Raw genomic sequence first — 60,948 nt, forward strand, 5'->3', positions numbered from 1 at the left:
ATGTTTGAAAAAATACTACTTTACTAAGGCAACTTACCTCATGGACGACGGATTACTTTGAATGATCTATTAGTTGTATACGCTCATCTTCAACAGTATTATTAGGCCTGTATATGTTTGAGCATGCCTGATATTGAAATGTGGCTCAACTCTATATTTTTTACTATAACAGAGTGTCCACTTATTCAACATTTGACAGCTTCATCAGTTTTATTCTACCCGTACATTTAATTTGTACTTCAGTAACTAATACTCACTTTGTTCTTAAATTATACAATAAATTGTCCAGTCTTTATTATTCAATAACGTTTTAGTACTTTGATTTATTGTAACTGCAAATTTAATATTCATTGTAATTTGATATTCTGGTTGCATTCCCTGTTAGAGGGAAGAGAAGGCCTTATGATCTTATCTCTGCCAGATTAAATAATGAATGAATAAATAAATAAGTAAGTCCCGTAACTAAATAAGTAACTGAGTAATAAATAAGTAAATGAATAAATAAATAAATATATAAATGAACAAATAAATTAATACCTGTACCGTTTCAGTAGACCTATCCATTTTACATACCATCAGCAATGTTAATGCTTGGTTACGCTAGATTTGAATACGTGACACTGTCTGTTTACATGTATGGCTGTTTTTTTACTTAGTTATTTAACGGCGCTGTATAAACTACTAGGTTATTTAGTGTCGATAGAATTGGTGATAGCGAGATGGTATTTGGCGAGGTGAGGCCGAGGATTCGCTATAGATTACCTCACATTCGCCTTACAGTTGGAGAAAACCTCGGAAAAAAACCAAACAGGTAATCAGCCTAGTGCACTGGGCGCCCAATGTGCAAAATGCCCGCTGTGAGTCTGCTCTAATAGACTACAATCAATAGCAAAGATTTAATATAAAAAGTGAACAGTCTCACAGAGTAATACTTGTAAATATTTCGTTCCCATCCAAATAGTGTACAGTGCTAATTATAAATTGTTTTCGACGCAGTGTATGTAGTGAACAATATACAGGGTGTTTCCGGGCTAGTGTTACAAACTTTCAGGGATGATGGGGAAGGGCATATGTATCAATTCGAGATAGGAACCCTGGTCCGGAAATGACTGGGTCGAAAGTTACAAGCAAAAATAGTTGTGTGGAAATGAAATAATTTTATTTCTCTGTACACCTTATTTATGTGTATTTATCTATACATCTTACACATACTGTATTCATCTGACGTTGTTTACGTTGTCTACTTACAGTATTCCATTCAGTGCGCTGTCTGAGGGGTGGGGACAGGAAACTACACTAAAGCAATGCAGATAGTGTAATGTGTAACGAATATGGTCGGTCCTGATATGCACGTCTGTAGACAGCAGTGTATGTGTACAAGTTGCAGTATCTAGTCGATCAGTCCTAGTGAAATGGAGGAGTACACGAGAGCGGAATAAGCAGACCTGATTTTCGAATACGGATGAGCCAATGGGAACAGTAGACAAGCTCACAGATTGTTTCGGGGCAAGTATCCACGTAGGAGACATCCGGCCCATACCATCTTTCCACGACTGTTCCAAAGGTTAAGGGAAGGAGGGCACGTGGTGCGAAATCACAATTCCATTTCCACACAACTATTTTTGCTTATAACTTTCGACTCAGTCATTTCCGGACCAGGGTTCCTTATCTCAAATTGATACATGTTCCCTTCCCCCATCATCTCTGAAAGTTTGTAACACCAGCCCGGAAACACCCCGTATATTGGGTTCATGCAAAAGTTCGTAGCGTCTTTTCACTGTAACAAAAGTTTTTATTTGAGATGAATAGAAGACAGAAATTAACTAGTAATGTAGCCTATTTCTCCTACATTATCCATGACTCCCAAAACTGGGGTAGTTTTTAGATTGCGTGTCTAAAGAAATCTACTGGTTTGGAATAAAAGAATTCGTCAAGCCAAGTTTGTAAAACATCTTTATTACAGAAGAGTTCCCTTTAAGATTATTGATAGAGAACGGAAAAGGTGGAAATCTGAGGATGCAAGATCCGGACAATATAGGATGCGATATGTAAAATCACTTTCGAACCAAGCTCCTGGTCATATATAGGGAGTACGGACGTGCATTATCGTGTTGCAGCAGCATTTTATGAAGTCTCTCGGTCATTTTTCTTCAATTGTGGTCTCAAGGCGATAAAACTCAGCAGTTACGGTACGGTTATATTCCTGGAAAGCAACTCGTAGTGTACGACGTCTTTTTATCCCACCAGACGTATAACATAATCTTGTGGGATGGATACTAATTTTTGTACGGGTGTTGTGTGTTGAAACGACAGCACCATTTTCTTGCAGCACTTTTTCCGATGGAGTTCTCCCAGTTCAAGACACAAATGTTTCCAGCGGCCTTCGCTGCCTTTGCTCCTCTATTAAACTCAAACATAAGAATACCTATGTCGCAAGTGTTCGTTTTTTTCAACTTGATGCTCCGTCTGTAGCCCACAAATAGTACAAACTTTCCTCAAATTCGCAAAATTCGAAGCGTATTTACAAACACAATCCTCCAAATAACAATGACAAGAAAAGCTGGGGATGAAGAAGATTCATCCACCTAGGATGTGACGTCTTCTGATCGAGATTATTTTTGCACGCTCTATTTCTCTTAATTTGATACGCGCTGCGCCGGACTCCAGAGACATTTCCAGACCAAGGCGTGTAATCGAACTGCCGGATAACACAAAGTCTGTTCCGAATAATTGAATTTTTCCGGCACGTTACGCTCATTGAAATATTTCAACAGCTTAATATGATTCGAAAAAGATGGACAACTGGTTTGAAATCTGTACTCAGAATTAAATGCAAACTTTTTTATTGCAAAATATAACGAACACTAAAAACAGTAGTAGGACGTATTGTATTGTATTATTACTAGAGCCCGGATGTTTTGCAAAATGTATTTTTTACTGAGTGGAAATAAATCATTATTTGCATAGATATAAATGTGATTTGGAGTAAATCAAAGTGATAGGGCCAATTTTTATTTTGCCTATTTTGCCTTTTTAAGGTGTTTCTCACTAATAAATGCCTTTTTTGTCATTTTACAGCAATATTTCTTGTTTATTTGCAATTTTCTAATTAATTGTAATGTAATGTGCATGAAATTTAAACATTTGAAATAATTACTAACTTTACTAACAATAGTAAATAAATAGTACATTATGCAACGAGCCTATAATGATAGTAATTAAAAATCGAGTATGGATATTTATGAAACGAGCACAAGCGAGTTTCATAATTTTCATACGAGCTTCTTAATTACCATTATAGGCGAGTTTCATACGACTTTTTATGCTCGACCATATTTCTAACTTGAAATTACCGGTATTCAGATGTATACATTTTATTTGTAACTGACAAGATCGGAAGTGACCTTGTTCTAGGTCGTGAATTGTGAGATGTGCGCAGACGCGAAAGTATTGATTTTTTCCGAGGAACAATAATGTCATTGACCTTGACGTAGTCCCGTTAAACTTGATAATATTATAATATTATAACCTTGATTATTGAATTCGACATTGAAAAACGAGATGACAAATTGAATTTATTTGAATATTATTTGCAATTAACGCTAATTATTATAGTAACAGAACATAACCTTCTGCGACAGTATTGGATTTCCAGCCTCCGTGACTTTTCGCTAATTCTCTTTCGATTGCATATCCGAGAATAATCGATACTTGCGGTTTTATAACTGTACAAAGCTGACTTGTCATTGGCTGAACACATGTAAGCTGAGTTATCATTGGCTGAAGACCTGTACTTTAATGAGTAGGTGTACTTTAATGACATGCATTAAAGGACTGCTACCAGATGTATAATTAGTACATTTCGGCATGGTCGAGCATAAAGTAATTTATTTCGGTGCTTAATCTGCTAATAATCGTGCTTTAATACTATTGGTGTAATATGAATAATGATCGACAATCCACAGTTACAAATACAATATTGTCATGTCTTCACGATACCAACGATCAGCTTTATAATTTTAAATATTAAGCTAGTTCTCGTAGCAGTTGTCACGTAGCATTTCCAATTGTTTTCTTTCATGTTTTCAAATCTCACTGTTACAATTTTGTGCTACGCGTATTTATTATTGTAGGAGAAAGAAATTTGAGTGAGGAACAATCGGTTATTGTCGACTGACAGAAGGTATAAGATCGGTTAGCTAGAATGCCTAAATTCAGTAAACGATTGAAAAGTAAACTTCATACTTACGTTAGTGACTTTGGTGCCCATGTGTTTTCAACCGATGGAACAGTTTTGTTGTGTAGGCTAAGGTATGTGAAAAGACAGTTAATCACGAAAAAAAGTATTTTATAAGTCAACATGTGTCACCTACGAAGTAAATATGTGAGTTATGTTGATATAATTTAAACTTATTGCTAAAATATATTATGCCTTTTTAAAATTCATAATGCCTTTTCCAGAGATTATTGTGCCTTCTTTTACGTTTTTATTGCCTTTTTTGCCTGCCTATTTTAACTGTTATAAATGTCTAAACATCCGGCCTCAAATTATTACGAATCAACGCTACGACCTAATAAATCTATTAAGGGGGATATGTAGGTTTGAGGGTAAAAAAAAGTCACTTTTCAATTTATTTTTATATGAAGATTAGACATTTATCTTTATGTCAGTTGAGGAATTTTTACGTTATGTACAGTATTTTGGTAGATATGATCATAAACGTGCTCTCTACACATAAGGTATATTTCACGCTCATTTCCCGTAACTTGTATTTTTCAAAACCGTTTTTATGATAACTCGGTAAGTTTTTAAGATACCGCAGTAAAATGTTGCATGCAATTGTCTTTAATACTTATGAACAATATGAACTACAATTACTGCTGTAACATTAATAGTTTATTTTCTTTTTAAATATTTTTTTTATCTAAAAACATTAAAAATTCAACTTTTCATAAGAAATTAAAAAAATATTCTATTGTAGACGCTTCAAAGATCGTAGTTGATATTGTTCGTTTCACATTCAGGCCTATTTATGGACATTATCATAAAAACGGCACATCACTGCACAAAAACGGCCACTTTTTTGTTATGAAAATTACTCATAATGGGAGATCGGAGGGAAAAAGACCTTTGTGGAGACCGAGACGTAGATGGGAGGATAATATAACAATGGGTTTGAGGGACGTGGGATATGATGGTAGAGACTGGATTAATCTTGCTCTGGATAGCGACCAATGGCGAGCTTATGTGAGGGCGGCAATGAACCTCTTAAAAGCCATTTGTAAGTAAGTGAAACTTTGAGTAAATCTGAAAATAGTCTATAATAATTGCAGAAGCAGTGAATATTGAGCATGTTAAATTGCAAGGCGAAAGAGTCATTGGTTGCTGAGAAAAAAATATTGAATTTACCTCATTTTTAGTGCTCAAACCTGTATATAGCATCCCTTAAGGGTCCTAAACGCATTTATCGAAGACTTACTTGTACAAACTTACTTCAGGGAGATAATTTGATGATCGTCGATACACGCAGACTTACCTCCTACTCTTACAGTTCACAAAGAATTCGTTGATATCAATAATTCCCCGTGAAGAAATGAGATCACCCGAGAAATAGCTTACTATTCCTTCATGATTTTATGTTCATAGAAATGCGTGAGGATAGTTTCTAAAGTTTGTATTTTATAGCTTGCCGCCATATGAGTCGGTTAGAGTCATAACTCACTTGTTCCAAAAATGAAAATTTTCACAAATGAGGGAAAACATATTTGTAATACTTGGGGCCCATTTACTTCACAATGAAGGTTAATAAATGAAAGAGCAATGATTAACAACTACTATTCAGATTTGTAACCGTATTTATTTATACAGGAATAAAAGTTATTTAGCTTTAAATTATGGATCATACGAGTTTTGACAATGACCTTTGGATCATGAGTGTTCTGAAAGTGCTCCGTTTGGAACATGTGAGTTTAGATAATGACCAGTTGGGATCATGTGAGATTTGACAGTAACAAATTGAAATATTACACAATAACATTACCTCAACCCTATTTTTAATTCAATGTAAAATAATAGGTGTCCAATTATTAAATTTTTCAGTTGAGTACATTTTACAAAATAATATAGTACAATATAAATTGAGGGGTCCAGTCAGAGAGAAGGGTAAGTCACAAATCTTGGAATAGGGAAATTAAGTTTTCTCAGAACAGTCTGAGAACTTATGGTGGAAATTTAAATTCCAGTGGGCTAAGCTATTGCCAGAGTTACTGCAATTATGACACAACATTCTAGAGACGAGAAAACTGAATTTTCTTAGAAAAGCGAGTTCTCCCCTTATTTGAGTCGACCCCTCAGTTTACAACCTATAAAAGAAATACTGATTATAAATTTTATTAAAACTCAAATTTTCGTTACTACGTTCCTTTATATCACAAGACTAATATCTGCTTCCATCAATTCGCACATATGTTCAGTATTGTCCAGCTGATTATTATTCACGGCACATGTAGAACTTGAATATATTATGATTGTGATAAAACACTCGATCCTACTTAATTCACCAATACATCAGTAGGAGCCAAGCAGAATCAGAAAAGAATATTAACCTTGCTAATTTGGCCTGGTTTCTTTTCGTTATTTCTGGAGCTGCTATACGTTTCCGTGGTCGTCCTCTCTCTCCAACCGGTAAAACGTTCTCTTCCATAGTATTACGTTTACAAAATGCTCAATTACAGCCGCTAAATTCACTGATATTTATAAAAATAACACAGCACATACAAGACACTCATCCACAACCCTATTCTACACAACAAGAAGTGGAGAAGCGGGAGGGAAATACTGATCGGTGATTGGTCGAGAAGCGCTATACAGCAGAACTCACAAGATCCAGTGGATCATGAGAATTTTGAAAGAAACCGGGAAGTTTGTCGCCTGTTTACACAAGCATCATGTAAGAAATGTGACAAATTAACCCCTGAATCGTATTCTACGTAGATAACCGCTTGGGAATATAACGGAATCTCAATTTTTCATTTTTGGAGCATGTGAGTTATGACTCTAACCGACTCATATCGCTACAAGAACTGTTTAAAATTAAACAATTATGAAATCGTGACTACATGCTTCAAAGATCATTTGTTTCTATTTTTATTTTATTGAGTTTAATTTTGTAAGTTAAAAAACTTAATAATGATCCTCCCCTTGACAAAATTCTGCGTACAAATGAGTTCAGTGAATCCAGCTGGAAGAACAAATATGGGTCAGCAACTACAGAAGGGATCGAGAGATGAAGAAGATACCAAGATAAGAAGACAAGATTCTGCAAGAATTGGAAGGGATGAAGTAACATTAGTGACACCGAATCAACTCCTCTTGCACCGAATAGAGATACGTCAGTGGGAAGAAGTAAGGGACAGAAAACTTATAACTTAAGAGGTTGGTGTATGAGTGACAAGACATAGGGAAGTGATAAAGTGAAAATAGTATGCAAGAGTGACAAAACTTAAGAAAGTGACAAAGTGAAAAGAGTGATAGTGACAGAAAAGACGGCAAGGCAAGGGAATAATAGTGAAAAAGGATAAGATACAAGTAATAACCAGAGAGTGATAATAAGTAAGTAGTGATACAAATATAATAACGGAAGTGGGAATGGAAAGGTAATGAAACTGTAGCAGTGGCGGCTCATGCGTATTTCTTAGGAGGAGGAAAGAAGTTAACAGCGCAAAATGACACCTTGAGAAAAACATGCTACAAATTAGCCTACATGCATACATGTAAGACCAGGTAGTGTTGGGGTTGGTCTTCCCTTTTGTATAACAATAATCTGTTTTTGTAAACTGAGTTTCCTAAATTGTCCAAAATATAATATGTTTTCACTTCCATTCATTGTTGAATAATTGCACAAATTAACAATTACAAGTAAATTCACAATCTCACAGCATTTTTCCCGCACACTACAGCATCACACGTGGTGGAAGAGACTAGCTACTAACACGTAACCGGAACCGTTTTACTGAAATGGGAATGGGAAATAATCTGTTAGGAAAACGGGAACACTGCACCCATCACGTGGTCTGTGTATGTTCATTTTACAAGTTCAGTATCACATGCTTTTGAAGAATGTCAGTTCTTGTAAAGTCATACTACCATTATTTTTCAAAGCTGCTCTTGGCCGATTAATTTGTTTATATTAAAAATAATGTAGTTTGGAGTACTTTCAATTTCAAATATATTTGTACAAAACTGACAACTTGGATGTTGTCCTGTCTAGTAGACAATGAATGGAAGTGAATTTCAGGGGTCAAAAAGCTCTGCGATACTAACTTAGAACTACTTCCTCTTTGTTTTATATAAATCCAACTTCAATTTTCAGATATCCTCGAAAGTTTCAAACCATGAATAGTAGCTTATATAAAGTGCAATGAATAATATATTTTGATTTATAATTTTAAAAAAGATTTATATGATGTCTTTCATAGCTTTGCGTTAAAACTGTTTTTATTGTGCCTCCTCCTAGATGTGTTATAATCTGGTTGAATGCAGCATCGCTAGATGGCAGCGGTAGCGAGCTTGCTGCAAGACCAGTCGGTTTCTATTTCCCACCCATGCGCTGATTCAGAGGAGGATCTCCTCCCTCTCCGTTCATTTACTTGCTTTAAAACTCTGCTTCTTTCTCTGGCCGCTAGCGCGCTGTTGCCTATGTGTGTTAACTGCAGTAAAGGAGGAATGGATTGACTTTCCTCCACACAAACAATCTCGCATCCTTCTCACAGTTTTCTAGCAGAACATGAGTGCGCGTCGTTTAAAACTCGATCAACTGAAGTTTTCTTATAGCTGTGAACTTAAAAGTTATCGAATCTTCCTCGAATTTCAAGGCATATATTTCATTTGATATTTACTTTCAAAAGAAGAAAAATGTGAGGAGGACGTTCCTCCCTTCCCTCCCCCGAGGAACCGCCACTGAACTGTAGAAACTACTTCGTCTGAAAATATACAGATTAGATTAATGGGAATAAGTGGTTAGTGAATGTTAGTGATTCAAGTGAATAAATAAGTTAACAACTATATCTATGGAAGAGTTCAACAAATACAAACATGTTCGGAACAATTAATAAGATCTTCATCTTATGATGTTTGGTGACGTATACACGTCCGTTGATGTGACATGTTAATGAATTTTAAATACTATTATAGTCACAATCATGCCATGGCATGAAAGAAAAATTTCACAACCTCGAGCGGGAATCGCACCTGCGACTTCCTGTTCTCCGGTCAGGCGCTCTACCACTGAGCTATCGAGTTCGTCTCACGCCGAAGGCTTGGAATTATTGTTTCATACTGGCGACTCTGTTATAGAGTACTGTCCATAGTACTAAAATTTTTCTTTCATGCCATGGCATGATTGTGACTATAATAGTATATAAAATTCATTAATATGTCACATCAACGGACGTGTATACGTCACCAAACATCGTAAGATGAAGATTACATTTGTAAAGTTTCTTTCAACCCATAAGCAGTGCTGACTAGATCAGACGCTATGGACAGTACTCTATAACAGAGTCGCCAGTATGAAAGGATAATTCCAAGCCTTCGGCGTAAGACAAACGCGATAGCTTAGTGGTAGAGCGCCTGACCGGAGAACAGGAAGTCGCAGGTTCGATTCCCGCACGAGGTTGTGACATTTTTCTTTCATGCCATGGCATGATTGTGACTACAATAGTATTTAAAATTCATAAATTAATTAATAAGAGATTGAGAGAAGTCATTGTTTAGTTAAATGAGATTAGTAATAATAAGATAGATAACTAGGAAAGGGAAGGGTAAATATAAAAAGAAGGGAGGGAAACAGAGGTGAGGGATGTGATAGAAAAGTGATCAGGGTCATTTATATGTAATAGCCGGAGGTTTAGAAAAAGCGTAAGCAGAATTTTATGTATCCAAGGGAGTGATGGCACTGTATACAGAAATGTGAAGGGCCATCACGACCGATGTAAGCTGGTGGAATAAATATATCATATCAATTCTGCGTACGCCACTGGTGGGGATGATAAGGCGATATTCATTGACGCCCATTTTGAAGGCGACAACTTTGGGTCTAATTACCGTAAATTATTAATGGATTAAAATCCTGTAGACGATGGTGAATTAGTGCCAGTTGACTGGTCATTTCGAACGGAGGTGTGATTGCTGGGAATGGCGCTTGTCCATGACGTCTCCACTCCATTCTGCAGCTGCTTGGCCCACTAAATGCAAGTGAGCCGGAACTCTTCACTGAATCAACGACCTTGGTGGGAGGGAGGGAAGGCGTTGACAGATGGAGAGATGATCCTTCAGATGGTCGAGGCCAGTGATTTCTATCCCATAAACTGGAATCCACAGTGAAATTAATAGCTTGAGTGCCTTAAAATGACTATTGAGTTGCTTCTCTCATAATTAAGTTACATATTACATAAATAAATGTGCAAGTATCGATATGATTAATTCGAATGACCAGTTGTGTGTCAACAGACAAGCATTTTACGTAAAAAAAACTTTGATTTTAGTGTGTCGACCAGATGGTCCGTTACAAGTAAAAGTGAACGTCATCAATCAGACATTTCAAAGCTCTATTGAATCGTCTTTTCCCTCTCGGTCTGCAGTCTGGGGCAATAATTGAAGATTTTTTTTTTTTTTTAAGAATCATAGTCCAAAAAATAAAAATTTGAGATATTAAGCATGTGGTCATCTACTGAATTAGTTGTTAGTGAAAAAAAAAAAAAACACATCATAAAGTATGAAGATTACAATAATAAGTTTGTACTTACTTGCTCTTCTATTTTGTAAGTAATTGTAATTTATTTTATTCTTGCATTTGTTTACATGTCAAATTTCATCTATGCCTTACGCTTATTCATATTTCCTTTGTTGTTACCGGTATTCATTTGTTGACGATGATTTATATAGTATTAGTTACGAAGATGTCCCGCGCCGTGGCGTCGTGGTCTAAGGCATCCTGCCTAGGACTCGCGTTACAAAATGCGCGCTGGTTCGAGTCCTCATGGGGGAAGAAATTTTCTCATTAAATTTTGGCCAGTGTATGGGACCGGTGCCCACCCGGCATCGTGATGCACTTCGGGAGCTACGGTAGGTAGCGAAATCTGGTTGCAAAAGCCAGCTATAACGGCTGGGGAGATCATCGTGCTAACCACACGATACCTCCATTCTGGTTGGACGATCGTCCACCTCTGCTTCGACATGTGGGCGTGAGGCCAGCAGCCGGCTGGTCGGTCTGGGCCCTTCACGGGCTGTAGGGCCACGGATTATTATTATTATTATTATTATTATTATTATTATTATTATTATTATTATTATTATTATTATTACTATTATTTAGTTATGAAGATAAATGTACCAAAGTGTCCAATCAATTATAGGTCTATTTCAAGCTAACGCTTTTTTAAATTAGGAAAAGTAAATTTCCTTCAATTGTTCCTCCATTTGTGTAGTCAGAAAAATGTCATCAGAGTTCTTGTATGGTGAAGTGCGCCTGGTGTTCTGACTAGCCTGCAAAACATTAGACGCAACCGCTTGAAAGTCTCTGTGGTGTGTGGTAGTCTCGCATATTCGGTCGAATGTTCAACCTTGCCGATTCTTCTCCGACAGGTCGAATATAAAACAGTTCTAAGCGCTGGAAACCCAAACTAAGGAAATTATCGCCCTTTAAAATTTGTCGACCTCGGCTGTGTTTGAATCCGCCAACTTAAGAATCATGTAATAAAAAAGAACAACATACAAAACTGTACCAAATTTCTAGGATTTTTTAAGAGTCCAGTTTAACATGGGAAAAACATATCGAATATATATGCACAAAATTATCAAGAGTCATATATTTATTAAAGAAATTAGTGACTTGCGTTTCTCAAAATTATTTAAGATGTGTCTTACTTTTCGTTCTTTCAGTCGATTATTAGGTATGCCTTAATTTTCTGGGGAAATGGTAGCAAAATTGGGAGTGTCTTGATTTTTCAAAAGAAAGCCATTAGAATTCTATGTCAATCAAACTATCTTGAACATTGTCGACCTCTTTTCAAACAATCACAGATATTAACTGTCATCAATTTATATATATATATATATATATATATATATACACGACCTAGTCATTTACACTCGACAAAATATAGGCAATTACTCATTAATAGCCAATATACATGATCATGAAATTAGAAATAGTAAACAAATTAATATTCCATACTGTAGATTACATAAAACTAGCACAAATTTTTCTGTCATGGGGATGAAATTATATAATAAGCTTCCCAGTCAATATTATAAGTTACCAACCAATAGTTTCAAAACTAGATTTTATAATTGGCTTTTAATTAATCCGTTTTACTCTGTAGATGAGTTTCTTAACATAAATTCATACGAAATTGTTTTTAATAAATAAAGTTATTTGCATTTAGTTACAAATATTACATTAAGAGTGAAGTGTTTTCATTAATTTTAGATTTTCAAAATGTTTTGTGTTTTCATTCTCATTAAACTTTACGGTTTTCAATTATATGTGCATTTTCAAATGTATGTTTCCTCCCCCCTTTCTGTATTGTGACAAAGCCTATCACTGTATGTTTAATGGCTTAATAAATTGAATTGAATTGAATGGCCAGCATAATAACCACTCATTCGCAAAAATGATGTAGTGAATGAGACATAAAACCCGTGTATGGGTGGCTCAAATAAATTCTAAACCAGTACAAGTCAATTCCTTATAGTGACGAGGACGAAGAATTCATGTAAGCACTATTGCCAGGTGTTGGATAATAGTACATTATGCAATGAGCCTATAATGATAGTAATTAAGACGCAAGTATGGTTATTTATGAAACGAGCGCAAACGAGTTTCATAATATTCATACGAGCGTCTTAATTACCATTATAGGCAAGTTTCATACGACTTTTTATACTCGACCATATTTCTAACTTGAAATTATTCAGATGTATACATTTTATTTGTATCTGACAAGATCGAAAGTGACCTTGTTCTAGGTCGTGAATTGTGAGATGTGCGTAGACGCGAAAGTATTGATTTTTTCCGAGGAACAATAATGTCATTGACCTTGATGTAATCCCGTTGAACTTAATATAGCTAATCTTGATTATTCAATTCGACATTGAAAAACGAGATGACAAATTGAATTTATTTGAATATTATTTACAATTAACGCTAATTATTATAGTAACAGAACATAACCTTCTGCGACAGTATTGGATTTCCAGCCTCCGTGACTTTTCGCTAATTCTCTTTCGATTGCATATCCGAGAATAATCGATACTTGCGGTTTTATAACGGTACAAAGCTGACTTGTCATTGGCTGAACACCTGTAAGCTGAGTTGTCATTGGCTGAACACCTGTACTTTAATGAGTAGGTGTACTTTAATGACATGCATTAAAGGACTGCTACCAGGTGTATAATTACTACATTTCGGCATGGTCGAGCATAAAATTCCTATCGTAGGGATATGTTAACCCTAGTAGGGATTGAGTAACGTTTTTGTAAAATTGGCAAATTGTAGGGGTTTTCTTGTCGTTTTTTAATATTCATCATCATCATCATCATCATCATCACGGTCCACAAAAGTTTTGCTTTTTGGAGACTTGCAATTATATTAGAAATTTCCCTCCAACTTGTTACTAGCAAGGAGGAGGCATGTCCAGTGATGCCACCTCATAGCTTCTGGACAAGCTAATGTATATTGCATTTCCTCAGTATAAGGTGGAATGGTTATACCCCAGAGCCTCGTTCGTTAAAACAGGTTGCAGCACAGGAAGGTGAAGTCGAGATTTGAGCAGGAGAGGTTATGAAATGCACTTCACTACCCCTTACAGCTCTTTAATATTCATAACATAACAATCGCCACGTATTTTAATTAATTTCAATTTTACAATTTTAGGAATCTGAAATACATGTCAATCTATACATCTACAAAACATCTATGATTACGTCAGCAGTAGTTACATATCAACACATGCTCTCTTATATCAGAAAGGGACCTTCCTGTTGTTTCATATTAGGGATTGCTTAATTCCTGAGTGCATTTTTCACTTCCGTTTCTTCTGTTGCAATGCTGCAATACATATATCTCGGGGTGCCTCTGTGAATTCAGCTTTTCTTGTATAGTGAATATAATTAAAATAGTGTTCTCCAAGATCTTAAATTTACTGTTTTCCAATATATTTCCGACGATTAATCAGGTCCATCTATTCCCAAAAATAAAATAGAATTCCAAGGTGAATTTGTTAAAAGTAAAATATTATGGCGTGGTCATATATTTCGGAATCCTGGTTAATGAAACTAGATTTTAAAGGTTGTTTATGCAAGCCTGAAAGCGTTAGTAATTTAATTAATTCATTCACAATTTTCTGCTGAAGAGAAGGTACTTCATTGCAAATCCACCATTCTATAATCTTTCTCCCTTTACGCCTTCCTCTTAGTCTCTGCAAATGATCCATATATCTTAATGATGTCTATCACCTGACATTTTCTTCAGCTCCGAACTTCTATCCCCTTCACCATTCCTTGTAGTGCATAGATGTCTAATTATGTAACTCGTATGAGGTAACGCCTAGCGTAAGCAACCCGCAGCGCATATTCTTTAAGGTCGTTTTTCCTATTTTACATGGAAAGTTATTGACCTTAGCAGAGCATGCTTGACGTGCAATATCTCCTGGTTCTATAAACGTTTTGGACATCCATGTTCTAGTGCATCCATCCTTCAGTAGGCAGTGTCTTCTTAGGCAGTAACCCAGTCAATTTCTTTTTCTATTCCTGATCAATTAAATATGATTGTAAAGTATGCAATACAGAACTTGTAGCCGGAAGAAGTGAATTTTTAAGGCACGGTTTATCAAAAGTTCAGAAAAAGAATTCAGCACACACATTTTCAAAATGTACCTGAACATTGTGAACAAGTTAAAAATACAGAACTCTATATGTTTTTAGTGGGTTATTTTACGACGCTTTATCAACATCTCAGGTTATTTAGCATCTGAATGAGATGAAGGTGATAATGCCGGTGAAGTGAGTCCGGGGTGCAGCACCGATAGTTACCCACCATTTACTCATATTGGGTTGAGGGAAAACCCCGGAAAAAACCTCAACCTGGTAACTTGCCCCGACCAAGATTCGAACCTGGGCCACCTGGTTTCGCGGCCAGATGTGCTGTTACTCCACAGGTGTGGACTTCTATATGTTTTTGGTGTGATTGAACATAATCGTAGTTTTAATTTAATGGACCACTTTGTACAAATCAATCAGAGCGCTCTTCCACACAGCGAAATTGTGAAAGGTCTAACACTTAAAAGTTGTTGTTGAAGAGATCAAGTTGGACAGAGTAAACAAATTCTATTATTATTATTATTATTATTATTATTATTATTATTGTTAAGTTTATTTATACACGCTTTAACATTTGTGATCATATAGCGTGTTTAGGATCTTCGGGTTTACAGATAGGCCACTTTTACTATTGGTGAGTTTCTTTTTTTTCTATTGTGTGTTGTAGTTGATATATATTCATGTTACAGATTTTAGATTTTGATTAATGCTTATGATATTGGTGAATCACGGCATGTAAATTTCCAATTCGGCATTTGCCTTTGTGACTGAGGAAAACCATAAAACCTCCAGTCAGATTTTCGGCCATGGGGTTGGAACACGGGACCTTCCGAATGCGAGACTCAAACGCTACCGTCTGAGCCAACTCCCTCGGTTATTCTTCTATTATTAGTTTAAGCACAGTTTATTTACTTTGCTTATGTTACATAAAAGCAATTTTGTAGTTTTTTACGTGAAGCAGAGATACAGTATTTTATGAGGCAGTAGGGATTTTTGGTTACAGCAACCTGACAACACTGATTGTGTAGTGCCGAAGAAGGCTAAAACTTCATAGCGTGCAGCACAAAATAATAACGCTAATGCTAATCACAAACACAAGTCATATTCAAGATTTCACTTCAGAGTGTTTATATACCTCCGAGTTTCTCTTCTTTCTAGCTTCAAGAGGACTGGAAAATCCAAGACTAGTGTGGGTTTGGCATATGAACTTGAAGACCTTGTTTTAGCGGTTCTTTAGATACTACATTGTGTAAATGCACTTCTGTCTCTTGATGGTAAAGTCCACAAGAAAACAGCTAAGAGTTCTGGAATATTGCATAATACTGTACTTAAATAATGGCTTTTAAGGAACCCGGAAATTCATTGTCGCCCTCACAAAAGCCCGCCATCGGTCCCTGTCTCCCTATCCTCTACAAGATTAATCCAGTCTCTTTATCATATCCCACCTCCCTCAAATCCATTTTAATATTATCCTCCCATCTAAGTCTCGGCCTCCTCAAAGGTCTTTTTCCCTCCGGCCTCCCAACTAGCACTCTATATGCATTTCTGGATTCGCCCATACGTGCTACATGCCCTGCCCATCTCAAACGTCTGGATTTAATGTTCCTAATTATTTCAGGTGAAGAATACAATGCGTGCAGTTCTACGTTGTGTAACTTTCTCCATTCTCCTGTAACTTTATCCCTCTTAACCCCAAATATTTTCCTAAGAACCTTATTCTCAAACACCCTTAATATCTGTTCCTCTCTCAAAGTGAGAGTCCAAATTTTATAACCATACAGAACAACCGGTAATATAACTTTTTTTTTTATAAATTCTAACTTTCAGGTTTTTTGATAGCAGACTAGATGACAAAAGCCTCAACCGAATAATACAAGGCATTTCCCCTACTTATTCTGCGTTTAATTTTCTCCCGAGTGTTATTTATATTTGTTACTGTTGCTCCAAGATATTTGAACTCTTCCACCTCTTCGAAAGATAAATCTCCAATCTTTATGTTTCCATTTCGTACAATATTCTGGTCACGAGACATAATCATATACTTTGTCTTTTCGGGATTTACTTCCAAACCTATCGCTTTATTTGCTTCAAGTAAAATTTCCGTGTTTTCCCTAATCGTTTGTGGATTTTCTCCTAACATATTCACATCATCCTCAAAGACAAGAAGCTGATGTAACCCGTTCAATTCCAGATCCTGTCTGTTATCCTGAACTTTCCTAATGGCATATTCTAGAGAGAAGTTAAAAAGTAAAGGTGATAGTGCATCTCTTTACTTCAGCCCGCAATGAATTGGAAAAGAATCATATAGAAACTGGCCTATAGGGACTCTGCTGTAAGTTTCACTGAGACACATTTTAATTAATCGAACTAGTTTCTTGGGAATACCAAATTCAATAAGAATATTATATTGTAATATAATATAATATTCTCTTCCGACTGTACTCTTCAGTATTATTTAAGTTTCCTCGTGACCTTTCCTGTCGCCCGCTCTTCCTTATTGCACTGTTTCGTTCGTATCTCTGTCGTCGGTAATCCCTGCTTGCGAGACGTATGCACTTTTTACGTATGCTACGGTAGTCACTGGCGAACGGAGTATTCAGCAGGTACTCTGTTTATGCATGTTAGAGTACGGACTGGTGAACGGATAGTCAACTTGAAACCACCGTAACGCATCCTATTGGTCCCCAACATTACAAGACTAATAATAATAATAATAATAATAATAATAATAATAATAATAATAATAATAATACTTACTTACTTACTTAATTACTTACTTACTTAATTACTTACTTACTTACTTACTTACTTACTTACTTACTTACTTACTTACTTACTTACTTACTTACTTACTGGCTTTTAAGGAACCCGGAGGTTCATTGTCGCTCTCACATAAGCCCGCCATTGGTCCCTATCCTGAGCAAGATTAATCCATTCTATATCATCATATCCCACCTCCCTCAAATCCATTTTAATATTATCTTCCCATCTACGTCTCGGTCTCCCTAAAGGTCCTTTTTCCTCCGGCCTCTCAACTAACACTCTAAATGTATTTCTGGATTCGCCCATACGTGCTACATGCCCTGCCCATCTCAAACGTCTGGATTTAATGTTCCTAATTATGTCAGGTGAAGAATACAATGCGTGCAGTTCTGTGTTGTGTAACTTTCTCCATTCTCCTGTAACTTCATCCCTCTTAGCCCCAAATATTTTCCTAAGCACCTTATTGTCAAACACCCTTAATCTATGTTCCTCTCTCAAAATGAGAGTCCAAGTTTCACAACCATAAAGCACAGCCGGTAATATAACTGTTTTATAAATTCTAACTTTCAGGTTTTTTGACAGCAGACTGGATGACAAAAGCTTCTCAACCGAATAATAACAAGCATTTCCCATATTTATTCTTTGTTTAATTTTCTCCCGAGTATCATTTATATTTGTTACTGTTGCTCCAAGATATTTGAACTTCTCCACCTCTTCAAAAGATCAATTTCCAATTTTTATATTTCCATTTCGTACAATATCCTCGTCACGAGACATAATCATATAAATAATAATAATAATAATAATAATAATAATAATAATAATAATAATAATAATAATAATAATAATAATGATTAAGGCTAGTACATTTTGTTATACTTGTCACATCGTTATATTAATGCCATCGCTTGTTTATTTATTGTTGTTATTATTACAGTTGACGACAGTAGCTTCTTCTGCATCTTTTCTTAGAATATGAATGAATGGGAGTGGCCTGAGCATCGACTCCGCGCACATTCAGGCCATCGTGCCGGCGAGAGAGCTCCTCGCAGCATGCCGATAGTGGGGATGGGTATGTGCTCAACGTTTTTTTCAGAAGAGGTACAAGAATAATAAAAAGTGGCAGAACTCAACATCCGCTTGCTACAGACGCTAGTTTGAGAAAGTATTTCAGTAATCCGGTTGCAAGCTGCTGCTTCTTAATCATGTAGACAATGACATACTTTTCAATTATTCAGTCGCAAGCACTCGGTTTCACGTGTGTGAACCAAATGGCAAATAGGCAGCAAGAAAGGGACACAATCAGATGCAAGTGAAATCGAGAATGACGGTAATCGTATTGTTTCAATCACTGCTTAAGCAGGTGTGATGTTACTTAATATTACGACTCGACCACAGATTGTGGAGGCTTAAACAGCAAACTCTGCAATACTGATTGAGCTTAAGCTAGGCTATATGTACACCCACAAAACGCAAAAAATGATGAAAAATTAGAATTTTCAAAATATAACTATTTTAATAGAGAATTTTCTCCCCTTTAATTTGATATAAGAATTTTCGATTTATGCCTTATGGTTTTTCAGATAAGTCCCATTTTCCAAAATTCTGCGTCATCAGCCACGGTCACTTCTACGAAGATCACTCCAAAAGTAATGCACAACACTTTTTAAAATTTATTTTTTATTCTAAACCTTTGCAATTTATGGAGATCATAGATACATCCTTCCCCCTTGTACTCAAATTTAATTTAAGTCGTTCCCGTGAGTGGCGCCAGAGAGTAGCTCAGTTGGTTCAGACATTTATCGTGCAGGTATACAGGCCCTCATTCCAAGGTGGCGTAAGGCAGTTGAAAGGTGCGGGGATTATGTGGAAAAGTGACGTATTGTTCCTGAAGGATGTATCTACATTCTATGAAAATAGCAAAGCTGTAGGATAAAAATGTAATTTTTAAATAAATAATGTGGATTACTTATGGAGTGATCCTCGTAGCAGTCAATCCCCTCGTCCAGCATTGCTTGTAAAATAAACTTCTTTCTAGTCCCAAAATAAATTCATAGATATCAGGGCATGATCATTAGATTGAAAACACGTTTTTACATAATGAAGTAATTTATAATCTTTTACTGTTAGTCATAAAACTGTAAATTTGTGTGTCAGTGATGTTTTACGTCATTTTAATAAGAGTCCAAAAGGAGAAATTAAAATTCTGAGGAAGATGAGCATAAACCCAGGGACAAACACCATCGCAGAATTTGTTGCGTCAATGGAAAATAAGGACAAAAAAGCCAAAAAACATTTAACACCTGAAGTTAAAACAAGGAGGTGGTATTTGAGAGGCAGAAAGAAGCTGAAACAAGACCGACATGAAGCTGCTTAAGGGGTGACATATGATGATGCAGTCTTCTAGGCTCTGGAAGTTTGTGGTTCATTTCCTGTAAATAGTAATTTTAGAATATTTAATTCTTTTAAACATGATATCTCAGTCAAATATGGTGATACCAAGAAGATATTGGTGTCATTTTGAAGATTGAAATGTCCCCTAGTGCCTGACAACGAGTAAAATAACATTAATGTAGTTAATAATTATCTATGGATTTTTTACATGATGTATGCATCATAAAATATTAGTATAAGTTACATATATGGTAATATTTAATTAATGTAAATGAAAATAAAAAATAGCTCTAAGTCAGGCACTAAAGAATAGTTTTAGCTATAAAACAGTGAAAAAAATGTGGCTCTATCTTAAAATTGCATGAGCTATCATGTTTCAAGTTTTATGTCAAAATTATAAACAAAATAATTTTTATAAACAATTTAGACATAATTTCAAGGGATTTGTTCACTCCATTCTCTTTCTGGTACCATTCTCAATTGTATAAAAATTTTACAGAACAAAATTATGCAAAACAAAATTTTTTGTATGTAAAGGTGTACATATACCTTAAAGAAGAATAGTGAGTCAAAGAAATATTGCATATCGGATTTCAGACTTTAACGATGGTTTTGTTGTGAGAAGATTTTGGTCTTCCTTCTATCGGTTTTAACGACGTTCTTCAACTACTAGGTTTTCTAAAGTCGCACAGCGTGCAAAAACATAAATCTAGCTGGACAAAATTAATAACTTCTTTGCATTGTAACGCATTGTTATGCAACTTCGTACAGAACTTATACAGGGACATCATTTTACTTTTACTTCAATTTTTATTGTATCTGAGTTTTTGACTGTACTTCACTTCCACCCCCTCTACTAGTAAACTTCCAACCTTTCTCCACACGGAACCAAGCGTATACAGTCAAAGCCTCCTTACGGTCATAGTAAACACAAACAGCACTGAGTTAGTAAGTATACCGCAGTGGCGGTTATTCAAGTGAAGTACATGAAGGCCACTTTCACCCCTTTTTTCGTGTTTTAATAAAATATATTTTATCAATAAATTAAAATAAAATGAATTCTTCACTAAACCATATTTTGCTCTACTTTTTAATATCTTGTTCGGCTTAATCCGCTCAGTTAACGTTCACTGCAGCACTTCACATGAACCCCTCACCAGCCAGGCCACGTGGCTAGCAGACCAGCTGAAGGTCCGAATGAGACTTTCCTTTTCGCCTTCAGTACACACACCCGGTTGCCATGACAACGAGTTGCTTACTATGAATTACCGGTCCCTTTTGCAAGGGTATTAGGAAGGTCTGGCGAGCAGGCATTCATCTCCTTTCTCTGTTCTTGAAAGACAGAATCTCTCTCTCGTCCAAACGTTGGACCAGGGTGGCAAACTGTAATATTTTGCAACTAAATAAGAAAACATAAATTATTGTGTAAAGAAGTTAAATATTGCTTAAATTTAGTATATAACATATCTATTTTTGTATTTTTTAACGTTAGCACCTCTTGAATATTATGTTTTGTATAGATTTTGAAATAATTTGAATACCCTGTAATGAAGAAAGTTGGCATAACGTTTGAAACTACGTTGTACATTTGACCCGCGCAGACCAACGATTTCGCTTTTAGTCTATAGGCCTACGTATTCTTTGTTGTGACAAGTGGAGCGAAATGTGAAGGTGTTACTGTGTATTAATGCGATGAAAACATGAATCTGTTAAACGATTTAGTGTGTAATCTTTTGGAAACACCGTTCTCTCGTTGGTGTGCAGAAGATAAGCAAGATATTTTAAAATACCGCAGAACAACAACTCACATTAATATAACTATGAAAAAAGTCGCGGTCTTCACAGCCATGCAGATTCAGCTGAACACATTAAATGTATTTTGCAATTAAAGGCACTGCAGAAGAACGTGAACACCATTGCGGATGCACTAAAGGAAAGTACTAGGTTATACGTAAGTCAATTTAATGAAAACGTACGTTTAAATAGACTGGTAATGCACACCGTAATCGATACGGTATTGTTTCTAAGCAAGCAGGAGTTGGCTTTTCGCGGTCATGATGAGAGTATTTCGTCACTGAAAACGGGAATTTCAAAGAATTATTGGCTCTCATTTCATTGGCCCTTTGAAAATTAGAAATCACTATGAAAAAATTAGGCCTGTTTTTTCTGGGAAATCTAAAACGATTCAGAATGAAATAATTGATTGTATTTCTGAATGCATCAATGAACTTGCAAGAGATGAAATTACTAATGCCCCTTTCTTTTCCGTTCAAGTGTAAGTTTTCTATTCAAGAGAATACTGCTTTGATTTAGTAGTAGCTACTTGATTTTACTGGATAGGTAAGCTTATATTGGAAGTTGCATGTTCCGAAGTTGATTTAAAATATGAATACAGTTTACGATTGTGATTTTGAATTTTGTTATGGGTAATATTTCTTGTGTACTCTTTTAATTTGATGTGTTGTATAAAATGTGTTAGATTTTGTCTTTTTTATGTTATGTAGACTTGTGGTTGTTTTATTATGTTGTGGTATGTATTGTGTGGAAGTTTTGTTGGGACAGTGAATTCTTCGGGGTTAAGGGAACGTAGCTTCCGAAAATGTTGAAAATTTGTTTATTTTATATGCTGTGCTTTTCATAAAACTTAAGAAAATGGTTAATATATTACATTAATTCATATGCCCATCGTATAGGTTACAAAAGCATTCGCGCCGTCACGGCTATAACTTACAATTCCAGGAAATTACCTAGAATTCTATTGACCTTCACCTAATTTATCCGGCACGAGCCGCCACTGGTATACCGTAAACTGGGGTTACTTTGAACACAGAGGAAACTTTGAACATTTTTTCAGAAAATCATATTTAGGTTTTACATGCTGCACTTGTTATAGATGGAGGTAAATTTGGTATGAGAATGATTTTATGATAATTTACCTCCATCTATAACAAATGCAGCATGTAGAAACCCAAATATGATTTTCTGAAAAAATGTTCAAAGTTTCCTCTGTGTTCAAAGTATCCCCAGTTTACGGTAGTATGTTCCAGAAATATGTTCGCTTTCAATATTGAATAATATTTTCGCACAGGTACTGTCGTCCGTTTGCCTATGTCCCATCCCGGTTTCCCCCACCCGCTTCTGCTCGTCCCTCTGTAAAGGCTAGTGGCTGGGCTGTCTTATTTCTTTTCTGAAAACATTAATTTCTGTTAGGAATTGGACGTCTACGTAATATTATACAACTGTTTAAAATAACTTAAATAAAAAGGGCCTCGTTAATTAATTGTCACATGATTTCCCTCCTTTCTACGACCCTGCGACAAAACCACTTGGACGGACAGTAGATACTACGTATGTCTGAGTAATTTTATCTTTCCAGATCGGGCAGAAGTGAAGATTGAATTTACAGTCCCGGTCGGGGCAAGTTACCTGGTTGAGGTTTTTTCCGGGGTTTTCCCTCAACCCAATACGAGCAAATGCTGGGTAACTTTCGGTGCTGGACCCCGGACTCATTTCACCGGCATTTTAGTGACATGTAACCCCATTGTCAATGATAGGGTTTGATGAGGTAATAAATTAAGCCCGGTTCCCACAGTGCTTGCTTCTGTGATGTATTCCAAGTTGGGAGCATTGATATCACTGCTGAAACCAAGTCGCCATGTTCGTTGTTTTCCAACTAAATCTGTTTTTTCTATATTCTTTAGTTTCTAAGAAACAGCTTGTTTCGGTGCTTGTTTCCTTGCTGGCCAGCAAGTTTGATTCTCTGAGGGGTACACTGATGGCTCCCATGTTTGCTGTTATGCTTGTTATTGTTCACAGTTCATATAGCAAAATCATCTCCTGTTTCATCTGTTACCAACACTCATGATCAAAAAGAAACTAAAACCGTAAGTGGAAAACAACTGAATTCCTACATTAACAATAGTAAATGTCGTAATAAGATAATTAAACAAGAAGTGTAAACAGCTAAATTCCGATATTTAATTGCTGTTTCTTAGAAACTAAAGAATATAGAAAAAAAAAACAGATTTAGTTGGAAAACAACGAACATGGCGACATGGTTTCAACAGTGATACTGTATTATCATCTTTGGTTCCAGCCTGCAAACCAACACGAAAAATTGCAAGGAACCTAATCTCGAAATCCAGCAAACTAGCCATCAAAGCAGCCAACAGAGCGCATTATTTCCAGCAAGAGAGCATGCAGGGTAGCCATCAGTGTTTCCATCACAGAAACAAGCACTGGTCTTTAGTTATGGGATCTGCTTTGTTTACTGTCTCCTCTCTCATGGTAAGTTTCCAGTTTGCGGTGCCTGTAATTGGTGTACCAACATCCACCTGGAGAAACCTGCAAAACCACAAAAAATCCAAGTAAAAATAGCCAGGCCCCAGGATCAAACCCTGCACCTCCCAGATATAAAGTGGGCGTGTTATGCACTATACGACTATGCTCGGTTGAAAATGTTATTTTATATTATAAGAAAGAATTGTTATGATAATTTATAGCTTTTATTAACAAGAATTTGTATATAATATACCAGTATATCAAACTATAACAGAAGAATACAAAGCTTTCACAAAAATTATGGAAAAGAAACAAAGGACTGCACTTATTTACACTTAATATTTGTCACAATAAAGATACGGTACCGTCAAATGGGGTGACATGGACCAGGTGTCTAATATGGACCGATTTGTATAAAGTTCGAATTTTTCAGAATTGCCATCATTGCTTACAGTTTGTATGCTGAGAATCACTTTGAAGGTGTTGTATTAGATGCTGATAATTTAATAGTATATTTTAGTTTCTAGTTGACAAAGGTTTTTTTAAATATTTTGATAGTTGACATTTTTAACCAAAAAAATTTTATAAACTTCTTATGTAGCTCTATGTTCCATTAAGTTACTGAATATTGGTCTATTGTACCCATAACCTCAACAAAGTTTCTCATAATACCTACAGAAAAAATATCAAGTCTACCGGTACCAACATTGTTTGGAACCAGGGGGAAATTTAAAATAAGTACAGTAACTGATGTAGGAAAACATGGACTGGTGTGGTCCGTGTTATCCTCCTATTTGTTTATCACTGTTTTCTCATAGATATTATTGTAAATGCTTTTTAATGCCCCAATGAAAGCTATTTATTGTTTCAAACACAAATCTAATTATATATTTTCAGATTAACATGCCCAGAAAGCAAAAAAATAAAAGTAGGATCATTTAGATATTGTGATTTTAGTGATGAAACTCTCTCCAAGACCTTGGAAGAACTAAAGAAGGGCATATCAGCACGGAGAGTTGCAGAGAAGTTCAATATTCCAAGCCATTAAGGGGATTGCAGACTGGCCTAATTGCAAGACCATCTGTATTTTCCTTGGATGAGGAAAGAATTATCACTGAGTGTGTTGCATTGTGTGCTGATTGGGGATTTCTTATTACTTCTTTTGATCTGAGACTCAGGGGCCCACTGTGGTGGGTATGGGAAGCGGCGACCCCGAGGTGCCTGAGCTACCCAGTGCCTGGGGTATAGCTGGGCCACCCTGTCTCCAGGGGACATAAATATGGAGGCCTGGTCCTCCAGGTTGGGGGTTGGGCGTGGGGTTGGCGACTCCACCCTGGAAAAAGAACATTGCTATGAAACTTCAAGGAAACGAATATAGCCGGACACGATTAATGGCGCAACCTGGCAAGAAAATGGATAAAGATTTGAGGCTAGCGACATAGAATGTACTCTCGCTGTATAAACCTGAAGCTCTTAAATTGCTATTGGGAAGGAAAGGAAGACCGAGATCAAGATGGATTGATAGAGTGGATGGTGATGCGAGAGCTCTTGGGATGAGAAATTGGAGGATGGTAGCTTTGGATTGCAATGGCTGGAGACGAGTCCTTGAGGAAGCCAAGACTCAGCAATGAGTTGTAGAGCTACTGATGATGATGATGATGATGATGATGATGATGATGATGATGATGATGATGATGATGATGATGATGATCTGAGACTAATAATTAAATCGTATTTAATAAGAGGGGCATACAAGTAAAGATTGGACTAGTAGCTTTTTAGGAAGACACAAAGATACTCTGACTGTACGTCTGTGTCAGAACATAAAACGAAGTAGAGCCATTGTTGATCAAGAAGTGGTAGGGAATTATTTCAAGGAACTGGAGACATCCTTGAAAGGTATGGCACCACATACAATTTTTAACTATGATGAGACAAACATCAGCGATGATTCTGGGTGCCACTAAGTCATAGCAAGAAGAAGCTGTAAACATTTGACTCATCTCAGTAATATTTTCTGGATCTGCCACTGTACATAGTTTATAAAGCAGAACATCTTTATGATTCTTGAACAAGTGGTGAGCCTACTGGAGCTCAATATAATTGGTCCAAGAACTCTTGGTTTAATATGGTAAATTTTTAAGACTGGTTTAACACAATAATCATACCCTATTTCAGATAATTCGATGGAAAGGAACCTAAAGTAGTGATTGGAGACAATTTAGCAAGCCATATCTCAATTATTGTTATCAGCAAATGTCAAAAAAGAAACATCCAATTTGTCTTGCTTCCACTGAACAGCACTCACTTATGCCAGCCTCTGGATGTAATCTTCTTCAATTTGTCCCCTGAATCGAGAAAAAGTAATTAAAAGGCTCCCCAAAGTAAAAAATGTGCCTGAAAATGGAGATTCTGGACAATGGAGTTCCAAGAATTCCTTATGGAGTCACGCAGAAAATAAACAGTTCCTCTGGGTAAAAGTGTTGATGAATCGATCTTCAAAACCACAAATACATCTGCACCAGCTGTTAATAGTAATGATGCCAAAAATCAGTCCAATAAGAAGAAAGGAAAGAAGACTACCACTGACTTGCTGAATCTGACTGATGATTCTGTCAACAATTACAGCATTCATGATTCGTCATCCTGTTTCAATAAATTGTCTGATGGAGAAAAGTCTACAATGGAGTTAGATGCTTCAGAAGAAGATTTGAATTTGTCACCAGAAGAAAAAGTCGAAGAAAAGAACATTTCAAAATATAGTTTTGCAATTGTCAACTTTCTTACTGAGAGTAAGATGCAGCAGAAAAAAACAGTTCACTGGTCAAGTAATGAAAAAGTCCACAGGCTCAAAAACTGTCACATTACAATTTTTTTTTCTTTTAATTTTTCAAAGTGTTGAAATGTGTATGTTTTTCCACCAGTGGATGATATTGCTGAAGTAAAAATTGACCAGATAGTTAGAATTGTGACGCCTCTTGATTCTAGGAGAGGTAGGCTAAATTTGTATTTCCGTGTGATCTGATTTAATCCAGTACTACAGTAGATAAAGTGTTTTTTTTATTCTTACTTTGTATGGAAACAAATGCGTTTTAAGAAGTTATTTTTATAGATATATTAATTTGTCCTACAGAATTTATCTGTAATATTAAATTCTGTAGGACAAATTAATATATCTATAATATTCTTTCAGCTAGCAGTGCATAATAACTGCGGGTTCCCGGCCAACAAGTCACTCAGCTGAGTGCGCTCCTATTATAATGGCAGTTGACATTGGATACACGTCAACATAAATATATGCGCATAACTTGGAGTCAGGCCACAAAGGGAAACATCGAAGGAGGAAGGTTCGAGCCAGTGCTGTGGATTGAATTTGGCGTAGCTCAGTGGTCAGAGCACTCGGTACGTAGAACCAAGTACCCGGGTTTGATCTCCGGCGCCAGAGCGAATTTTTCTCCTAAAATATTAAGTTACTTTGTGGTATACATTCCCTTACTAATGTCTGAAATGACTGTATTATGTAAAATATGTTCGTGGTTTAAGTTACCCATCCTTGGAGGTTAACTTGGACCATCCAGTTAATTACTGTTAATGTAAATTTGATTATCTAGATCTAAAAATAAGTAATCTGAATGTCTTGTACAAGTGCACACCTATAATTTTGTGTAATGTCTTTTTTAAATACGAAAATATATTTACCCCATTTGACGGTAGTTATTAACTTGTTAACATTAAGCATTGGTGTTAAATTTCAAAATTCTAATTTTACAACGATGTACGAGAGCACAAGCAGCTTGATTGTTGGCTCCACAATATTGCGATGAGGAGAATACTGTTAGAAGTTTCCCTTTCTGCTGCACCTACTCATGAAAAATTCAGAAAACATAATAGTAATTGGCCATGCTTTGGACATTCATTCTATAAATGTATCTACATTATTATAAGCAAATTAATTGTTATCAGATTACTTTGTGTGTGTGTATGTGTGTGTGTGTGTTTGTGTGTGTATGTATGTTTGTTTGTGTATGTGTGCTGCGTGTGAGCACGAATAACAAAATGCACATGGGCCCAACCACAAGCACCGCAACTTCCTTAGACAAAATTCTGAAAAAATATTTTTAGCAAACTTTTCACGGGCTTCCTGAAAGCTACAGAGGTGTGAAAATTATTAGAATAATCTTAATTTTTAAGTTTTTTTAATAGATCCTTCACAAATATTAATTGAATTGATGAATATTGGTATATATTACTATACTGATGTAGGATATATTTACTACTAACAATGCCGGAAAGCATTGTTGTACATTGGTATTTTTCTTATTTTACAATTGTTATGGGAATTCAGAAATTATTATATTATGTTGGCGGAATTGGAAACATAAAAAATTATATGCACAAAACAGATGTATACGTTCATTTGAACCTTCACAACAATGTAAACGCAAAGAACAATTTGTTTAAAGCATTTCTTAATTAATTTTTTATGTTTCCAATTCCGCCAACATAATATAATAATTTCTGAATTCCCATAACAATTGTAAAATAAGAAAAATATCAATGTACAACAATGCTTTCCAGCATTGTTAGTAGTAAATATATCCTACATCAGTATAGTAATATTATATACCAATATTCATCAATTCAATGAATATTTATGAAGGAACTATTAAAAAACCTTTAAAATTAAGATTATTCTAATAATTTTCACACCTCTGTAAGCATTGCAGTGGGCCTGTATGAGCCAGCCAGGCTTGCATCCGAAACCTGGGAAATGAGCTGATATGACATATCATTAATAAGACTGATAAGATGTCAATTTCAATACCTTCATATATTATATACTGTACATTTTACCTTTTCACACTAGCATGTGCGCTGTGCACCGCTGTTTCTGTTCTACCACCAATACAATGTTGTTGTTGTTGTTGTTGTTGTTGTTGTTGTTGTTGTTGTTGTTTTCTAATGCCAGGCGTTTGACAATAAAGTCATTTGACCTCTTGCACTCCAATATTTTTCAAAGATATTATCATGACTAGCCACTGAAGCACAGATTTTGAGGTGTTCCGAATCCATTTCTTGGTTTGAGTTGCACAATGGGCAGTTAGGGGACTGATATATTCCAATTTTATGCAGGTGTTTGGCCAAACAATCATGGCCTGTTGCCAATCTAAATGCAGCTACAGACGATTTTCGTGGTAAATCGGGAATTAATTGTGGATTTTGATGCAGAGAGTTCCATTTTTTCCCTTGGGATTGAGTTATCAAATTTTGTGTGTTGAAGTCTAAGTATGTAGATTTAATAAATCTCTTCACAGAGTAATACGTAGATTTAGTAACAGGTCTGTAAGTAGCAGTGCTGCCCTTCTTTGCTAAAGCATCCGCATTCTCGTTTCCCAGGATTCCACAATGGGATGGTATCCATTGGAATACAATTCTTTTATTGAGTGATAATAATTGAGAGAGCATTTTAGTTATTTCTGGTGTTTGAGATGAAGGTGTGTGTTTAGAGACGATTGATAGAATAGCTGCTTTGGAGTCTGACAATATAACTGCATTTCTAAATTTATTGGTGTGGCATAGAAGATTCCTGAGACATTCACTTATTGCAATGATTTCACCATCAAAACTTGTTGTTCCATATCCAAGAGATCTATAAAGTGAGAAGAGACAGCACGTAACACCTGCACCGGCACCTTGTTCTCTGAAGATCAAGGATCCGTCGGTGTATAAATGAAGCCAGTTTTGTGGAGGGTACCTAATATTAATTGTCTCTAAAGACAATTGTTTTAGTATTTCAGTGTTTACTTCTGATTTCAGTATTTCTTCTGTTAAATTTAGATTATATACCAATACAATGTATGCGCTCTATTATCCATCCCAAACAGTTTATTTTATTTTATTTACATTTAATCAGTGAGGGAAGTAGGGAAAAAACCAGAGGCAGTATGCTACTTCAAGATTTTCTCCTGGCATACCTCGATTTAAAAAAGGCATACCCCCTCCCTTACAACATATACATACATGATGTATACAATAAATTGTTTCGGTGCAATTAGTAATGCGAATCTTTGAAGCTTACGCAAAACATTAAATTTCTTAATAAAGTAATTTCAAGCTATTTCAGTTATTTACTAGATTATTTTGCAATGTCCATTGTGACTTATAATTTCAAATATCGTAATGTTATAGCTTCAAAGTGCCTTACTTAATTATTAATAAAAAGTGCAACAACAAAAATGACACAGTCACTAAATTGGCAACAATGGCCACCACAAGCTACAGAGCACAGCCTTCTATTCTTGAAATACTACCATTGTAAGTATTCCAGGTGCTGACTTATCCAATAAACATGTCTAAATACACGTTGAATACAGTTCTTGAATGCTGTGGTTTAGATTTGTGAAGCAAACAGATGGTACACTTTGCTGTGAAGAAATGTATAAATAAATGTTTGTGGATCATATTTTTTTCAGTGAGGGTATGTCATTCTTCACTAACGGTATGTTATTTGGCACAGAAACCAGTGGCGGTATTTCATACCGGCGCATACCGTCTCACTTCCCTCACTGCATTTAATTAAATATTATGAATACGATTAAAGTTCCTTTACATAATTCTAATGAAATTATAAATGTTTCATATAAGGAGTCAACAGTTTCTAATAATTTTATTCAGGATGGACATGATTCATATAACAGCAGGTAACTCTGATTTCTTATTATTGCGTCAAATGTAAAAACAGTTTTATTTTCCGAAAGCCTCAACCTAGTTTAGATTAGTGCAAGACACGTATAAGATTAGTAGCCTATCTGTTTCGAATTGTATTAAAAATTATAGACTATACAATGTATCCAACAAACGAAGAAATGGAAGTGTGGGAAGCTGTGGCTCCTATGGCGAGTTTCGGATAACAATGTTAATTGTAAGTGCCCTATGGTCAAAATTTTTACAGTGATCATTGATTCAGTATGGTAATAAATAAAAATCAATGTAACAGTTGCATGATCAGCTTTATATTAGTGTATTTTTTTATTATATTATGGGTACATGCTAAGTGATCATATATAATTTTTACAATAGAAGTTTTTAAAAACCTCCATTTATATCCTTTTTCATTTTGAAGTTAATTTATAAACTATTATTGATTCTCTTGAATTATTGTCACCACTCTTCTATATTTACTCATATTAGTTGCATACCATCACTTCCTTTAAAGCCATTTTAAACATTGCATTGCAGGTGTATATCTTTCTATGTAATGACTAGAGACGAGAATTTCATGCACTGTAAAATCCCAAAATATGCATGCATTTATGCACTATCAAACTATGAAACATGCACGAACAAGCAAATAATACATTAAAATATGCACTTTCATTTTTGTTTCAAATTTCTTATTTCATTTCACTTTTTTTTTTGCACAGTTAACAACTAACAATATGTTTAATTTATGAACTAGTGGATTTACTCGTGTTAAATATGAAATATCTGTCCGGCTTACAGCTGTTTCAGTGCTTCACGCACCATCATCAGAGCCTACTAGATCGCGGCGTCATCTCGAACTTCTCTGCCTGTTAGGAGGGTGTGTTTTATTGTTGGAAGGTGTTGAATTGTGGAGTCGAATAGTGTGTGTGTACTGAAATTGATCTGTGTGTTGAGGATTTGATCGGGGTGTGTTTTAGTGTGTTTGTATATTTCATATTGTTCCAGTGTGTTGAGTTTTTGGTTCTTGGGTTGTGTGTGTAGGATTTCCATGTCCGTATTTATGTTATTGTATGTATGGTTAGTAGTAGTACACACACAACCCAAGAACCAAAAACTCAACACACTGGAACAATATGAAATATACAAACACACTAAAACACACCCCGATCAAATCCTCAACACACAGATCAATTTCAGTACACACACACTATTCGACTCCACAATTCAACACCTTCCAACAATAAAACACACCCTCCTAACAGGCAGAGAAGTTCGAGATGACGCCGCGATCTAGTAGGCTCTGATGATGGTGTGTAAAGCAGTGAAACAGCTGTAAGCCGGACAGATATTTCATATTTAACACGAGTAAGTCCACTAGTTCATAAATTAATTATATTCAAGTGTTAAAAGTGGTATACGCAAGATTCAAAATGGAGTAACAATATGTTTTTGTAGGCAAAGACTGACCTATCTACATTGCAGGAAGTTATGGGTGCAAATTTGAACATATGTGTGACAGTGTCATTCAAATTTTCGCCACAAATAAACTTCACTAAACAAAAGAGTCCTTAGTCCGAGTTCGCGTTTATGACCCTGTCCAGTTTATTTTAAAAAAGTTTTGTAATGTTTTATAAAGAACAAGTGTCACAGAAAATATTCGGAAACAGAATAGCAATGCTTACAGGTACCTCTTTACTGCAATAATCGCAAAATACGAATCCTCATATGATCTAATAAAATTCTTTCCTTTAATCCACTGTGCAAGAATACACTTTTGGAACTTTTAATTGGAAGCATATTAGAACCACATTAACACACGCAAACAGAATAAACAAACTCATTAACCACTTACGAGGTTCACACACTGCAAAGACAGTTTAGCGAATGATTCCAATTTTAGAAGAATCTAAATTACTGCTAGTACTGGAAAAGGGAGAGAGAGAGAGTATTTACAACCTCCCTGAAAAAGGGTGCTTTTGATCTAAATTATTTGTCGGCAGTTTCCTTGAACCCTTTATATTTCCTCTCTACTATTCCCAAAATATTCAACGTAATAAATCCATTTATGACATGAAATCTGTAGAGGGTCGTCAGTAAAGTGTTGCAAAAGTGAACTTGCGTCCAAAGAAAGGCCCTCTAACATCTTATTGTGAAAATCTTAACATTTATTTAATTTTTCTGTTATTTCGTTTTTTTTTTTTTCTTTTCCTTCTCAATCCTGATTCCTGAAGCTAACACAAGGGACATAAAAATCGAGAAACTGAGGTGTCCATTCACAACCATTGAAACATGCATTTAAACTGAATTCAATGTATATTATATGCATGATTAAGCTAAAAACTGCTTAAATATGCATTATGCATGTTTTTATCCCCAAAAAGGCCAAAACATGCAAATATGCACGGGAAAAGTGCACATATTTGGAACCGGAAAGTAATGAAATGGATACCGGTAAGTATTAAGTTTGAGCTGTGTCCTATGTTCCTATAAAAACATGAATTTGCACGGAATTCTCGTCTCTAGTAATGACACAAGAATTTGTTGGTGTGCGCACGTGCGTCTATATGTGTGTGTGAAAGAGTAGTGAGGGGAGAGTGAGATACTTTGACGACTGCACCTTGGTTTGCAGTGATCACAGTGTTCAGAAAGTCGAGGGCGCCATCTGCACATTCCAGCATATTGTGAGACTTCCAGATGGACTCGCTTCTGCCATGTTGTTAGCAGCTTTGGTACAAATTTCGCAGACACTCTTCACATGGCCATATTCTCTTAAAGTGGGATGTATCGAACCAATTAGTATCCACATCTCCTCCATACTTTCTTGGATGGTGACCTGATGATTCTGTATGACCAAATTCTCCACTTAGTCAATCACCTTGTCTTTTGGTTTTTCGAGGGGCTACCAGAATGTGGTTCGCTCTCCACCGATATGCGGCCATATTTGAAGCAGTTGTACCGCTCCTTTATTTGTGTGATGCTCATTACATCGTCTCCTAAAGCCTGCTGAATCTTTCGAATGGCTTGCACATGAGCATCACCAAGCTTATCGCAAAATTTGATGCAATACCGCTGCTCAAGTTGTTCCATTATTTCAGGGCAAGTGAAAATCGCTATACACACTCACCCATAGGCTGGCTGTCAGTGACTGATGCTGTCTGCAGACGGGAAAGAATTCACCCATGCGTATGAAGATGTCCTACACCCCTACACCTCTCGTGCTTTCTATGCTTCCACGAAAAAAAAATTATATTGGATTTAAAACTTAGTTGAAACTTTAAAAATACTGTACCGGTATTATAATTTTAAAGAGGTTATATACCTTAATATACGGGTCCCATTTCGACACTGGTGTGGTGTCATCTTCATACTGCTGCTCTAGCTGATCTTGATTTCCGGTGTTTGCATTCGTCAGTTGTAAGGGTGGTGATGTGTTGTTCTTATGGTGGGAAGTGGTTGTTTGTTTGTCATGTATTATGATATCGAATGTATAGCTATTGAATTGTAATTGTGTATTAGTGTTTTTGTATATTTCGTATTGTTCTAATATGTTTAACTGTGGACTTTTTGGTGTGTTGTGTAGTATTTCCATATCTGTTTCTATGTTAGGAATCGTGATTGTTGTTGGTAATATGTTCTGCGTAATTTGATGTGATGTAGGGTTCAGTTATAACTTTAATGTGTTGATTGTATCTTTATACATCTTGATTACACAACTTTTAACACTTCGGAAAACGTATTAATTGTCTTTATTGTGTTAAATTTTATATTATCTTGTTAACATGGCCAATAGCAGGCTGAAACATGTTAACAAGGTAATATAAGATTTTGACACAAGAGAGACAAATAATACGTTTTCTGTCAAGATAAGCCTTGTTTCTAAGCTCATTCCTTATTTTCCGCGCTCCCAATATAATTGCTCAAAAGAAGAACCTGATGAAAGATTTACTAGGAGGCTGGAGATCTACACCAGCCGTAAGACAGGGTAAACTCCAAATTGGAGGACCAAAACTTGACTTAACTAAAAACTCTTGGATTTGGAAAGGAGAACTTTAAGATGGATAACTTGACTCTGACGGCCATGAAAGCTACTAACCACTCTGTAGATGTGAATAAAATTAAATGAATAGTTGCACAGTACCTGAAATCCTGTTTGCTGCATCTCATGTGCTCTAATAACATGAGAAAGATTGTTGACCATAAGAAAATGTTCCAAAGCCTCCGTATTCCATACATGGGCTGTTCCTCTCCGTGTATTTGTTGCAAACCCTTCATTAGCTATAAGTTCCATTCTAAGAGGTTCTGGAATTTTCCCATCACTGAGGAAACAAAATATTTGGTGAACATTAATCTATCCACTACATACTATTCAAACATATATTTTTTTAATAAATAGTTACGTATTACAATCCTGTTCTTTCTGAGCTTTATAATGCTATGGTTTGACATAAAATTCCTGATGTAATTGCATGATTTAGTGAAAGTGGTCATGCTAAAAAATTTAAAATACTGATGTCTGTGTATTACAAAAGGATCTAAAATACATTTAAAATTGCAAGCCTCATCCAGATCTCAGATGTTCTTCAAACTGTCAGATAATATCCTGTGTAATTTCTATAAAATAAACAAAGAAGAAATACCAATCTATATCACAGACAAACTCATTGCTAAAACTCCAGTTGTGAACGAAATTCCTCCATGAAAATGGGTGATTCCAGAACATAGCATACAAATTCCAAGAAATCATTCCAAAAATGATCCTCCATATATTCTTAAGTTAGATACCATGGAACTACTCTGCAGCACATATAAAGATCACCTTCAAATTTACACAGATATATCTCTAAATCCTAATAATGGGACATCAGAATCAGGGTATTGTATTCCAAAATATCAAGAAAGTTACTTCATACATGTTCATCCTCTTCCAGTCTTGACACTGAATTGCTAGCTATTGATGCTACTCTTCAGTGTGTTACTCAAATTTCAGAAAAAAAAAATCTATTTGCATACTTTCCGGCTATATTTAATATAATCAAATATGTACCAAACCTATATGTACATAGAATTATTCCAATTCAGAAACAACTAAGTAAACTAAAGCAACTCCAAAAGTAAATAACATTTCAATGGATACCTAGTCATTGTGGTATACCTGGAAACAAGAAAGTTGATAATATTGTAAAACAGGCAACATATTTGCAATCAAGACCTCTTCAAGTGATATCATTCATTCATTCATTCATTCATTCATAGTGTTCTGCCCAAGTGCAGGTCTTTCACTGCAAACTCAGCATTCTCTAATCTTTCCTATTTTCTGGCTTCCTCTTAGTCTCTGCATATGATCCATATATCTTAATGTCGTCTATCATCTGATATCTTCTTCTGCCCCGAACTCTTCTCCCATTCACCATTCCGTAATATTAATTTTAACTCCAATTTTTAATAATTTCCTCAGTGCATCTATATACACAGTGTTCATTAACTTGTTCATGGTACGGTACCGGTACAGTATAGATTTAGGCTACCATACCGGTCTCAAGTAAGTCTTCATTCATAACAACATGCATTTGTACAAATAGGTTGTGTATTTTTGTACATTCAGATATTTAATTTTTTTCTTACATCATACTTTTTTTTTTTTTTTGACTGTATAAATCATAGTTTGTCTATCGGTGTTTTTAAATGTTCCTAGTTTGACTTAAACATGACTTTTTATGTCGAAAACATTTGTCATTAACTATTATATGATAATATTTTTTATAATTAGATAAACCTATGTATGATAAGTTACAGACACTTTCAAATAAAGCTTACTGATGTTATTAACTTATCGGAACCAACATGCCAATAGAGATTGTACAATGAAGAAATTTGGTTTTTGTTTCTAATGGAGACCTATTATTAATTATTGCGCTTGAAATTTGCGAGGTTGATGATAGCCCTTCCCGATACAATATGGACACGATCAAACATCGCAATTGACCTTCTAGCCATAGCAAAAGTGCAGACAACACGAGTAGTGTACTTTCTTCCTGTTGTTATGACTGGAACTGATCGGCATCTTACCTGCTCCGTTTGATAGTTATGGCTCGTGCATGGTTGTTTACATCTTTGTGCAGGTTTAGTGACATCTATGAATAATCTAAGGGGCTATGTTATTGATGCAATATAAACATTCAACGTCAAGGTTCAGGAACTTCTGGGACCAAGGTGATGCAAAACTTTTTTTGATGTGTGTGGATGCATAACACATGAGGTGACGATGACAATAATGATAAAAAAAGAAAGAAAATTCTACTAATTAGAAACAAAACGAACTATTATCTGTGCATTTCGAACTGATGGCTCAAGGTCAAGCAATGGACTGCATTTACCACGCATGCTTACCCCAACTGGGCCGTTCTCCTCAACTAAAGTCAGCTGGGACAGCCAGAATTACCAGTGCTTCAGTTCACAGTTTTCAGTTCAGTGATTCATGCGTGGTTTGTACTTTTGTACGTGACCTTGATCCACCAGTTTGAAATGCACACATAATAGCTTGTAGGCTATATTAAGCTCCCTAAAGTACTGGTAATTCAAGCAGAAGACATCTAATTTTTACTGTACTGTAACTTCAGACATAAATAAAATTCAGGGGAGAATGCTAGTCACGAAAGTTAGGCTTGCTCTTTTATTCATAGAGGAAGATGGGAGGATATAATAATTCATAATTACCGGTAATAAAAATAATCAGACCGACATAAATAATTTATTTTATAATTATGAAATCATTATGAGTCATGGTTCATATTCGCTTATGAGATGTAGAAGTTCGATACGATATACTTTAACAAACATGGCCAAAAAAACAGTTTACAGTATTTAGTTCGACCCTGCCAACCAATACATACTGTATTGTTGTATTGAGCTGCACCGAACGAGCGCATATATTCTCTATAATGTCTGTCTTCTCTTGAATAGTCCTTCGGGAAAATGGATTTAATAATAAGGTTTCAATAACACACAATTCCGAACTCATTACAATACTTCAAATTAATGTTTAAGAATTAATAATACATGTAGCAGCTAACACATGCATTCCATTCATACAATTACATTGCAATCGCAAATCGCTGTCAATACTGCTCTATGTAACGTTAAATAGTCGTTGGTGTAGCTCTCGGACCAGAGCTTCAAACAACACATAACAGAAGCATATGCGCCTAGGACGGACTAAGGAGGAAGGCACTTGCGCGCGCATCATATTCTCGCTATTTCTACGTCTTTCCTGTAGCTCTGAGAAACGAGCAAGTGTTGCGATACTTGCAGTGTAAACCTGCGGATGGTATTACGTCTATACAATATTCCAAAAATTAAAATAAATTTTAATGTACATAATCCCATTTTGAGAAATACACATTCTACGAAAATATTGGGCTTGCTCAGCAAGCATAGCATGCCCTGAGAAATCGCCCCTGATAAAATTTATTTCAAAACATTCACTTACCCGTACCAGTATGTTAAAAATAAGTATACTTTAACACCTTCAACTGAAGTCTTCATACTTTCGAGATCAGTGTTCTTACCTGATGGGATCATTCCACATCAGTTCCCAAGCTAGAGCACTCTGCTCATCTGGAGTATTTAGTGGACATGGGATGGAGTTGATCACATTTACTAATGGACATAACCACGGTGGAGGAATACCACCATGGCAGCAGAACACCTGATACGATATGAAAAAGAGAAACTGATATAATTCTTAAGCTTTGTTTTATAGATGGATGTTGGACTGCTATTTACGTTACAGGTAATTAAAAATTGTGGTCAGTGTGATTTCATGTCTGAAATATTGTGCTATTGATCATAAATAATTTCATTTCTGTTTTTGCCTAAAGTTTTCAAGTGCAGAGCATTTTGTCAGATGACCTCCTTCATAATTGAATTTTCCTCTTCACACAAACACAAACTGGAGTCGAATAAATAGATATTCTATGCAAGTGAGGAGCCAAACAATCATGTTCAGTAATTAAGCTGAACCTAGCTACCGCTTCTTGTCTAGGTGATCCTAGCACTGGAGTTTTAATTATGGATGACCAGATGACCATTATTTATTTATATTGTCAGCATACCATTTGTATTTAATGTCAGTTTATATTGTAGCAGAAGATACAAAATCTGCAGAAATGAAATTAATAAGCATACATTATGGCACCAACTTTATGAACTATGCCAATTTCTATAAACTGATTGATATGCTTAAAAATGGTAAAACAAGTGTTGTAGCTGAAGAACGCCCAAAGAAGAAAGTCAAGTTTCAAGATGGACACTTGAAAATAATATTGATAAGATGTAAGACAGTTTTTTTTAGTAGGTTATTTTATGACGCTTTATCAACAGCTTTGGTTATTTAGCGTCTGAATGAGATGAAGGTGATAATGCCGGTGAAATGAGTCCGGGGTCCAACACCGTAAATTACCCAGCATTTGCTCATATTGGGTTGAGGGAAAACCCCGGAAAAAACCTCAACCAGGTAGCTTGTCCCGACCGGGAATCGAACCCGGGCCACCTGGTTTCGCGGCTAGACGTGCTAACCGTTACTCCACAGGTGTGGACTGTAAGACAGTAACTATTCAACTAAAAATTTATATAAGTGTTAGAACTGCGCATTCAATTGACCATAACAGTCTAATTATCATAAAACTTGTTCAAGATGAGTCCTGAAGGAGCTTACAGATGAAGAAATGAGACTGAATCTGAAGTATCGTTGTTTAGTGAAGAAAATGAGCTTCTGGAAGAGATAATGACGTGTGATGAAATATGGTTATGTCCTGGTCTATCAGCCACATCTCACTATTTATCTAGCCCAGATAGTAGGGCTACAACATTTCGAGCTGAAATCCAAGATTAGAGCAGGAAGTGGAGGCATCCTTTCTTACCTGTTGAGAAAACTTCAAAATCTGAACCATCTGCAGGAAAAGTAATGGTAACTCTATTTTGAAATACCAAAGGGGTAATTGACAGGGTTTGGAATTGAATGGGTTACATCAGGTTCTTGTCTGTGCGGATGACGTGAATATGTTAGGAGAAAATCCACAAACGATTAGGGAAAACACGGAAATTTTACTTGAAGCAAGTAAAGTGATAGGTTTGGAAGTAAATCCCGAAAAGACAAAGTATATGATTATGTCTCGTGGCCAGAATATTGTACGAAATGGAAATATAAAAATTGGAGATTTATCCCTCGAAGAGGTGGAAAAATTCAAATATCTTGGAGCAACAGTAACAAATATAAATGACACTCGGGAGGAAATGAAATGCAGAATAAATATGGGAAATGCGTGTTATTATTCGGTGAAAAGCTTTTGCCATCTAGTCTGCTGTCAAAAAATCTGAAAGTTAGAATTTATAAAACAATTATATTACCGGTTGTTCTATATGGTTGTGAAACTTGGACTCTCACTTTGAGAGAGGAACAGGGATTAAGAGTGTTTGAGAATAAGGTTCTTAGGAAAATATTTGGGGCTAAGAGGGATGAAGTTACAGGAGAATGGAGAAAGTTACACAATGCAGAACTGCACGCATTGCATTCTTCACCTGACATAAGTAGGAACATTAAATCCAGACGTTTGAGATGGGCAGGGCATGTAGCACGTATGGGCGAATTCAGAAATGCATATAGAATGTTAGTTTGGAGGCCAGAGGGAAAAAGACCTTTGGGGAGGCCGAGACATAGATGAGAGGATAATATTAAAATGGATTTGAGGGAAGTGGAATATGATGATAGAGACTGGATTAATCTTGCACGGGATAGGGACCAATGGTGGGCTTATGTGAGGACGGCAATGATCCTGCGGGTTCCTTAAAAGCCATTTTGTAAGTATGTGTTGTTGTAAAGGGATAATTTACTGTTAATTTTTTTGCAGGTTCGTCATATTCTGAATAGTGAGTATTACATCTTCCTTCCTGAGAAACAAAGTGAGTTCATCCATTTAATGATGTCCTTGCTGTACTCATAACATATTTTAATGCATTGCAACATTAGACTTGGAGATCCTGCCATACAGCCCAGATCATACACTGTCAAACTGTCACATGGTCCATGATAATAATGGAGTAGAAACAAAAATGCAAAACTGGTTTTGACATAATGATGAAGATTCTTCTCTACCCAAATTAGATACAGTAGCTTAACGAGTCAAAGTCAGGATAAGAGAAGAAAGTGAAATAGGGAGAGGAGTACGACAAGAATGCCCTTTGTCACTTACCCTGTTCAACATCTACTCGAAGTATTTAGTGAACAACTGTTTTCAGAACATGGGAGGGGAAATAGTAGGAGAAAGAATAAAGTGCATAAGATTTGTTGATGGTATGGCGTTGTTAGCAGAAGAAGAGGGATATGTTACTGGAGCTAAATGACATCTGTGAGCAGTATGGGATGAAGATAAATGCAAACAAGACGAAAATCATGGTTATTGGAAGAAAACTAAAAGGTAAACGTGCAAATTCTAAATGAAACAGTAGGAAGTGGATACTTCATATAGGTACTTGGGATGTACTATAAGTAGTAACATAAGCTGCTGCCAGGAAGTCAAAAGGGGGATAGCAATAGCAAAGGAAGCTTTTAATAGAAAAAGGAACATCTTCTGCGGAACTCTGGAAAAAGATGTAAGAGACTAGTGAAGAGTGGCATTGTATGGGGCTGAAACATGGATATTACGACGAAGTTCAGAGAAGCATTTGAAATGTGCTTATGGAGAAGAATGGAGTGTGTGAAATGGACAGACTTAATAAGAAATGTGAAGTGGGTGAAGAAAGAATGATCTTTAGACTTCTCAGGAAGAGAAAAAGAAATTGGTTGGGTCACTGGCTGAGAAGAAATGCCTACTGAAGGATGCACTGGATGAAACAGTGAACAGGAGAAAAGTTCTGTGCAGAAGAAGATATCAGGTGATAGACGACATTAAGATATATGGATCATATACGGAGACTGATGATAATTTTAAAAGAAATAGGAATTAATTATAGAGAAAGAATAATTATCTGTAACTTATATAAGGAGCAGATAGCAATAATCAGCTGTGGAGAAATGCAAGAAGAAGCTAAAATAACAAAAGGTGTACGACAAGGGTGCAACATGTCACCAATCCTTTTTAATGCATATATTGAACAAGCCATTAAAGAAATCAAATAACATACAGACAATGGGGTGAAAATTCAAGGAGAAAAATGGAGTATGTTAAGATACGCGGATGATATCGCGTTGCTGGCAGAAAATAAACAGGATCTTGGAAAAGATGTTGGAAAAAATGGAACAAATTTTAGAATCATATGGAATGAAAATAACTTAAATAAGAGAAAAACCAAAATTTTGGTATGTGGAGAAAAGGAACAAACAAAAACGCAAATTAAATCAGAAGATCAAATGTTAGAAGAAGTTAAAGAATGTAGTTATCTAGGCTCCAAAATTACAAAAGATGGAAGAAGTGTTAGAGAGATAAGAAACAGAATTACTTTAGCAAAATTAGCATTCAGCAAGAAAAAAACACTGTTAATATCAAAAAACATACCAATAGACTTCTGTAAACACTTTTTGAAGTCGTATGTATAGAGTTTAGCATTATACCACTGTGAAGCTTGGACAATCACCAAAGAAGAAATGTGGTGCTATAGAAGAATGCTGAAAGTAAGTTGGATCACTAACGAAAAAATATTGAATAGAATAGGACATAAAAGAGAAATTATGTATACAATTCAAAAGAGAAGACATTCACTTTTAGGCCATCTAATTAGAAATCATCATCCAGTTGTCAAAATAATAGAAGGACAAATAGAAGAAGGAACAAAAAGGGACGCCCATGGATAAACTACCTTTCAAATATTAAAGAAGATACCAGATGCTCCACATATCAAGAAGTGAAAAGACTTGCCATGAATAGGGACGCATGGAGAGCTGTTACAAGCCAGTCGCAAGATTGAAGACTGCAGAAGAGAGATACGGAGACTAAGAGGAATGGAGAAAGTAGGAAAGGTTGAATAATGCTTGGTTTGCAGTGAAGGACTTAATCTTGGGCAGAAAACTATGAATGAATGAATGAATGAATGAATGAATGAATGAATGAATGAATGAATGATAGGAAAAATGTATTTGGCTACTTGTTTGAGGGGAGGGGAGACAATTACGGTACATTGAAAAGTGACAGAAGTTACATATACCGGTATGTATTTTTAAATAAATACCAGTATGTAGTTTATTATTTAGATTTGCGTCTTCATTTATTTAGTACTCAGTTAATATGACAATAATTAGTGTTGTGAAAAGTTGTGTGAAAATTGTTGTATAAGTACATTTGGGAGGAAATCAATATTTCATGTCAGAAATCACTATCGGATTCATTGAATTACTAGGCACTAATATACAATAACCTGAACGTGATATACAACGGTAGTTTAACACGTAATGCTAGTAGTAAAATGTTGGTTATGTAACCTATGGAATTCCGTTATTCTTTAACTTCAGGTGTTACTAAGTTACTAAAATAATATTTTAGATCAGAGGATAATTTACAGAGAGGATTATATACATTAAATAAAATATTAAAAGATTTTGGGATGGAAATTTCAGCACAAAAATCAAAAGTAATGGCATTTTTAGGACAAGACCCAGTCAGAAGTAAGATAATACACAATAACCAATGCCTCGAACAAGTACAAAATTTCAACTATCTGGGTTGTGAAATACCTTATCAAAATGAAAAAAGATGTGAACAAGAAAATTACCAAATTTACAAAAATTCTAGGAATAATAAACAATGCATTAAAAGCTAAATTAGTACAAAAATCTACAAGAATAAAAATATATAATACACTAGCATTACCCTCCCTTTTATACGGAAGCGAGATTTGGACATTAAAGAAAAAAGACATGAACAGAATCAAAGCAACGGAAATGAAATTTTTCAGGAGGACAGCAGGATATACTCTTTTAGACCGAAAAAGGAATGAAGAAATTTTAGAACAATTAGAAGTAGAGTCAGTAGAAGAAAAAAATCAACAGATACAAATTAAATTGGCTAGATCATGTAAGGAGAATGGAAAATTCAAAAATCCCAAAAATTATGATGCAGTATAAACCTAGAGGGCATCATCGACCAGGAAGACCTTTTAGAAGACTGGTTGATGGGGCCGAAACAGGTCTACAGAGGCCTAATTCGTGAAGGATGATGATGATGATGATGATGATGATATTTCTTCAATTGTTGCTTACATAAGTGAAAGTCCAGCCCACTCTGAAGCAGCTATGGTAGATTTCATTCAATGAAACTATTGTTAGCACATATTTACAACAATCTGTGTGAATATATCTTTGATATTCAAATTTTCTAGTACCGGTACCTACATTTTATTCTGAATTGCTGTAGTTACGTCCTTATCTAGGAATACACTTTGTTACGAATTATCCAATTAAATAGTATCGTAATTAATTTTGGTTCAAAGCAGGCACTTCATGCTACCAAATATTTGACTTCAACATTGGCTAAAGAAAACTGAAAATTCGTTATAGTTCCAAATCCAACCACATTAAATTTTGTAGCCAAAGGTGTACAGAAATACTTCACACAGGCAAAATAAGGAAAAAGAAAATCTCTACATATGACAGAAGTTAGAAAACTGAAATTGAGCTCATTGTGAAAGTTCTTTACCTTACGATCAATAACAGCCGCAAATGGCATGTGGTCAAACACTTCGTTGACAGCTTCCCACACCCGATTGCCCAAAACTTCTCCGAATTTGTTAATACATTCACTGAAAGGGAACATAGAACATGTATAACAATTTTATTATTGAGTATAAATGCATTTTCATTGTTTGGATATAGGTCTACACTTTTAAAACTTGTATAATCACTGATTAACTTTATAACTTCTTTACTGTCCGACTAGAAGCCTAGGCTAGACTTCGGACAATAAAAAGTACAACTTCGAAACTAGTCAGCCAGATAATTTTCTAAGGTTAACGCAATAAAGAAGATATAAAGTTAATCAGTGTGTATAAATGCATTTTAATTTTATATCATGAAAAAATCTACACAAAAATTTACATTGGCTGCAAAAGGGTATCTGTCGGATACAGGGGGGAGAGCCATTAATCCTTCCCATTGAAGGCTTTAAGGAACCAACCTGGACAAATACCCAATGTCCTATCCCTACCTTCCCGTGGTGCAGCTGTTAGTAAGCATAATTTTACGACTGAACTAAAGGGAGAGGCTACTCATCCATTAGCACTGGTCAGCTTGATGAGTTAATGACTGAATTTGGTATAATTTTCCTCTATCCAATACCTAATTCTCTCTTTACCCTTTCCTATCCAGTCCTCTGACTGAACTCTTACTTTCTTCAATCCCGACGGCATTAGAACATTCGAGGCCTAGGAGTTCATTTCCCTTTCCTTCCTCCTCTTTCTACTTTTCTGTTCCTAGTGCTGACCTGCTATGGCACTAAAATCGTCCTCCAGTGGCTTAAGGAGGGAAAGCTGGTGATCAACAAGATCTCCCAGCTAGGTCCAATGGACCCGTCGACCAACAGCAGGTGTGGTCCTCTAGACATTCTGGGGGTTGTGTGTGAATGAAGTAGCCACCAAAACGTTAAAATATGGTGTTTACTTAAATCGGCTACAACTTGCCATTTAACCACTCCAATCCCAAGGGAAAAAATGGAACTCTCTGCATCAAAATCCACAGTTAATTCCCGATTTACCACGTAAATCGTCTGTAGCTGCATTTAGATTGGCAACAGGCCATGATTGTTTGGCTAAACACCTGCATAGAATTGGAATATATCAGTCCCCTAACTGCTCATTGTGCAACTCAAACCAAGAAATGGATTCGGAACACCTCAAAATCTGTACTTCAGTGGCTGGTCATTATAATATCTTTGAAAAATATTGGAGTGCAAGAGGTCAAATGACTTTATTGTCAAACGCCTGACATTATAAAACAACAACAACAACAACAACAACAACAACAACAACATTGGATACATAGTCTTAAACATAAAATACCATAATTAAAAATATATGGATTACAAGTAGGTATATAGCAAAATTTCCTCTTTATTTACATTCCTTCCATGAAAATTCAAGTTTTGTTATTGTACCATTTTTCTTCTTTTCTTCTTCAAAAGCCCATGGCCTTTTCCAAATGAAAAACTGGGTCAAAGTACCTGTAATATTCATGGTTTTCCTCGTCCTGTAAGTAAGGTGTCCTAAACAATTCAAAACGATTTTCTCTGTTAGCAGACTGGTTTCATTTTGAACAAAAATAAATTTACAAATGTATCATGAACCTAAACCGCTGACAAAAAAAATCATTCAGATGTAGTAAAGTGCCAGTAAAAGAATTATTATGTTGAAATAAATTAAACTGTTTAAACTAACTTTATTAAATTTAAGAGAATAAAAAATTAATTATTGTACATCATAAGCATATACCACAATCTTCTCCTTGTCACTACACATTTCCTAATGTTCAGCACATGTCGAGTACATCTTACTTTCTCTTAATTTTTTTAAATGTCTGCTCCTGTTTCAGCAATTTCAGTTAGGATGGATTTAGTTATTTAATCATTTTGTGAATTTTGATTTTGTTTTCCCTTTGTAGCTATTTACTTCACACTGATAGATCTACCAGTACTATGTTGCATTTGCTGCTTTGTTAACTAATATTCCTTTCTACTCAGTTTCTACTCATTTCAATAACGTATTTGCTGGGAAGAAAGTCAGCCCTGGCATGGAGCAAATATTCGTTATTTAGTGCTGCCACCTCGAATAGAGTTGTGAACTGAATAGCATGGATAAGATCTTTCCCCTTGCTCTTTGCACCACCGTGAAGCTCCATCGAATGGATTACAGAACACTTCTGCGCATGTCCATACAGAGGGAGTTGGCAATGGTTCGAATGACAAGGATATGTACAGTGTATAGCTATACAGCAGTGCATGAGCGGCCGAACAGTATTGTTACTCTGACACTGTGTGGCACGGTAGTTCAAATCGATGTTCTGCTGGATTCACTCCATGAGAAATCCATATTTTTTATAATATTTGTGATGTTATAGTGCTCTGAATGTAAGTTAAAAAGAAGATTTAATTATATTTTATTTAGACAGTGCCATGGCACGGGGGCACTACCCCTAAAGATGCCTCTCTATGTAAGTAAAAATGAGAATACCCTACCCGCCTAATGTGCAGTCCCTGTAAATATGTGGTTTATACATGGTTCCTTGAAGAGCGTCTTGTCGGTGTCTTACCATAATAATAATAATAATAATAATAATAATAATAATAATAATAATAATAATAATAATAATAATAATAATAATGATAATAATAATACTAATAATAAGATGAATATTATTTTATTTATTATTATTATCATTATTATTATTAATATTATTATTATTATTATTATTATTATTATTATTATTATTATCATCTTCGTATCCCTGAACAGAGGGTATGTATGCTACTAAAAATAAAGAATAAGTACATTACAGCCTTGATGGTCGTTGGTTGATACCATAGTGAGTAGTAGTAAATGATGGAAGATGAGTTGCAGTTGGTGACAGGTGGTGAGTAAGTTAGCAGTGGGTGATGGAAGATGAGTTGCAGTTGGTGACAGGTGGTGAGTAAGTTAGCAGTGGGTGATGGAAGATGAGTTGCAGTTGGTGACAGGTGGTGAGTAAGTTACTAGTGGGTGATGGAAGATGAGTTGCAGTTGGTGACAGGTGGTGAGGAAGTTAGCAGTGGGTGATGGAAGATGAGTTGCAGTTGGTGACAGGTGGTGAGCAAGTTAGCAGTGGGTGATGGAAGATGAGTTGCAGTTGGTGACAGGTGGTGAGTAAGTTAGCAGTGGGTGATGGAAGATGAGTTGTAGTTGGTGACAGGTGGTGAGTAAGTCAGCAGTGGGTGATGGAAGATGAGTTGCAGTTGGTGACAGGTGGTGAGTAAGTTAGCAGTGGGTGATGGAAGATGAGTTGCAGTTGGTGACAGGTGGTGAGTAAGTTATGAGTTGCAGTTGGTGACAGGTGGTGAGTAAGTTATGAGTTGCAGTTGGTGACAGGTGGTGAGTAAGTTACTAGTGGGTGATGGAAGATGAGTTGCAGTTGGTGACAGGTGGTGAGGAAGTTAGCAGTGGGTGATGGAAGATGAGTTGCAGTTGGTGACAGGTGGTGAGCAAGTTAGCAGTGGGTGATGGAAGATGAGTTGCAGTTGGTGACAGGTGGTGAGTAAGTTAGCAGTGGGTGATGGAAGATGAGTTGCAGTTGGTGACAGGTGGTGAGTAAGTCAGCAGTGGGTGATGGAAGATGAGTTGTAGTTGGTGACAGGTGGTGAGTAAGTTAACAGTGGGTGATGGAAGATGAGTTGCAGTTGGTGACAGGTGGTGAGTAAGTTAGCAGTGGGTGATGGAAGATGAGTTGCAGTTGGTGACAGGTGGTGAGTAAGTTACTAGTGGGTGATGGAAGATGAGTTGCAGTTGGTGACAGGTGGTGAGGAAGTTAGCAGTGGGTGATGGAAGATGAGTTGCAGTTGGTGACAGGTGGTGAGTAAGTTATGAGTTGCAGTTGGTGACAGGTGGTGAGTAAGTTATGAGTTGCAGTTGGTGACAGGTGGTGAGTAAGTTACTAGTGGGTGATGGAAGATGAGTTGCAGTTGGTGACAGGTGGTGAGGAAGTTAGCAGTGTGTGATGGAAGATGAGTTGCAGTTGGTGACAGGTGGTGAGCAAGTTAGCAGTGGGTGATGGAAGATGAGTTGCAGTTGGTGACAGGTGGTGAGTAAGTTAGCAGTGGGTGATGGAAGATGAGTTGCAGTTGGTGACAGGTGGTGAGTAAGTCAGCAGTGGGTGATGGAAGATGAGTTGCAGTTGGTGACAGGTGGTGAGTAAGTTAGTAGTGGGTGATGGAAGATGAGTTGCAGTTGGTGACATGTGGTGAGTAAGTTAGCAGTGGATGATGGAAGATGAGTTGCAGTTGGTGACAGGTGGTGAGTAAGTTAGCAGTGGATGGTGGAAGATGAGTTGCAGTTGGTGACAAGTGGTGAGTAAGTTAGCAGTGGGTGATGGAAGATGAGTTGCAGTTGGTGACAGGTGGTGAGTAAGTTATGAGTTGCAGTTGGTGACAGGTGGTGAGTAGTAGTAGGTGATGGAAGATGAGTTGCAATTGATGACAGGTAGTAGTGATAATGGATGATGAATGGTAGACACTGAACATACTGACAAGTGGTGAGCAGTAAACAGTATTATATGATGGGTAGTGAGTAGTAATGCGTAGGTAATGAATAGTGGGTTACAATAGGTTATTATTATTATTAAATTGATTTAATTTGTTCGTAAATAGAAAGTAAATTGAAAAGAATCCAATCAGTTGCAAAAGAAAATACATTGAAAGAGTTCAGCCAGGAGCAAACGTGGCAACAGCTGAAATTTTAGCAAGAAAACTTCCTCTAACTGGTCTGTCAATCACCATCATCTATGTAGAAGCGGTGTGGACCAGGGTTCTTTACTTGTGGAGCTGAGACTACTCATAACTATTCCACTTCAGCGCTGAATGGGTCACATGAATATATACAAGCTACTTCCTGTATTTTCCTCTGACAAACAAGGGAGAGGAATGATTGAGTAGATTGTGCTCTGTTTAAACTGAAACCACTGCCATAAAGAATAACTTTACCTTATGTCTGCATTGATACTTACGTACGGAAGGTGAACTGAATTTGTACGAGCCGTATTTCATGATTTCCTCTTAGAAGGAAAAACTGGTTTGGATTTTTGGCTTTTAGAGCAAACAGTCGTGCCACCACTTCCACTCCATATTGTCCTCGATCTACGTAGTCCCCAAGATAGAGTATGGTTGCAGGTGTCACGCTGGCACCTAAGTGCAATAGGACTTTTTCAAAAGATGTTAAGTCCTGGTAATTGCCGTGTACATCTCCTGTAATGCAAAAAATGGCGTTTATTTTCTTATTAATTAAATACCTAATTAATTAATTCCTGTGATCTCCTGAATATCTTTCAAATTAAATAACCATGTTACATTTAATAATGATTGAAAAGTGATATGGTTTCATGTATTTTAAATCAATCACGGTTTGTAGCATACTGTTCTCAAAAATCAGTGTCATTTATGCAATGTTAAAGTGTCTTATTTAATATAATGTTTGAAAATACAATTACCATTTAAGAATTTGCAATTTTGACTGGATTATGTGCAGAATCATTCTCATATTTGTTTAAAAAAACATTTCTTTTTTTGCAAGAAAGTACTGTATGTGGGAGACATATAAGTCGTATAACTTTTCTGTCTCCAATTAAAGGACTGAGTAACCGTAAATGACAAATCATAATGAAGTTGAAGAGCATATAATTACCAAAAACGTAAACTGGAGACGTCAATTCCAACATTCGAGGTTCTTCCTTCATTGTTTCTTTCAGATTGGAGCAGATTTGTACCAGGAGGTCTCCAAATTTGCTAGGATCAAGCTTCAGAAAATATAAAATTAATAAAATTTTGATTAAAAATTGTACTGGTATGGAAATTTTTGTAGCTCAATTTAAAGAACAGCTCGAGCACGCACACACACACACACACACACACACACACTCCCCACTCCCCCTCCTTTCATATTTGGCTACACTGCGCTCCATTTACTTATTGTTAGAGTTCGACAAAATTCCCAAATTGTCAGAGCCATTTGAAGACCTGCGATGCACTATCTGCAGAAAACATAGCCCAGAAGTATTGAAGAGCACGGATGCTAATGGCTTCATTGCTAGATGCAAGGCATTGAAACAACAACATAATTACCTGTAAAATAATGTGAAATTTGCATAATTTTTTACAACCGTAAAGCATTTACATAATAAAATATACAATTAATTAAATATCTGCATGATTCTTTCACTGGAATGTTTTAAAGACCTATATCAACAACATAGTCTAGGAACTTTTACCTATTCCTCCAAGAAATATTTTTTCCTTAATTGTTACTTTCAATATTAAATTTTCTAAAATTTTTATTAGGAAAAAAATATTTCCTGAAGGAACAGGTAAAAGATCCTAGACTATGTTGTTGATGTAGTTCTTTAAAATATTTCTGTAAAAGAATCATGCAGATATTTAATTAATTGTATATTTCATTATGTAAATAACTTACTTTACGGTTGTAAAAAAAGTTACGCAAATTTGATATTATTTTACAGATAATTAGTAGCTATTTTAATATTCTGAATAGTGTTTTATAAAGTGTAATGCATTTATATTAAGCAAGAAAAGTTTTGTTCATTTTGCTTTTATAGTAGCTGAGAGATAAAAAAAATGAATAATAAATTTTTGCAGGCCAATAGTGTACCTGTCCGCTTAAGTTGGATTTATGTTGAATATGCTGAAGAATAAATTCTTCAACATCTAAATATTTATTAATTAACTTAAAATTGTTTAACAACACGTTTGAGTGTTAAAACTTTTAAAAAAGGTTATGTACATTAGACAGACGGCCCATTTCGATGCCGGTTCTGCGTCATCTTCAGTGTCCTATGAACTACTGTAGTTCGTAGGATACTGAAGATGACGCAGAACCGGCGTCGAAACGGGCAGTCTATCTAAGGTACATAAACTTTTTTAAAAGTTTTATTACTTTTAACGTGTCGTTAAACAATTTTAAGTTTTTTAAACAAAGTGTTAACGTGAACCAGAATCAATGATTTATTAATTATTTTATTGATTAAATGCAGAGACTATTGGAAGCAATCATTATCCTGAGAACAGTGATACAGATTAATAAAAAATATAACATCACAAGAAAACAAAAATTAAATTGTTGTTGTTGTTGTTTTCTAATGCCAGGCATTTGACAATAAAGTCATTTGACCTCTTGCACGCCAATATTTTTCAAAGGTATTGTCATCGTTAGCCACTGACGCACTAATTTTGAGGTGTTCCGAATCCATTTCTTGATTTGAGTTGCACAATGGACAGTTAGGAGACTGATATATTCCAATTCTATGCAGGTGTTTGGCCAAACAATCATGGCATGTTGCCAATCTAAATACAGCTACAGACGATTTGCGTGGTAAATCGGGAATTAACTGTGAATTATGATGCAGAGAGTTCCATTTTTTCCCTTGAGATTGTGCTATCAAATTTTGTTTGTTGAAGTCTAAGTATGTAGATTTAATAAATCTTTTCACAGAGGAATACGTAGATTTAGTAACAGGTCTGTAAGTAGCAGTGCTGCCCTTCTTTGCTAGTGCATCCGCATTCTCGTTTCCCAGGATTCCACAATGGGATGGTATCCATTGGAATACAATTCTTTTATTGAGTGTTATTAGTTGAGAGAGCATTTTAGTTATTTCTGGTGTTTGAGAGGAAGGTGTGTGTTTAGAGACTATTGATAGAATAGCTGCTTTGGAGTCTGACAATATAACTGCATTCTTAAATTTATTGATGTGGCATAAAAGATTCCTGAGACTTTCACTTATTGCAATGATTTCTCCATCAAAACTGGTTCCATATTCAAGAGATCTATGAAGTGAAAAGAGACAGCACGTGACACCTGCACCGGCACCTTGTTCTCTGGAGATCAAGGATCCGTCAGTGTATAAATGAAGCAAGTTTTGTGGAGGGTACCTAATATTAATTGTCTCTAAAGACAATTGTTTCATTATTTCAGTGTTTACTTCTAATTTCAGTATTTCTTCTGTTAAATTTAGATTATATTCTATATTTAATAGAGTTAAAGGGTTTGGTTTAATTTGTAAGTATTCTTTTAAATTCGGGATATCTGTTTTAATTCTTGAACCATGGATATGAAACTTTTTTGAGTTTTCAATCTATAGAGAGGACGTATGAATGCCAATTGTTTCCTGGTAATCTGATAAGTTTTTCATATTGAATCAGAGCTTTTCCTTCTATTATCATTTAAATTAAATTAAATTAAAATTGAGGTTAATCACTATTTCTGCTAATTTACAGACGTTTCAGAGGAGGTTCAGCTTTTCTCTTGCCTCCTACAGTATCTCTCCACTGAAGTAGCTCTTGACAAAGCTGGACAAGTAGGCAGAGGCTGGGAATCCATAATGTTGCCAGCATGAACTCTGGACTCTCAAGAATACCAATGTGGTGGAGACTCTTGGCTAAGTAGCTGTGTCCAGTTTCCATGCAAAATCCCGTGAGATATGTCTCTCCCATTTTTTATATTAAACCCAACAAACATTGCAGACATGACAGAGTAAAAATTCGACTTCATCAAAAAAGGAATTGTGTGTTTTTAGGTAGGGCCTACTATATAGATCTGAAAAAACTCGTAAAAGATTCTCCCTTCTAAAAAGACTAGCAGGAAAGAAATGGGGATGCTCTAGGAATACTTTGAACACTATTTACAAAATGTTTATACAGCCAGTGCTGACATACTGCTGATAAATTTTACTTACTTCATCTTTCATAAACGAAATAGAATATGTTCAAAACCAAGCTCTCAGGCTCATTACTGGTGGAATCAAAACAACTCCAATAGATTCTATGAGATTCCTCACTAATATTAACAGCATCAAAATGACAATAGAAGAAAAGGCACTAATTCAATATGAAAAACTTATCAGATTACCAGGAAACAATTGGCATTCATACGTCCTCTCTATAGATTGAAAACTCAAAAAAGTTTCATATCCATGGTTCAAGAATTAAAACAGATATCCCGAATTTAAAAGAATACTTACAAATTAAACCAAACCCTTTAACTCTATTAAATATAGAATATAATCTAAATTTAACAGAAGAAATACTGAAATTAGAAGTAAACACTGAAATAATGAAACATTTGTCTTTAGAGACAATTAATATTAGGTACCCTCCACAAAACTTGCTTCATTTATACACTGACGGATCCTTGATCTCCAGAGAACAAGGTGCCGGTGCAGGTGTCACGTGCTGTCTCTTTTCACTTTATAGATCTCTTGAATATGGAACAAGTTTTGATGGAGAAATCATTGCAATAAGTGAAAGTCTCAGGAATCTTTTATGCCACATCAATAAATTTAAGAATGCAGTTATATTGTCAGACTCCAAAGCAGCTATTCTATCAATAGTCTCTAAACACACACCTTCCTCTCAAACACCAGAAATAACTAAAATGCTCTCTCAATTAATATCACTCAATAAAAGAATTGTATTCCTATGGATACCATCCCATTGTGGAATCCTGGGAAACGAGAATGTGGATGCCTTAGCAAAGAAGGGCAGCACTGCTACTTACTGACCTGTTACTAAATCTACGTATTCCTCTGTGAAAAGATTTATTAAATCTACATACTTAGACTTCAACAAACAAAATTTGATAACACAATCTCAAGGGAAAAAATGGAACTCTCTGCATCATAATCCACAGTTAATTCCCGATTTACCACGCAAATCGTCTGTAGCTGCATTTAGATTGGCAACAGGCCATGATTGTTTGGCCAAACACCTGCATAGAATTGGAATATATCAGTCCCCTAACTGCCCATTGTGCAACTCAAATCATGAAATGGATTCGGAACACCTCAACATGTGCTTCAGTGGTTGACCATGATAATATCTTTGAAAAATATTGGAGTGCAAGAGGTCAAATGACTTTATTGTCAAACGCCTGGCATTAAAAAACAACAACAACTATATAAATCATTCTTATTACCAGTATCGGTACACATTTGTTTTAATTAATGAACTCACCTGCCCCCATGTGAAAGCTGCTTTGACTTTGGTTCCTTTCTTAGCAGCTTCAATGGGTGATGTTGTTTGCGAGAAGTATGATAATCCTGAGAGAAGTTCATTTGACATGGATTTCTCATTGAATACATTAATAGACATCAATCGTGAATACAGGACCTTTTGTGGTATTGTTGGCTTGCCAGTAGGCTGTTCTTTTACTCCAGCTATAATTTAAATAAAATAATATAATTTTATTTAAAAAGAACTTCAAAGTACAAACTCTTCTGAGTGTACACTTTCTTGAATGGGAGGTGGCAGCTAGTAGAATGCATATCAGAAATACCTTAAAAGAACACAGTGAAAGAATTCTACACAGAACTGTACACATGGCCTGCCACCAACAAAGGTAGTAATGACAATGGAAGCAAAGACTAGAAAAATAATAAGTCCTGATAATAAAAATGTACATCAACGTGCAAGATAGAACTGCAGGAAACTCTAAACAAGCTAGTGCTCTGGGCCCGCACAAATGAGATTCACCTGAACCCGCGGAAGACTGTGACAATGACTTTCCGCAAAGGAGGTAGACCAGCAGCAGATGACATTCTATATCTAGAAGGGGAACCGCTACATTCATTCATTCATTTATTTTATTCCATAGATCTTACATGAGCAATGAAGCTTTAAGATGTGGAACATGTCAACATTTTACAATATTACAATTACAATTTTTACAAATTTTTATAGTTTTACAATTTAGTAATTTTCTACAATTTTTACAATTTTGTACAATTTTTTTTACATTTTTTTTACATTTTGGCGAGATGTAGTGAGATGAGATGAGGTCCGAGGATTCGCCAAAATATTACCCGGCATTTGCCTTTTCGGTGGGGGAAACCTCGGAAAACCCAACCAGGTAATCAAATCAAAGGGGGTAATCAAATCAAAGGGGTTGATGCCAAGGACTCGCCTTAGACCATCCGGCTTCAATCCCACGGCTGGGGAAAACCTCCGAAGAAACCAAAGTCCAAAGGGGGATCCAACCCAAGCCCGAACGCAGCTCGAGTGAATCACTTTAAGTATCTAGGTATAACTTTTCAGACCACAGGAACCACATACACGCTACACGTAAAAGATAAAACAATTGCTGCGATTAGAGCCACGAATGACATCAGTCATCTGGGACAGATATCAGTGCAATCAGCATTAAAGTTATTTCGCGCCAAAATCTCACCAATAGTTACATATGGCCTAACACTCATATGGGAACACCCGATAGAAGCGACCTCAAGGCAATCGAAGCAGTAAAGGCAAAGTACCCACAACATTTTCTTGGATTAGCTGGTATACCTCGACGATACTCCGATTACCCCGATGCTTATACAGCATGAAATGTAGTATCATTTAATGATAAATTTATTATACTTGTTGATGGATCAAATACTGAAAATAAATTACTTATCATTTTCAATTTATAATTTTTATACTAATTATTTTTTTTTCTGTTAATGATTTAATTGGAAGAGTCCTGTTCATATCGAAATACACCCCATCACGACTTACGTATGAGCTGGCAAGGGAGCCATTCTACTTAGAGGAACTGCGACTGCAGCTACAGCTACCATCCACACAGGCATACGAAGAGACAGTGACAGAACTAGAAGAAAAAAAGACTGCAAATCTGGAGCGACTTCTACACGACAGACGCAATGACTACAAGAGAATGGATGGCCGTGGGCTACGAGCTGAGACACATGATGACCCGCTTCGCGGTTCATGGATTCCATCACAAACTGTGTAGGACAAAGACTTTCCACCTGCCGGCAGAATACTGCATTTGTGAACTATGCCTGAAGAGTTGTGATAGATATCATGCTATGTGGTGCACACGAAGATCAGTCTCTTTGACACGATTTTGCAGCGAGTGATTCTAGCTTCATGCATATTTTGCCTAGTTCTCGTTATTATTATAATAAAAATGTCTGTTGCAACAGAAAAGAACTTTAATTTTTTGTGATTTAATACTATAGTTTTTACATAGATTATAAAGTTTGTTCATACTTATTTTCATTCACTCTGATATTTGGAAAAAGGCAATGCTTTGCTTAGTTTCAGTTTGTTTGTTGGAAAAAACCCATAACATCCTAATTAATTTAATTTTTTTGGGGCCTTTATATATATTATAAAACACAATTAATGGTGAACAAACCTCATATTTAGCAACTAATATCAGTTGTTAAACACATTATGACAATAAAAATAAATTTTATACCCATTTTTGTTCCGATAAGTTTTGTTAATTTAACAATATTTTCTTTAAGTCCGGACTTAAAGAAAATATTGTTAAATAAAAATAAAAGTACCGGTAATGAAAATAAACAGTTTTTATTGATTTCCCAAAAGTTTTGTTTTTGTCACTTGTGGAGTTTTAGAAATAAACGATTCATTTAAGACGTTGGTGTAGTGGAGAAACAGTGGGAGAAAATATAAGAAAAAAGTAGATATTAGGAGGGACAAGAATATCAATAGCAAGTGAAGTAATGTGAGAGGAGGATATAAGTGTGAGGGACAGTAGTGGAGAAGTGGGGAAATAATAGATATGTAGGCTGGTGAACGAAAAGTGACAAAGATACATTTAAAGAAAACAATGAATGGAAGAGAGAATGAAGTAAGTTACGACATGCATAAATTTGCTATTTAATAAGCTGGGATGGCACTGTATACCTTTCATAAGCGAAATAGAATATGTTCAAAACCAAGCTCTCAGACTCATTACTGGTGGAATCAAAACAACTCCAATAGATTCTATGAGATTCCTCACTAATATTAAAAGCATCAAAATGACAATAGAAGAAAAAGCACTGATTCAATATGAAAAACTTATCAGATTACCAGGAAACAATTGGCATTCATACAGTCCTCTCTGTAGATTGAAAACTCAAAAAAGTTTCATATCCATGGTTCAAGAATTAAAGCAGAAAATCAATATCCCGAATTTAAAAGAATGCTTACAAATTAAACCAAACCCTTTAACTCTATTAAATAAAGAATATAATCTAAATTTAACAGAATAAATATTGAAATCAGAAGTAAGCACTGAAATAATGAAACAATTGTCTTTAGAGACAATTAATATTAGGTACCCTCCACAAAACTGGCATCATTTATACACCAACGGATCCTTGATCTCCAGAGAACAAGGTGCCGGTGCAGGTGTCACGTGCTGTCTCTTTTCACTTTATAGATCTCTTGGATATGGAACAACAAGTTTTGATGGAGAAATCATTGCAATAAGTGAAAGTCTTAGGAATCTTCTATGCTGCATCAATAAATTTAAAAATGCAGTTATATTGTCAGACTCCACAGCAGCTATTCTATCAATAGTCTCTAAACACACACCTTCATCTCAAACAGCAGAAATAACTAAAATGCTCTCTCAATTAATATCACTCAATAAAAGAATTGTATTCAATGGATACCATCCCATTGTGGAATCCTGGGAAACGAGAATGCGGATGCACTAGCAAAGAAGGGCAGCATTGCTACTTACAGACCTGTTACTAAATCTACGTATTACTCTGTGAAAAGATTTATTAAATCTACATACTTAGACTTCAACAAAAAAAAATTTGATAACACAATCTCAAGGGAAAAAATGGAACTCTCTGCTTCATAATCCACAGTTAATTCCCGATTTACCACGAAAATCGTCTATAACTGCATTTAGATTGGTAACAGGCCAAACACCTGCATAGAATTAGAATATGTCAGTCCCCTAACTGCCCATTGTGCAACTCAAACCAAGAAATGGATTCGGAACACCTCAAAAAATGTGCTTCAGTGGCTGACCGTGATAATATCTTTGAAAAATATTGGAGTGCAAGAGGTCAAATGACTTTATTGTCAAATGCCTGGCATTCGAAAACAACAACAACAAAATTGTGAAGTACCATCTCATCGGAAGTAAGTGCATAGCGACAAATATATATCGTATCATATCAGAAGGCAAAAAATTCCTCCACAAGATGAGGAAGTAAAACGATTGATTTCACATACTAGGCGCATATTCATAATTCTAATCTCACTCCACTAATACTAGTTGAGAAAAGAATAATTAAAATATGCCTTAATAAACCAATTGATTATTCATCCGAACTTTTGTTCGTTGATTTTAATGTTCTGAAAATTAAATAAATCTATTATATTACCATATTAAATCTCATACATAAAAATCGCAATACATTCAAATTGTATCATCATAAATATGGACCTAAAATATCCTACTTTATACGACAAGAGGAACCAAAGCACAAGCACAGTTCTTAGCCATAGTATCTACTTTGATCCAAGTTTATACAGAGTGTTAAATAAAAGTATCCAATATTTTAGGAGGTGATAGTATGATCAAAACAAAAAAATAATGTCTAATAAACATGGGTCCTACAACACATACTTTCTGAGATCTGAACACTTGTTCATAGAAGGTGCTCAATGTGGCGTCCATTCATGGCAATGCATTCCTCTGCCCTCCATTACAGCAGACTACCAGATAATCATACTGTAGTTGACAACCCTGGCATGGAATAATGATACGTCACAAGGAATACTGAAAACAAAAATCACGTTGCAGATATGAGCGGGGTTCAGCAGAGATGATGTGAATTTTTGTAATCAGCATGTGTAGGCTGATGAAAATCCCCCTGCAGTTGAAGAAACAAGGCATCAGTACCGATTCTCAGTCAACTTATGGGCAGGTATTCTTAGTGATAGATTAATAGGGCGATACGTGCTACCACAGAGATTAACTGGGGATCGTTATCAGGACTTTCTTATTAACGTATTAAACAAATTTCAAAGAGTGCGTGATTCCCTACGCCGAGGAGCAGAAGAATACATTGTATTGTATTGTATTGTATTGTATTTATTCATTCCCTGTACAGTCTATTACAGATTATAGGTTCGTCATTAGATACAAACGCAAAAAATACACACGGACACACACATACACACACAAATAAGATTTCTAGTATGAATTTAATTGATTTCTAGTATGAATTTAATTTTAACACTCTTAAGTTTTCAAAGAATAGTAAAACTACCAAAAGACACAATAAATAATAAGATATATAATACATTTTCCGTTTACAAGACATTAAATAAATTAATTAACAGAGATTAGGTAAAAACAAGATAGTCCTACATTATTATTAATATTGTTTGGAGAAAAAAAAAATTATGTGCAACAGTAATGAAGGTAGGTATTTTGCTTTATAGCTTTAATGCAAGAAATCAGTGAATGGACGTCACATTGAGCACCTCCTATGAACAACTTAAATCGAACTCTTGTTCAGACAAATAGCTACGCTTGTACAATCAGAAATGGTGTTTTGGTACTACTCAAGGGACGCACTTGCCAAACCGGTGATTGCCTGGGCCTTAAGCCATCCCAGAGACTATCGATAAATTGTTCCTCGACCTACCAAGTTCCTCGCTTAGTTGGCCAACATCTCTACTGAGAATGCAGATGTCTCTGCAGAACAAAATATCGTGAGGCGCAGAGACCTATGATGTACACAGTAGAAAAATTATATTCAGTAGACTTCTAAAAGCCGCAATTTTTACGTTATAATAGTCTAAAAGGAGACAGTCACTAAAATGTATATAGATTTCTTGACCATAAACAAAACCAACGAAAGAGAGTAATGAATAATTAACAGATTATACAGATAAAACAGATAAACTAGACATGAAATTCTTATCTAGAGAAAATAAAATACTGATACTTACGATCCATAAGCCATAGTCGATCGATACCTGCTATCATACCAGTCTTTTTTAATTTGATTATATGCAATGCCAATTGATAATCATTATTTTCCTCTACAGTCCCCGCACCAACTTGCTTCGGAGTGGCTGTAATAACAACAGAAAATATTTTACTGCACTGTGTGTTTTATTAAGTGAGAAAGGGAAAAGAAAGCATTAATTATTAAAAATAAGTAATTGAGGGAAGATACAATTTTAAATTGCTGATGAAATTGTAGGCTATTGTTATTCCTCATTCGTTTGTTTAGTTTGTTAAGTAGCTATTTCAAGTTTTGTTTATTTTCAGTGTATTATATGGGTACCAGTAATAACCAGACAGTGAATTTTCGGTCCCTACACAGTGACAAGGCATCCCTTGGTGTATCGAGAGTACGTAGCAGT

General features: G+C 35.7%; 1 protein-coding gene and 1 long non-coding RNA gene across 2 annotated transcripts; both read right to left on the minus strand.

Moving 5' to 3' along the window:
- Nucleotides 1–24,349: 24,349 nt before the first annotated feature.
- On the minus strand, nucleotides 24,350–47,276 carry LOC138702138 (protein phosphatase 2A catalytic subunit B-like). Its single transcript, XM_069829747.1, has 5 exons — nucleotides 47,236–47,276; nucleotides 44,707–44,809; nucleotides 38,590–38,729; nucleotides 35,163–35,340; nucleotides 24,350–25,652 (listed from the first exon to the last, which is right to left on the minus strand). Exons 1-5 carry the CDS (start codon nucleotides 47,274–47,276, stop codon nucleotides 25,494–25,496), a joined length of 621 nt encoding a protein of 206 aa, XP_069685848.1. The 3' UTR covers nucleotides 24,350–25,493.
- A 3,155-nt stretch (nucleotides 47,277–50,431) lies between these two features.
- LOC138701332 (uncharacterized) lies at nucleotides 50,432–60,656 on the minus strand. The gene is made up of 3 exons (XR_011332508.1): nucleotides 60,529–60,656; nucleotides 54,763–54,965; nucleotides 50,432–50,537 (listed from the first exon to the last, which is right to left on the minus strand). It is a non-coding gene; the product is annotated as an uncharacterized lncRNA (long non-coding RNA).
- Between the last annotated feature and the right edge of the window lie 292 nt (nucleotides 60,657–60,948).

This window comes from Periplaneta americana, chromosome 6 (genome assembly GCF_040183065.1).
Source record: "Periplaneta americana isolate PAMFEO1 chromosome 6, P.americana_PAMFEO1_priV1, whole genome shotgun sequence".
NCBI classification, from domain to species: Eukaryota; Metazoa; Arthropoda; class Insecta; order Blattodea; family Blattidae; genus Periplaneta; species Periplaneta americana.

Bases quoted from the DNA above. Each gene is read 5' to 3' on its own strand.
- LOC138702138 (XM_069829747.1), bottom strand. From the start codon at position 47,276: ATGTATAAACCACATATTTACAGGGACTGCACATTAGGCGG. The intron at 44,810-47,235 runs GTAGGGTATTCT...GTTCCCTTTCAG, and splicing joins AGGGACTGCACATTAGGCGG to TGAATGTATTAACAAATTCG. The intron at 25,653-35,162 runs GTACTGTGCAAC...TTCTTTTTCCAG, and splicing joins TGCAGCAAACAGGATTTCAG to GGTGGAGTCGCCAACCCCAC.